Source organism: Arachis hypogaea, chromosome 3 (genome assembly GCF_003086295.3).
Source record: "Arachis hypogaea cultivar Tifrunner chromosome 3, arahy.Tifrunner.gnm2.J5K5, whole genome shotgun sequence".
Lineage (NCBI taxonomy): Eukaryota > Viridiplantae > Streptophyta > Magnoliopsida > Fabales > Fabaceae > Arachis > Arachis hypogaea.
Window position 1 is genome coordinate 11,854,480 of NC_092038.1, and position 72,089 is coordinate 11,926,568.

Sequence of the window (72,089 nt, forward strand, 5' to 3'; positions counted from 1 at the left end):
ACGCGTCAGCCATGCATACACGTGGGCGTGAATTTTATCAAAGTTTTGGTTAAGTCTGAAATCTGCAGATTTGATAATTTAAACACCAAACTTTCGATGCACATAACTTTTTTGTTTTAAATCATTTTTTCTCCGTTCTTCTAACAGTGTAAACTTCACGGACCCAAATTTTATACAAAATAAGTTTGAAATCATTTGGAGGTCCGGAAGCCAAGTTATAGCTTGCCGAAGTTTGGCCAAAAATCAGTTTTTCACCAAACTCTTAAACCTCCATTTTTTTTACAAAAATCAATTCCAATCAACATTTCAAGATTTCCAACCATTCATCAACACATCACATCATTTTCATACTATCTCTACAACTTACTATAATCAATTTTATCCCTCCTTACACAAATCTCAAACATAAACTTCACAATTACAACCACAATTTATCAATAATTCTTCACTTGTACATAATCACCTTTTTCAACATATCAAAATCCATTAATCCATCACAACACCTATTTATCCTCCAACCTTATCAAACATTATCAACATCAACAACAAATTCAAACCCAACCTCATTCATCATATTCCACTAAACCATTTCGCATACATATGCATTCAAATCTTATCCTATGGTCATCTAGCCTAAGTTTTCACAGAACATTATATATTAAATGCAAGAAACCTAAACCATACCTTAGCCACTTTTCATGTATTGATCAATGCAAAACACCAAAGACACACACAGCCCCAATAGTCCAAATTCAACAAAGCCTTAGCACCACTCTTTATCAAGCTTCCAATGATTCCAAGGATTCCTTATCATGCATTTATACCTAACACATATATATACATACATATACCTCACAATTCAATATCCAACATAATCAAAACAAGAAAATAGTTAGGGTTTAGGACTCTCATCGTGCCCACGGACTAAACGAACTAAATCTGTGAAGCTCCACAAGCTAAATTGAACCTAGAGTACCAAATCAAACCAAATTCCAACATGGGTTCCCTTTAATTTCGAAAATTGAGGGATAGAGAGGCTGGAGTGAGATTGAAGCTTACCTGTGAAATTGATTCGATAGAATCGTAGAGCTCGATGCGTTGGACGCGTAGTCGCAAACGGTACGGCGATCGAAGCTCGAATGAAGAAGTTATAGTAAAGGGAGTGTTTGAATGAGGGTTTGGAAGCTTTTGGGTGTTCTTCCTCCTCATTGAATGTTTCCCAGCGTGAATGAGGAAAGGAATGGAAAGAGGAATCTGTGTTCTCACTTAATGCATGGGTTCGATTGGGCCTTGGACCCATTTTGGGTCCGGTTCAACTGGTTTGGCCTGTTCGGCCTAATTCTGGGTCAAATTCTTCAAAATTATTATCAAAATTTTTGTTTTAAAGAGATCTATCCTATTTTAATATTAGATTTATATTTCTAAATTTTCTAATTAAAATTTAATTTATTAACTAATTGTTTACTAATTTTAGCGGGGTTTACAGAATATAAAACAGGAATTGAACATTTATTCATCACTCTATAGACTGTTTTCATTGCACAATGGCTAAGCCATTTGTGCCATAAAATCGTGTTATTATTCTCATTACACTTTGTATTGAAAGCACTAAAAATTGATGAGCTAGTGTCTAAATTGCTAGAAGCAGAATATTGAAAGTTAAAAATGCAGCTTAAGGAAGATTTCAAAAACAGAGACTTAGGAACTTTGAGATTGTCAAAGGAATAAATTTCATTCCTAGCTATGCTTTGTAGGAGATAATCTCTGGTAGCGTGATCATGAATAACACAATAATCAGGCCAAAATTTAAAGAAGACCATATTTTTAGCAGCAAACCTAGATACATTTAGTAAATTTTGTGAAATTTGAGGAACATGTAGCAAATTCTTTAAACAAAATGTGACATGATCATATTTATCATATAGAATAGAAGAACCTAAATTCTTGATTGCTATATATGTACCATTACCTACAAAGACCTGATATAAGTCTGTGTTATTTGCCGAAAAAGAGAGGAGGTTTGTAGGATCTGGTGTTAAGTGATGGCTTGCACCAGAGTCCGCAAGCCATGAAGCTTCACTTAGTGAGGAGGATAGAGCAGTGAGGTATGTCATTGGTTGATGAAAAGTTGCTGGCGGTGGTGGCGGCTGAGGATTAATGTAGGAAATCTGAGGTGTTGCAGAGGTATTTCCAGAATTGGGGTTAAATGAGTGATTAAATCTCTAGTAACAATTCCATACCACATGCCCTAATCGTCCACACAGCTGACACTGTATTCTTGAGTTGTTGTTGTAATTGTTGTTAAAACGACAACTACCACGACTATTCCGTCCTCTATGGCCACGTCTATTAGCATTTCTTCGTGAGTAATCAAAGTTGGATGAAGAAGTTTGAACATAATGAGCTATGGCATGCCAGTTTCTGGTTTCTTGAAATGCTCAAGCATTTCTTCATGGGAGAGAATAAATGCTTCAGTCTCAACTACTCAAAAAGAACCCCTTTTGCCGTGACAGAGGAAATATATACCACATACTCTTCGAAAAAACCATCAATGACGGCTTGTATGTGATCATCTTCTAGTACTTCATAACTCACAGCAAATAAAGAGTCTACAATTTTATGAATCTTGGCAAGAAATTCAGTAGTTGAGCTAGTTTTCTTACAAGATCTGATTTGACTCTTTAGACTTTGAACATGCGCGGAAGCAGCAGCCTGAAAAATATTCATCAATTTTGTTCCAAACTTCATAGAATCTGGATAGGTGAATGACTTTGTTTTTAAAATAATTTGTCATTGAAGCAACCCGCCAAGTTGTGAGGGTTCTATCACGTTGGTGCCAATTCTTGAACTCTTCTGATTCAGTAACAATTTTCTTGGTAGCATTTGATGTGAATTATTCTGGGATCTTTGTTGATCAAGATGATTCTCTAATCCCAGACTTTCAATAGTAAGAACAGCAAGATATCTCCAAGTAGAGTAGTTATCTTCATTAAGTTTCTCAGCAATGGGTGAGAAGGTTCTCTTTATTGAATCTAAAAGTGTGATTTCCATTATGGATCAGAAAAAAAAATTGGTGGCTCTAGATACCATAAAGGATATAAAAGAAAGTTTAGAAAGAAAGCATCACAAACCAAGAAAAAACTGTGATAGCAGAAAAAAGAGAGAACTAGAGAGTATAAAAGTGATTATTAAAATTAGGTAAATTGAATTAGACTACAAGTCTTGTAATTCGTACACAATGAAAAATATATAAACCTTACTTAAGTTATAATACCACAGCAAGTAAATAACCCCAAATTAACAACTTCTAACTAACTTGACAACAAACTAAATTTTGTTAATTCCACACAACTAACTTTGCTCTTTTTCCTTAATAATGACAAGAGTTATAAGCAAGCAAATATATCAAATAAAGTAAATAACAAAACATACCAAGGTCTTAACATGAAAAAATCTTTCAATGTGAGACGTAAAAATCATGAATCATTTATACCAATGAAATAGTTTCACTATAATCAAATGTGAGGTACAAAGAGAATTTTAAATAAAGTCCAAATCAATCATGCATGCAACCAACCAAAACACTAAAACTTACAAATAAGTAGCAAAAAGATAAAAAAAAATGCCTAAAATTAGAGTTACTGTGTGAAGTCAAATTCTTCCATTACGGACATACATTTTTACGTCCAGAATAAAGAATAAGATGAGACGAATCTTCAATTCAAATTTCAAATTGATCCAACAGTAAACGAATAAAATAAAAAATTATTTTTTCACTCTTCTATCTCACTTTATGGTTGCACTCTTTTTCTCTCTCTCAATCTCTCTAAAAATCTGATTGACAAAAGAGTGAAAGAAGACAACTAAAATAATTGAACTTAAATCTTATAGAAAATAAACAACCTCAACAATTTTTTGCTATTATTTATATTCAAATAAGCATTTTAAATTGTGATTTGCATATAGTAAAAGAGAAATTAGATGTAATTAAATTCATTTTAAAGAAAATTGTGTAATTTTTTTATTTACTCAAATAAAAAATCCCTAATAATTAATAAATCAAATAACATGACAAAGAAAAAAAATAATTTAACCAAATAATAAGAAATATATATTTAATTATGTACTATTGGCAAGATAAATTGGATTTATTAATATAATAGGTTTTTTTTTAATTTCAGGTTATATCAATTTTTTTTAACTCTACTAGTTATCTCAATCTCATGAGTAATTAGTATGATATTAAACTAATAAAAAATCATAAGTTAATATGTTATTTTTAACTTTTTATTAATAAAGCTGGGGGAAAAATGAAAATAATGAGTGGAAAAGTGTACTTAAATTACTAAAATTACATAATTACAGTCAAAAGAATATTGTAAAAGCTGAAATGCGCATTAAATGTCATGTTAAAGACCAAAAGGGGTAGACTCAGATAAATCCTATAATAATTAATACAATCTTACAATCTCATCTTATAATGTCTCAACAATACTCTGAATGAATTTGGTAAGTGCTGCTGATCTAAAAATTGACACCCCAAAACAGCAATCTCTATAATCCTTTCGAAGAATAGAAAAACTCCCCAATATTTATTTGATTCCATGCTTCTTAGTCTTCCCCCATATCCAGATCGGTTACCAAGAATTTTTTAATCTTAAACAAACTTTAATTACCAAATTATCCCTAAAGTTTGATGCAAGATCGCAATCGGGATCGGGCACTCGAAGTTAACACTTCAACTTCATTTTGTTGAGCCGCGAGAGAGAGAGAGATAGAGAGAGAGATAGAAGGCATGAGATCTCTGCCATACCCCGTTCTCTTAGCCTTGATCTCTCTGCATCTGCAAATCCTTTCTGGTACGGTTCTTTATTCATGCTAATTTTTAGGGATTAATTACCTGCTAAATAGGGTTTTCATGTAGGTTTTGCCGATTGTACTGATTAGATTGGTCTCAAAATTTTTGTTCACTCTTGTTTTGATTTATATTGTTTTATGCTTAGAATTTAGAAAATTTCATAAACCTTGAAAATTTCACCGTGTTGATGACATGGTAGTAAGCCTAATATTCTGCCTTGAAATAATAGCTTGATAGCTATGGCTTTGGGATTTATTATTCATGCATAAGTACATAACATAACATAATACTACTGGGAATCATAAATTTATTTAATTATCTATATAGTTTCTTATGGTTAATTGGTTATTACTGGCTCATGAAAGTTGGGTGTTGTTGAAGGACTTGTTGAGGCATCTGGTACCAAAAATGAAGATAAAGATGTGAGTCATAAAAGCTCTATGGGGATCAAGATAATTATAGTATGCCTCAGTGTGGTGGCTCTGTTAGCACTATCTGTTTTTCTTTTCAAATTATGGCAAAAGAAGAGGAGAGAAGCGCAGCATGCTCGTCTTTTGAAGCTGTTTGAAGACGATGATGAACTCGAGGTTGAGCTTGGTATGCAGGATTGAACACTATTTCATACATTTTGATTTTTATTGAAGGGTTCCTCTGCTCTATTCTCGATTTGATTCGACTCTAGCTCAGGCGATTTTGAATGTTGAAATCGGCATTGAATTCTTGCTTTGTCCGAAGTTGTTTCCTCTCGCGGTTAAGCAGCGGCTGGCCATGGAGGACTTTAGGATTCAATTTTGTCAGTTGACACAGTAACTCCGAGGTCTCTTAGTTTGTCCTGTACAAATATATTCATAGTTGATTTCCTTTTGTACCATAAAAGTATTAAGGCATTCATACTACTGATCTGCAAGTATTACACTATACAATTTGTTACAATCATATATCTCTTGTTCTTTTTGTTGGATGAATACAGTTCAACATAAGGAGGTTGAGACGTGTATTGTTTTTCTGCACTATTGCAATAAAGTTGTGGAAATTTCGTTAGTCTGTGTATCTTTCAGCTTTGTAAAATTGTATAACTGAATGGTGCTCTGTACCAAGGCCAAGGAGAATAATTTTAACTCCATATTCTTTTTTCATTGATAATTTGATAGTGTTTTTAATAGTTTTGCAGTGTGAACACTAAATTGACTGAGATTTACCAATTGCAATCCAAATTAGCATGTGCTCTTTTCTCTTTTAGTCCTTGATTTAAATGGCTAAGACATGGCCACTGGTTAATACAAAAGAACATTTTCTTTTTTCTTTTGTTTCTCACGATATCTCACTATTTTCCAGTCTGACAAGCTAAAGATTAATTCATCAAAGATCGAACTCTCATTTAAAGGTTTGTAACTGATCAATAAGTTGTTGTATGTACAAAACAAAATTTGAACTTCCATCACTTACTTAAATGGGCTAACGAGATGTTTGTTTCTTTAAATCTAATTTCTGGAACTTTTGTTTGGGCTTTATTTACCCGTGTGAAGCAAAATAAAACAATAGAAAAAAAAAACAATGCAAAGCCGAAAATAGGAAATGTATACTATGTATAAAGTATTCAACACCAAATCACATTAGCCTGAGGTCTAACATTAGGTTGCATGGTGTTGGGAAAATTCCCAAGATGGTTGCTTAGTACATGATGATGGAATCCCAAAATTCAGTATACCCCTTAACCATTTGATCCTATTTACAAGTTCCTCCAAGTCCAAAACTGCTGCTTCTATTGTATTGGAAGACATGCAATTCAAACCAAGGCTATCGCTGCTTCTCATCTTTTTTGAGGGATACTCATGATTATTGGATTCACCATTTGTGGGAATCCTTTCCGTATTTCCAATTGATGCATCCATACTGTGTGAACTTGAAATGCTATCAGAAAAACAAGTTTTTCTGATTTTACTGTCAATTTCATCAATCTCCATACGGTTTCCAGTAGTGTCAAATTGCTTTCTCTTCACTATTGAATTCTGAGAAGAGTGTGAAGAATATGTCCTTACTGCAGGCTGACCAACCTCCACTGCTCCGTCGGAAGCATGGATGTTAATCCCTGCGGTTTGGTTTAGGTGAAACAGAAAATTACAAGTTCTGCTCAAATCTATAGAAAAGAATGTCTCAACAACCAGAACAAAATGCAAAGTCAGTTAATTTATTTCCTCTAACCATTTGATAGTCCCTAAATGTATGTTTTGATGCTGTTTACCTGTACTTGGTGGATTAACTATCTCAGCACAAACACGCCCGTGTCCACCCTCCTGCAACTTTTGCACATTAGGTCGTTAACAAATCTTTGAGAATACAAACTCGGGAGAGTGTAAACGATCTTAACAAAACAATCTTCATGCAAAGCAGAAAACCATATACCATATCAAGACAAATGATTAACGGAAACAAGGATTGTGATACTTTTCACTATTCAAAAAACAATGAGATCAAGTGACCAAAATTACAAAATTTAGATACCCATGTGACGTACCCAGTTGATGAGAAAAGACCGTAGTTGTTTTTGCTTTAGTGTTTTCAAGTTTCCATTGTTTTGATTCTTTTCAAAAAGCATTTTGTGCAAAGCAGAATTCCTCATTTTCTTATCATACACCTATATGCATATAACCTAATTGTCCATATATGCTATTTTAAAACAATTAGGCATGGTTTCCTCCCATTGAGATTTCATTCCCCAAGCCTAATTTGATGAATGACTCTTTGCAAGAGTAGATCAAGGAAAAGAAAGCTTTGGCAAAGATAAGGAAGAAAAAACACTGGAAAGAAGAGAAGAAAAACAAAGAGGCAATAGAAGAGCTAGGGTGACAGAGTTGCAGAGTTGAAAGCCTCTTTCTTAAAAGATGGAAGGTTCCTACTTTTCCAGTAACTGGAAATTTAGAAGTCCAACAAAACACATCTTTGCACATCATTTTCATTGTTAATGAAAATTTATACAGATCTCTCGGGTGAGTTGTTGCAAACAAGAATTAACATGCGTTTTAAACCATAGAGATGCATACAATGATTACAAACGTATCATTGTTGCTTTTCCACAGCAAACAAATGACTATTAAAACTGTGCCACTAGTTTCAAACCCCACATAGTCTCACAGATCCTTGCTTTCTCTTTTTCAGAAACATCATTTTTCCTATGAATAACTGAGCCCACAACTTCTTAACAAAAGGAAATTTATTAGAAAGCAAAAGATGTGTACTGGAGACAGAAAAACAAATCCTCAAAAGCGAAGAACAAAAGAGAGAAACTTAACAAAATAAAGGAAACTACTAAAAGCTAGCTGTATAGTGTATAGCATCTGCAAAATACTTCTGCCTTTAAGAAGACCATGTGCTGAGCACCAAAGAGAAGCCATAGAATAAATTCAACAAAAGAAATTCAGAAGAAAGAAAATGCTCTTAATATAGGCAATCCTCTCCCACCCAATAATAGCACATTGCCACAATATTTTCATTCTAGAAACCAATTATGCAGAAAGCTCATATACTGAACTTAAACAAACCTAAAGGCTCCATTATAAAACAGATAATCCTAAAGAAAATGAAAGTTGGGCAAAGATGAAATAAGTAAGGCACGAACACAGCTCTATATGGGACAAACATGTCTACAACTGAAAACAATACCAATAACATTTCCCTGGTGAAATTTTTTATTCCAAGCACATAATGACATTCAATCAGGTTTACCAAATTTGAGGACCAAATTGAAATTGAAAATAAAAAGTAAATAATATAATCATTTTAACTTTTAATATCATTTAAGTTTAAAATATGGTATAATGTAACATCATTTCAGTTATAAGGAGTAAATATCGTACTATGTATTGAATATTAATTAATAATTACAGATAGAAAGATAAGCCAAATTATGGGATTATAAGTACGTACAGTGGGCATAGGCACTGTCCAACCCTTTTCCGGACACCAATCCAATGAAGGGCGCAGGTCCCTGCTTGAAGCTACATCAGACATCCCCTCGCCAAATGGAACTGGCAGCAGATCAATCTATAAGGAGAATTCAGGCATAAGTTGGATATACTAATTTTGATATTTGCACTACTAAAGTACCTACAATTATATGGATAATTGTTCTTTGAAGAAGAAAAGGATTAGGCAAAGGCTAAAAGTCAGTGTAAAATTCGCTCATTGGATAATACCATTAGAAGATAGACAAAGATCAAATAGAAGGTTCAAAACATGGACTTTCAGTAAATCTGGGAGATGAACTTGGATTTTTTGGAAGGATTAGGACAAAATTCATCATGACCAAAAGTTACAGCAAATAAATTAGAGTTTGACCATCGGAAAAGAAATGAAGTGCAACTTAAGAAACCTTCTAGAAGATTGAAACAAAAAAAATTATAGCTTTTGTTAGACAGGACGAATCCTGGAAAATAACTTTCCTTTCCATGGTTTCTAGAATTTAAAGCTAGTTAAAAAGTATCACCTTAGCCGGATAAACTGCAAGACAAGAAGTATCACCTTAACTTGATCATTTCTCAGTATTTTAGTCACTCTTCCTGACCAATAGCAATCATCTTTCCACCAATCAACCAAATCCCCCACCTTCCATGTGTTATCAACAATAATGATCACTCCTGAGATGGCACTGATATCGGGCTTTTCACTTTCTCGATAGATGGTAGGAAATGAAGGTCGCACCATCAACTCCATATTGGATCTCTTTGATTTGCTAATACTAGCTGGGCCCTTCTGATATAACTTGGTCCAAATAGGCTCTGGAAGCAAGTAGCATAGCAATTATAACTAAAAGGCTTGCAACTATCATGGTATATTATAATTGCCAGGCATTTTAACTTTACCATTTACTAAGGCAAAAGAAGAATGATGGGATTCTATGACAAATATGTCAATAGTTAAAGTATTCATAGTAGGCAATAGCAAATAGCAGCCAACCTAGAAAACACTATATTTTCTTTTTAAGAAGACGCATTAATTTTGAAATGGACCCAAGTATGAGACACTATCCAATATAAAAATAAAAAGAACTTACGCTACACAGCATATGAACGTGCAATAAGTTGAGTTTTAACTCCGAAAAGACATACTTTGGTCAGGATAGTCAATATACTCCAGCAGGTAGGTCACCATATCATTTTTCTGGCGAATTTCTCTGATCTGAAAGAAAAGTGGTAAAAATTAGAAGGTTTTATATATACAAAATGTTATATTCTTAATATAAACTCAATTCTAGAACTTCCTCAAGAAAAATGATGAGCATATTAATGGAGCGCCCTACTGCCAATTGCCATATGTTTTGGGAAAATTTGCATGCATAAGAAAAAAAATGTTTTGGTCCCTTTGTTTAGAATCTTATCTCTGCAAAAAATTAGACCAGAGAAGAGATATACACCTTGCACCGAAACCATGCACCACGATAACCTCGCTGGAAGGACTTTGACTCTAGTGAATCCCCAACTTGAAATTTAAGGTTGTGCAACTTTAATGGAGGCATTTGCACTCTTCTATACTTTTTTCAATAACAAAATCTAAGGGCTGCAAATGTTATTACAACTCAAAGTGTTAAACAGCGTACTCAAATATCTCTATCTGTTTGGCTACTTCAAAAAGCAAAGTCCGAGCCAACTAAGTTCAGTTGGTTTGGAATTTAGGATGGGTTAGTTCAATTTTTGCCTCCCATTAGGCCCGAAGCCCAAGCCCATTTGTAACCAAATGGAGAGAAAGAAAAGTCCAATGCTTCTATTACCCCGGGGAATAAAAATGGGCAGCCGTGGAGTAAAGCATCAAGCGTTTCACAGAATAATCTATAGCCTATGAAACTAAAATACCAAATACTATAAAAATCATGTAAGTTCCAAATACAATTAAAGTCGCCACATTGAAAATCCTTAGCAATCTTAAAATGTTTAAATTCATCAAATCCGATAATCTATCTCAAACACTCATTTGTGTATGTTCGGGGTGAGTACGAGACAGATATGGGGCGGGGCAACCACTACCCATCTCCGCTCTCATATCCAACTAATTATCATCAAGTAATACCTGTACCCACCCCAAAACCCAGTCAACAGTTGAAAAACCCGTCCCATTTGGGGCGGAGTAGGTCAGGTCGGCTCAAGTTGTCATCCCTATTATGCAGGGTCCGGGTAAGGGCCGCACCAAAGGGAAATAGAAGTTACAGCATTGCAATGCCTTGGCCTTAATGATTTTATTCAGACAACAACGAGCATATTCTCAGAACTGAAACCTAATCACAAGGGTTAAAGTAGCATTTGATCAAATGACTTCATCTTATGAATGTCTAGACTCTGGAATGTCACTTATGTCCGATTTCTTCGGAACCGCAGGCATCCAATTGTCATAAATGATAATAGCAACAGTCTTACTCTACTAAGGATAATAATTCTAATACTAATAAGCTTCTCAAGGTCATCCCAAGAAATATGCAAACAAGAAGAAATAAGAAAAATGCACGTCTAAAAATAACTCCTTTTGAGCATGGCAACTAGACTTCCAATGCAATTTTTTTAACAAATAATCCTCAAAATATCTTCAGATAATTACTAGACTATAACATGTTTCATCAGTCATCACAATCCTGCTTTTCAGAAAATACATCAAGAAGTAATTCATAGGCATAGGAAAACCTAGAGAGAAAGGGAGAGAAGGAAAGAGAAAGAAGAGACCAGCGACGATACTGCATTGATCAAACAAAATCTCAAGCTGGATTCTACAAATTACAGATGGAAAAGAAACCTTGTCAACTTTGTTAGAAAGAATTACAGATGGAAAAGAAACCTTGTCCCAAACCGCAGCCGCCGCTGTTGATAACAGGAGAAGAAGGCAGCGAGATTCAATGCGTTACTGACTGCGTCGCGGCCGTTGTTTGGCGGTGGCTGTAGCTGCCGTCGATGGTGGAGGAGTCGTAGCTGGCGAGTGAGGGTTTGGGCTTTGCTTGATCTAACGAAATAGGGCGGGCTGGGCGCATAACGAAATTATGACGATAAATTAATGTTTAACTCTAGTTCAGACTTTCGGTAGTTCCTCGTTTATCATCCTCCTCTTTAATCTAAAAATCTTAACTTTATTTAAGTAGCAATAATAAATAGGGTAAATAAGGGATATTAATTTCAAACCTTTTAGAAAAAAAAAAGTTAAGAAAGCATTTAAATTTAAAATCTATATGATTTAAATAAAAAATATATCAATTTTATCTTTTAAAACGATAAAAAAATATATTACAAATATTCTTTTTTCAGTTATCTAATTTACTTATCTCGTTTATCATGTAAATAATAATACATTCTAAATTAAACTAACATATATATGATTAAAATAGAATTTCACCATAAAAATGATTATAGTGATTATAGATTTTAAAATTGAAATCCTAAACCCTAGAAGACAACGATGAATAAAATGAAAGAAAGAGAATATAAAAAATAATAATTCAAATAATAAACACAAAATTATTCCTATCATCACTGAGATACTAAAAATACAGTTCATACAAATAATTAATAAAAGATCTAAATCTTTACTTTTCACCTTACAAATATCTAAATGCGATGATGTTGACAGAGGTAGAGAGCTTCACTAAACAAACAAGGAGATATTGTGAAAGAGCGTCGGCCATTCACAACGACGGAAAAAATTGCAGAAGAAGACGAAAAGAACGTCTTTGGATTTTTTGTGAGAAAGAAAGAAAAAGGAGGCCATTTGAAAGCTTTTTTATTTAAAGAAGAGAGATTGTAATTTTGAAGCAACGTTATCTTATTGTAATTCGATCCTAAATTCTAAATGATGTCATTTAGCAAAGTGCCAATTTGACACTTAACAACACTCAACATCCATCAGTAATGTTAATACTGATGGTGATTTTTGGAATTTACGTTTCTAAATATAAAAGATTCATTTGATCATTTTAGAAAATAAAAGACTTAATTGATACGAGTTAAAAATTTGAGAAACCATTTCGATATTTTCTCATTTATTTTCTATCTACCATGTTCTTAAGATTGTATATAAAACTACTCTAAAGAATATTTTAGGTCACATTTAATAACGGGGTAAACTAAAATATTTTGGGCCAAAAAAGAAAGACAACAAATTTTAAATGGCCCCTAAAAATAACATCAAAAGATAACGAGGCCTCTAAAAAAAACTTCTTTTCGGTCCCTGTTTTTTAACTCCATCAGACAAGTTATTGTGATTTATGAATACATACAATTATTGTGAATACATTCAATCATGTAAAAATTTTGGAAACATAACCAACTTGGGTTGGTCGAATGGTTAGCTCACTCGTCCGCTTAAGTAAGTGTCGGGGGTTCGAATCTTATCTTGTGCATGTAGCAACCACTGGCCAGCGGCAAACCCTTAAATGGAACTCAGATCCGAGACGGATTAGTCCTTAACCTGTCGAGTTGAAGGATATCGTGGTCATTAAATGGGCCAAAAGCAAAACAAGCTCAATTTGATCATTAAATTAATTAAGCCTTGTGCAAAATTAATAGTGGCTGAACCTGGAAGTAAACGAAAAAAAGCCAAGCCCAAATCACAAGATCAAAAGCCAAGTATGAGGAACCAAAGAAAAAAATCAAATCCAATTAATATAGAACTAAAGTTTCATTCTGACGCCAGAACGTTGCTTGGGCCACCAATCTTGACAAGGTTAATAACCCCACAATGGTGAAAGTAGCCGAGAACTCACCTTGGTTGGCTAAACCAAGAATGCACATCTTACTCTCAAAGAGTCTAGAGAAAGATAAGCACACAGCTTATTTAAATATATAACTCAATCAATTCAACTCATAAACAAAAGAGGTACATACGTATATTTATACTAGTAGGGGAGGGAAAACTTTCATGACTCGAGCAATGTAGGACTAACTCATAACACAATATAATAATATATGCTAAACTAGACTACTTTAATTAACGACACAAACATAAAAATACATACTCCCGCATCACATTCGGTTACTTACCCCTTGGTTAAAGTGACACATTTCCCAAGTTTCAACTCACATTGCAAAGTTTCATTTCTTGGTTACTGGGACTTGGAGTTCAATTGAGTTTAATTTCTCTGATAGCTTCCACTAAAAGTTTTTCTCTCTTCTCTCTCCTCTCTCATGCTTCGGTCAAATTATGAAATTATCCAAGAAGAAGAAAGAAGGAAATAGAAAGATCAGAGGCTAGATTTTGAAGAAAGACAAAAAGGTTTTTGCCAAATTAAAGTGAAGAAAGAAAGACTACAAACTGTAGTTACTCTCTTGGTGAAAATACAACAAAAGTTTATTTCTTCATTTGTGTTTCACCGAGGTTCAACAAGAAAGCTTCAAGCTCTTATGCATGGAAGAGGCAACCATGGAGAACGTGAATACTTCAAGGGTCAGAACCACATCAATGGTCAGAATCAAAATTTGGGGCCAAAGTCAAACTTACAGATGGTGAGATGCAAAAGAAGAAGAAGAGGAAACTTTCAAAGCATAAGGAACTTGAAAGGGCAAAGAAGTTGGAGGAAGAGAAGAATGATCCTGAGGAAGGTGAGGCTGCTGCAAAGAAGCAATTGTGGAAAGCAGCAATGGATAGAGCTTCGGGGATTAAAGTCCATGATGATCCCAAGCTATTAGAGAAAAGCATTCGTAAAGAGAAGAAAAAGCAACAGAAGAATAAAGAGAAATGGAAAGAGAGAATTCAAACACAGGACCAGTTGAAGGCAGAGAAGCAGCAAAAGCGATCAGATAATATTTCTGAGAGGATTCATCATCAGAAGATGCGTAAAATTGCAAAGCGAGAGAAAAAGCTTTTGCGGCCTAGCTTTGAAGGTCGCAAGGAAGGGTTTATCACCGAAGGTTCCAGTTAACTTATTCCAACGTTGATTGGTATCTTTCCTTCATAGAATCATAGTATTTTGAGTGTTAGAATATGACAAATACAACAAACAACAACAACAACAAGAAATCCTTGTCCCACTAGGTTGGGTCAGCTACATGAATCAAACGACGCCATTGAGTTCTGTCATGTATCATGTCTACAAAGAGACCATTTACATGTAGATCTCATTTGACCACCTCATGGATGGTCTTCTTAGGTCTTCCATCTTCCATCTATAAAATGCATCAATTTCTGTCTGGTTTAGTCTGTCTCTTAAAATTGAACAATTTTTTTCGATTATGGGTACTTATATGACATTTTGGCAATTCAGCAATTCATATAATTGGTTATGGAATACATGCATTTTATTGAATTCAACTGTGGCTATTTGATTGAATCTTATCATCATAGACTGATGAGATCCCGTTCTCCTTTTTTCTTCCTATTAGCACTGCTTGCATTTCCTTTATTTACATTGGTTATTGTATTTCTTTCCTGAGTTGCTTTCAAACTTGCCTGCAGTATTGAACTGTTACTTCTTCACCAAATCTTTCGGTATGCTACATTCCATGTTTGAAATCCAAAGTCTTGATATAAGACTAGAAGAATTTCTGCCCGTGTCTAGCATGAATACTACAATTATGCTACTTAGATTCCAATTGTGTTCATTCTTAAATGTAGTAAAGAGTTGATGCTATGCTATATTAGTATATTGCATTTTATTATTATCCCTTTTTAGTGATCATCTACAACATCTCCTGTATTTTATGACATTTAATCTACCTATTTTCTGTCATAATTGGTTTCACAACAATTATATTGGTGGTCTGTAGAGGGTGGACTATTTACAGGCGTGGATATATTTTTGGAGAATGGTATAATTAATTGAATCTGTTTCAAGTGTTTGGAAAGATCAATTTACAGCTTTGTGGCATTTAGCTTAATCTCCCGTCTCGGAATCCTGTTTGCTGCTAATGACTGTCACCAACGAAATGGAAGTCAATGCACTTTGCCTCCGTATATAACCATCATTCTAGCAAACTCCGATATAGGTTGATGCTATAGAATGACAAATTCAGGGAGAAGAAACATCACCAATCAATTTCTATCTCTAGTTTGGTATAATTTTAATAGAATAAGTTCTTTCTTTCTATTGTTAATCATGCGACTTGTCTTGCAAATTCAGCAGTCCGTAAGACCGGTTCTGATTATTACTTGAATATAGACATATATTGAGTCATAATTCATTACTACCACAAGCTGTTTGCTTGATTCATATCATCATAGACTAATGCACTGTTCATTGAATCATTTTTCTTTGTGTAATATGTTGAGAATGCCTATCTTGATGATATTATTTTCTTGGGGCACTTAAACCTGCAATGTTTTATTTTGTATCATCTTTTCATTACTTTATTTATAATGGTTATTGCATTGTTGAACTGTTACCTTGTTGACTAAAATCTTCTGGTATGTTACATGCTGAGTTTATGATCTTGTATTTAGTTATTGAGCTGGGAGTTAGCAAATTAAATGTAGAAATAGATTCTACATGTGCTTTTTGAAGCTCCTGGAGAGGAACTCCAGTGACCATCATTAGAATTCCCCCTTAATCTGAGCGACTAGGGAGCTGCAGTCCAAATTAACAAGTTTCTTGTTCAATCATGTATTCTGGGAAGCAAATTTTTTCGCTGATAATAATTTTAGTGACAATTCAAAAAATTCCACAAATAAATAAAAAAAAGTGTGAATAGACTATGTAAATATAAATATAATTGACATTAGACTAACTTGATCAAATGAAAATATGGAGAATTAATTTAATTAATGAGTGAAATTTAAAGAACCATTTTAGAGTGAACTACCAACTCAGTCCCTATCCATTTCACAGAATGACAATGTGATTCCTCAAGAAAAAAATAATCCACTTTGGTCCCTGTCTCTTACTTCCGTGACATAACGCGGTCTCTGTGGGTGTTTTTCCGTTAACTTCGAGCGAAAAATGTTGATCTGTCACGTTAAGCGTGTGTGCTGGCACTTATTCTTGGTGAAGTGGATCATCGCTGCACATGTGGACACCTCAAAATGGTTAGGGGGTTAATTGTCCCCTTCCACGTCAACAAAAAAGTCGTCATTTTGATGGGAGACTTCTTATACATTGTTGGTGTTTGTCTCCCTCGTTTTGACTAATTTGTGAAGCCCTAAGTCGTCATGAGCAGCATAAGAGAGCTTAGTTCAACGTCCATTCACGAAATTGGAAGAGACGTAGTCAACGATGAAGGTAGGAGTGCAACCACCGGCTTTGTTGGAAGTGTTGGACTGAGAAAGATGAAGAAGAAGAAAAGGTTCAATGCTCCGCAGTGCCATTGTGGAACTAATGCGATTTTGTTCCTATCTTCAACAGAGCTAAACCCTAATAGGCGATTTTATAGTTGTCCAAACTTTAAGGTGATTTGGATTATTGTTAAGTTCGTTTAATGTGACTCCTTCTAGCATGTTCTTACCATTATTTATATACTACAGAGTTCAGGATCACACTGCAAATACTTTGCGTGGCTTGATGATTACGTTACATTGTTTGATGTTGCAGGCACAAAATCCTTTGGTTTTGATAGTGGGAAGCAAAATGAAGATCAGCATGTGGATGCAGCTGAGATGTTTGGTGGAAAAGTGAGGGAGCTAGAGCACATAGTATATGGTTTAGAATTGCAAGTTAAGAGATATACACATATGCATAGTGGTCATAGGTGTTTTAATGTTTTAGCTGTTGTTGCTTTTTTTTGTGGAATTGTAATTGCGAATTTCTTTAGGACTTTAAGTTAGAGGATTATTATATGAATTTATGTTAAGACCGTTATCATGTTATAATATTATGTTTGGAGGCAATGAAGCTAAATTGTCGTTTAATATTATGCTTGTTAGTTTGTACCTATACAAAGTTGACAGTAGGCTTACGAAAAGAAAACACAAATCATATATTATATTAATTTGTTGCAGTAAACAACCTCATGATATTCAAACATAGGGACAACATATAACTCTTTAATAAAGCATGTTCTAAAAATATAGCAACATAAAAAAAGGGCAGCATATAACCCTTTACAAAAGTGAGATCACACATAAACTATTAGTGGTCCATTAGGGACCTAAACTTTCCAACACTAAGAAAAATAAACATTGGTCTTTGTAAAATAAACATTGGTCTTTGTAACCAAAATAACAGACAAAACATAACAAATTAGTATGTTATATCCCTGCATAGATTATTTCTTTCTAGGTGGGTTGAACCCAGGAGTAGGGATAAACTTGAATAGCCTTGAAACAATCCCAAAGCTTGCTGCATTCATTGTCTCAATAGAAATGCCACTTGTTCTTTGTCGTTGTACAACATTGGTGGTTGCATTCTTGGGATGCATATGTTGTGTGGTGGAACACAAGGCTTGATCCCTATTGTTGGTGGAGCATATGTGGGAGGCATTGGAGGTGTGGGAGGCATTGGGGCCTAACAATAATGTGCTTCATCCTTTGTGTCTGGTTTAGTTGTGGTGTAAAGTTGGGCTGTAGTGGTGACTGAGTCAAGTTAATTGCTTTAGGTGCAGCCTGAAACAACAAAGCAAGACAGTTCGATATTTAGATGTTTTGAATTTAAAATGTGCAATAGTAATATCATCATACAACTTTACCTCTTCTTCCTGTGGTAACTCATCTATCTGATCTTGAGCATGTGAAGGATTCTCCTTTCCAACTGTTTTAGGTTGCTTCTTCTTATATTTCTTTGCATTTGCCTAGCACAACTACTTTATAGTTAAACCAAAAATATCAACAACATCATTGTAGGTGAAAGAATATTTACCAAAAGATCCATTTGAGCTACATTAGCATTGGTGCCCTCCTGTGTCTGATGCTAATGATATGAATAACCAAACATAAATTAGACAAATCGAACTTTTACCATTAAATTACAAGACACCTAAGACCCTAACAATGTGTATAATCTGACAAATCGAACCCTAAGATACATGTGCTATGTTCTGACTTGATTCATTAGCAACTACAATCTGCAAGTCTTTTCCCTTAGCAGCCCTTCTCTCCTTCTTAGTCATGGGTGCCCAGTTAGGGTCTTTTGCTTCATTTTTGCATGTCTTGTAGTAATGCTCGATTTTTTTACATTTACAGCATGTGACTTCAAAAGACTTCCTTGTTTTGTTAGTGTGTATTTCTCTCTCAACCGAGTCCACCTTTCTCTTCATTTTTGGCGGTATGCATGCCTTTTTATTGGTGGAGGATCACATGGTGGAGCAGATGTTGGACACCAGTATTCTTTACTGTTGACAGGTTTGATGCAATGTTTGTAAGTTGCCCTTATGGATTCTATGGTCAGCCACTTATGCACAAACTCCTTTAGCCTCAACCCAATATTATACATGGCTGCAATTGTATGCCTACAAGGCATTCCTGAAGGAATGTACAATATTTTAGTTTAGAAATAATAAAGGAAAATAATATGTATCAACATTTACATAGGAGACAAAATTACCAGTGAGTTTCCAAACATTGCAGGTATAGGTCCTTTGTTGTAGATTTACACCAACCTTGTGACTTTCCCTATGCACTTCAAAAAGAGCTCTATCGTTGTCTCCAGTCCAAATTGCTCTCCACTTATTGGCTCTAGGTTTGATAAACTCATCTAACTTCTTCTTTTGTACTGGGGTCAACTGACGATAATAAGCCTCCAATTTTCTCTTGTGTGTGGTCATTTTTCTCATCAGGTAGCACCGTATGTCTTCACATATCGTCAAAATTAGTTTTTTCCATGTATTCGACAATCTTGGCGTTCCATACCTCACACATTGTTCGTGATATTATCGATTTTGGGCCCATGACTGAAGTAGGCATTTGACCACACTGCAGGCTCAAACCTTTGAAGATGCTCCCAAGCTCTCACATTCACTTGCTTCATTTTCATCATTGCACTATTGAATTCTTGAAAATAGTGCATTGTGTACATTTCCACACCATTTATTTAGTTTGTTGATCCTTGAAATGCTTGATAATTTTTTTTCAGATATGAAGCACGCAGTTCCTGTAGTGTGCATTAGACATTATTTCTTTTATGGCCAACTCCAAACCCTTCATGCATCATCCAAACATATCAGTAAATAGCAACCACCAGGAACAGAGTAATAAGGTAGAAACTTTCATGCATATAAGTTAATATCAAGCAACCATTAGGAACAGAATAAGTTAATATCAAGCATCCACTAGCAATCAGAAAATATAAAATAGTTAACATGTTACCTTTTGTTGGTCCAAAATAAAATTTCATCCAAGCTGTGTCACATCTCCCAAATCCTCTTGTAACAGTGTCAAAAACCACTTACATGTGTCTTTGCATTTGTTAGGAACGATTACATAGGCTATGACGAAAAAATGGTTATTGGCATCTTTTCCCACTGCATTCAAAAGCTAGCCACCGTAGTACCATTTCAAGAAACAATCATCTAGTTTGATAAAAGGTCTGCAATCTTCTTTAAAACCCTTCTTACATGCATCCAAACTAATGTACAACCTATCAAATAGTGGAAAAGACTCCGACTGGAGAATTGTCTCCATTAATATTGTTGATCTGGTATTACTCTTATGTAATTCCATCAGATAATCACGCACCTTTTCATATTGTGCCATAACATTACCAACTACAACTTCCTTATAAACTTTAAGTGCCCTTGCAATTATTCTTGGGTTCAGGTGGACATTATACTATTCTATCATATGGTTCATTACATGTCTTGGTTTCATGTTAGGTTGAATGAGTAGCTCTTTAATTAGCTTAGAAGCAACCTAACCCCATTCAGCCATGTTGCTACTATAGTCCCTAGCACAAGTATGCTCATCAAATAAAGTCTTCACTTGAAAACATATACTCGCAGAATTTCAAGAAGTAAATATCAACCAAGGACAAGCCTTAGCTGCACATGTTGCCCTTAATCTATGCTTTTCATTCTTAATGTATAAGACATCATTTTCTTCATTAATAAAATAGTCTTTTAGTGCCTTTTTGAAAAGGTCCATTGTTAAAAATATTGTCTAACCTCGAACTCAATCTCACCATATTCAGTATTCATCAAATGCATCATATGCTGTCTTACTCTCATCCTTTGAAAAAATTAGGCTGTTGAAGGCCTCACTCTCATACTCATATGATTTCTTATAATCACTATCCACCTCCACATTGGTTGGAACTAGACCGAACTCATTAAGCCTTTGACCAACATTACCTTTTTCACCATCCTCTGTCCCTCCTATAAGTCTATGTTTCTGCCCTCTTCGTAGGCCCTCAACATTTGGCCCAGGCACAGAATTTTGACATCCTATGTTCCCATTAGATATCCCATCTCTTAGTATATGTCTTCTTCTAACACCTGAATATTTTCTATAGGTCCCCTTCTTAGTAATTTTTGGTGTCAGGTTAGACCTAGTATCAGATGAAGAAGTTTTATTACCCTCCGCTCTTCTTTTTAGGTGATACTCCTTTTATCCCCTCACTTTCTGTATTCCTAAATTTCTTATCACTGTCCTTGTCATTTATCTCATAACCAGCAGCCTCTTCATTCACTTTCTTCTTACCTGACACTGATTTTTTTTGCCTTTTCTTCTTCTTATTAATTCTTTTTTCTTCATCACTACTACTATCATCTGTCTCATATCCAGGAAGAGGAGACTTGTAGGGCTCATCCTCAGTAGTCTCATATCCATCATCAGAGGAAGACGATGATGAACTCATTATAACAATCTCAAAAACTAAACCTTTATCCATTATTTCAGGTAAATTCACTACGTGATCAAAATAAATATACAATTCATCAGTGTCCCTGTTCATCAGTTTATTTTTCCTCATCTGATTAATCTCTATATCCCCTTTAATGACACGAAGACCATCTTCTATGTTAGGTGCTCTCATATCAAGTCAAAATATCTCTTTATACTCTGTGTAACCTAACTCTTTAAACAATGTCACCAAGTCAAAGAAATTAACACAATCTAGGTCCAGTAAAAAAAATCTCTTTACTTTTTCATGCAAGTAGCAGAGATCTTCTTCAAAATCTCTATGAAATCTCCCCCCATGATAAAACATAGGAATAATTAAATATTCAGACAACTGCGAAAAATATATATGTATTAGAATCTTAGTGGCACATCGAAACAATAAACGGTTAACAAAAATTTCAATTTTTCCTAATTTCATGACCGTCCAAATTATTGGAATCTGTTTCTAGATTTTTTAATGTCCTATAAAATAATATGTTCTCAAACCTGAGTATTTATATTGCATATTACTTTAATTAGAAAAAAAATTATTTAACAAATAATTAATCAGATTTTATATTTTCTTTATCTAGGACCACAAGTGGGTTGCAAGAATCAATGGTGGTATATTAGAGTGAATTAATAGGACTACATAAAACACAAGAGACAAAGAGATATATGAAGAATGAGGCTAACTTCGACTGTGACAAACATCGTCAGTAAACTTCTCCAAGCGCCGTCAGACCTCCGTCAACAATAATAATAATAGTTTTGTCAGCACCCTCGCCAATAACAACGTCAACACGAAACTCCACTCCCCAAGGTCAACAATGGTTATAAAAGTGAATAAGGTTCTCCTCTAGGATTTTTTAGTAATTCTGATAAGTGATTGAAGGGTTTTTATAGAATGCCAGAATGTGAACAAAAGGTGAAACGTCTCCTTCTATCAAAATGACGACATTTTTTGTTGACGTAGATGGGGACAATTAATCTTTTGACCATTTCGAGGTGTGCAGCGATCATTCACCTCAGCAAGGATAGGTGCCAGCAAACACGTTTGTTGGGATAACTCAGTATTTTTCATTCAGAATTAACAAAAAAATATCCACAGAACTGTGTTGTATCATAAAAATAGAAGACGGACCAAAATAAATTATTTAAAAAAAATCGTGTTATTATTCCACAAAATGAACAGAAATTAAATTGGTCACTCAAATATTTACGCTATCCAAATATAAGAAAAAGAAAATATTGAATATAGTAGAACTAGTTGATAAAGAGAAAAAGTATTTTAATTAATTTATGTAATAAAATACTTTAGGTCCCATTTAATAAAATATTTTAGTTTATTTAAGTTTAAAAAAAACTAATGTATTTTTGCCAAAAAAAAAGAAAAAAACTTAAAATAGTCCTTGATAATTACTTCAAAAAATAACGAGATTCTTGACCAAAAAAAATATAAATTCGGTCCCTAATTTATTTTTATGGAATTGATTAGTTCCTGTGCCAAAAAAAATTAATGTTGTTTTTTTTAGTACAGAGACTAATCAGTCTCCAAAAAAAATCTCAAACAAATCTCAAAAACCGAGTTGAGTGTGTTTTTTAATCTCATTGTCCTTTCGAAATAATTGTCGGGGACCGAACGGTTATTCACTCAACAAAAATCAAACAAGTCTTCCTCAGCCTCGCCGCCTTCCTCGCTCTGCATTCTCAGTTTCTCACTCGCACTTCCTCCGTCTCCGCCTTGACTCCGTCGCTTTCCGCGCAGCCGTACGCGAGTCTCGCTGATCCAGTCGCCGAAGCTCGCTGGTGCTCTGGTCGAGGGAGCATCGCTCTCCTCCCCTGCTCTGCTCCGCCGTTACGTCGTTCAGGTAGGCCTTCTCCGTTGTGATTTGTTTCTGTTTCTGTTGTGCTCAACGGCAATTGAGATCATATATATAATAATTAATCTTAATAAGAAAATCAAGCTGGTATCATATTAAAAGCTTTGATCTTGTACTTGGACCCTAAGCCCTTTCTATTAAAAGGATCGGTTTACACGAGAAGGTGTGTACAGATCTAATGGTTGCTCAATCATTAAGTTAACATACTGGATTAAATATAAAAATGAAATAATAGAAAACATTACAAATTGAAAGCCTATAGGTTTAGCCCTGCTGGCATGTGCAAAAGTGATATGAGAGTTCTGTTAATTGTAGCCTTGTAGTTATCTTACATCAGTTATACATTAGTGTAAGTTTTGGCCATTCAATTTTTGAAAATATAAAGTAAACTATTTCCTTTGTTAAGTTTATGCTTATGGATAGCATCTGTTGCTATCTATTTTACGAAAGCATAGACCATGTCTGATTGCTAGTGCACGAAATTGCAATTTGAATAATATTGAATTTTCTCTTTATAATAGAAAAGGGATTACTTACATGTCTTGTTATATTCTCATGCAGAAATGATTGTGTTATCATTATCAGCTATGTTGATAATAGTTCAAACATTATTATCAACTCAACCCATTTCTTTCACATTTAGTGATTTGAGTCTTCCAACTTCTCCTCTACAACAATGAAAGTCCAATTTTTCGCATCACCCCTTAAATATAATTTTCAGCTATACCTAGGTTTCAAAGTTCCCATCTTTTAGATATATATGCATGTTGGATTTCATTATGATCTATTCCATATTTCCATCTTTGTTGGTTCGTTATATTCTAATCTTTGGTAGTTATAAATTTCGAAGTTCTATTCTTTTCCGATTGGTTTCCATTGGGTTGTTCCAATTTTCCAATTATAGTACTCATTCACGAATGAATATAACAGTGGGGTGTTCGTGTTGCAGGGTAGGTTGGCGCTACTGGTTCATTTGTTTGAGAGCATGCATCCTCCTTTAACGTTACACAAGCACCCGATGTGTGCTGAAGTGAGTTTATTTTGTTAATCAGTTGTTGCTTTTTGTTTGTTAGATATAGTATTGAATGTATTACTAGTGTGGTTGTTTTGATTTGTTTTGTGTTAATTCCTATGACATAGAATAATCGTAGTTAGTTGTAGGACTTTTGTTCCCAAACACAAGACTCTTGTTGCTTAATATATTGTGTAAGTAAATTCTTAACTGCTAGGAGAGGAAGAGAAAAATTGTGTTTCCTGCCATATTCTGAGTTATTACTATGGCTAACTTTCAATGCATCTTTTCTATGCAATAGCTGATGTAGTAATCTATGAATGAAACAAAGCATGACCTTTTTCTTATATGTAACAACCTATAATTTATGGAAGATTAGAATGTGCTAAAGCTGGAAAGATTTTTTCCAAGGATGATGCTGCCTTAGTTGTCATTCTTCATCGAACTTTCCCTTCCTCCTTGCCACTTTTCCTTGCCGTGTGAGTCTACATTTTGACTTCGGAAGAGAAGGCAAAATCGTCATAAATTTGGAAATCTCTTTTTAATCTCTATTCTTTTCCACTGGTGTTAAAGGAAAATTATTTTATTGGTCCTGCAAATATGATGACAAGTAACTGTTGCTAGAAATCTTATTTTAGACAGTGTTGTGACTTGTGAGCCAGTATTTGTGCAGATTATTGAGCAGTTCCAAAAGTGTCATGTGGAGCACCCTGTTGGAAAATTCTTTGGTGAATGTACAGATTTGAAAATAAAGCTGGATCGCTGTTTTAGACAAGAAGTGAGCATTTCATTCATTTTTTCTCCGAAAAAAAAGAGAGAAAAACTGCCCCATTTGTTTTATCTTGTTTTCCCATTGTTTCTGATAATTGTGGATGTGTTTTAACAGAAAGCTTTGAAGCGAAAGGCCAACTTTGAAGAGAGCAAGAAGTTTAAAGAACAACTCCGAGCTTTTAGGAAAGAAAATGCTGCAAGTGGCAGTCAATAGAACAAATAACTTCGTACCAGCTTGATATAATATACATTTTGCCGCCTTCAAAAGAATATATGGTGTATCAAATATTTGTTTACTTGCTGTTTTTGATGAATCAATATGTGTATGTAGCTCAATTATTTTAACTTTGAACATGAGCAAAACATCCTGTTTAGATTCTACCTAAGAGTTCAAAGTTCTATTAGGATAATGAATTGAGAAGTTATAGTGCCTATTCTTGGCATGTTATATGTTGCTTATGACAATTGATTTTGACTTCTTAGTTGCCTTAAGAGAATATATAATAATAAATTATAAAAGAGACATTCATCAGTTTTGAAATCTTGATGTGTAGTTATGTTCTTTTTTATTTTGTATGCATTTTTATCTAAGGGAAGACTTTTTGGCATCCAACACTATGACATAATCAGGCATAGGATTTGTATGAATTTCTTAATGATTTATAGTTTGAGACGCTTCACTAGGGTTTGACGATCAAACTTGAACTTCAATTACTTCCCCCATTTGTGTTTATGATGCATAATTACACAGCTGGTTTCTTAAGACTAGTATTTTAAAGCCAAAAAGGATGAGGCCTTTAAAGAACCATGAAGAAACCAAATTTGACATTTTTTCATCCGACATATTTCTCCAGATAGTTCCCACCCTCATCTGTCAATCTGTCGCTACTCCCCCTCCTCCTCCCCGGACCCAACCAAAAAAAAAAAAAAAAAAAAAACACCAAAACACAAGCACTTTGAAAACTCAAAATGTAACTATATATTAACAATGGTGATGCAAAAAACCTAAGGAATTTAGCTTAGATGGTGGGGAAATGTCTGCGAAGAGCATCGGTGAGAAATATTGCCTCTTCTTCACTCTGACCTGCCTTCCAGACCTTAAATTGTCCCACAGTGCAAGAGGGCATTTCGCTCCAACGTTTGAGTATAGACATTGAATAGGGGCCTGCTCCTACTCTTTCACCCTTAGGGGTCAGGCAATGCCAAACGGGAATCTCAGGATTCTCCACCACCTGTCTTCTTGCCGTAATATCAGTAATATTTGCATCTTCTTCGTCATCATCACTCAACACAATAACATGTGGAATGGAATTTTGAACTTTGTGTTTTGCGGTCGGCGTACTTGTATCCTGTTTGCCCTTCATACCTGCCTCAACAGAGTTAGCAACTGAAACGCTTTGCTTTTCCTTCATTGTCTGTGTAGCACTCAAAGTTACATTCAGCATTCTGCCATCTATCATAATGAAGAATACAAAAGTCACTTTTACATGAGGAAAAAACGTGTATATAGATCTAAAGGTTGCTCAATCTAAGTAGTTAACATAGTGGATTAAATATAAGAATGAAATAGCAGAAAACATTTCAAAGACACATGTAATTCTAATTAATCACGGTGACCAAATTAAAATGTGTATCAGATTCTTGAAAACATGGAGTAGAAATCGGCTCAAATTTGTACAGTTTAGAACGAACAAAATAAATAAGTTATTTCAGAGGACTCAATAAGCATACAAAGTAAGGAGGGAGTACAAAGGAAAACCTGGTAAACCTGTAATATCTGTTCTACCATTCAAGTGTGAAGCAAAACCATTGTGTTTGGAATCGAGTCCAATAGAATTATGAGTCTCTCCTACAGCGAACTCCAACAAGTCATTTTGCTCAATGTCATCTTTCCTTGGGGAACCTTCCCGTGACGATCTATTCAAGTGAGAAGCAAAACCATTGTGGTTGGAATCGAGTCCAATAGAATTATGAGTCTCTCCTATGGCGAACTCCAACAAGTCATTTTGCTCAATGCCATCTTTTCTTGGGGAAGCTTCCGGTGACGATTTAACATCAACTGTTTCAGGTATTACTTTTGGAATATCACTTAATAAGCGTGATTGTTCTGATGGAGTCTCAAGCTTTGTTTTTCGGTCCATGTACTCAAAAAGTGTACAGGAATATGGTTAAGGGCCACAATGTCTAATCAAACCTATAATATTAGATAATAGAAAACAATGAATTCAAATCAAAACAACAGTAATAGATTTCCAGCTTACATTTTATCTTGGGAGGAGAAGAGGAATTGTTTTTTACAATGCTCGTTTGGACATTACCAAGAGCACTGGATATACTTGATCCAGCTTTAAACTGGGTAACAATGCATATATATATTTGGCCTTTAATTGCTATTCTAAGGTAACAATCCAATATTATCATGAAAGGATATTCTTTCCTCCATCCCTTTTCATTGGCCAGAGCAATGCGATTTTGTAACAAATTTATCTCCCTTGGGATCCACTGTCACATATAGCAGAATAGAAAGACAAATAACATCACATGCTATTAGAAAAAAGAAGATTAAGCACAAAAGTTAAAATGATAATTTAAAGGGAAAATTACAAAATTGCCAGCCTAATAGGTTTAGCACTCGCTGGAATGTGCAAAAGTGAGATGGGACTTCCATTAATTGTAGCCTTGTAGTATTCTTGATTCAGTTATGCACTAGCATAAGTTTTGACCATACAACTTCTGAAAATATAAACTAAACTATTTCCTTTGTTAAATTTATGCTCATGCATAGCATCTGTTGCAATCTATTTTACGAAAGCATAGACCCTTTCTAATTGCTAGGCTACACAAAATTCCAATTTGAAAAATATTGAATTTTATCTTTACAATAGAAAAGGGATAGAGAAAACCCGTAAAGTCGATATGATACATACATGTCTTATTATATCCTCATGCAGACTCCTGGCTTTCTGATCCAGCTCCAGCTGTGAAACATAATGAGGCGGTTATTATCCCTCTACATTACTCTATTAATCTGATCAATTACATGATTTTTCAAGTCAAACTCTTATTCACCAGAACCCTACTGCTCAAACCACAAGTGATGAAACAGCTAAAAATATGGGTTCGAAGAGACCAACCATAACTAGAAATTATGAAATAGACAAATGGCCCTAAATGTAGAAAAGCATCTATTTTCCAGAAGCTACGGGTATGAATGCCTCTTCCAGCTTCCCTATGATTTACATCAGTGATACACAGGAAACTTACTACAGTAGGCTGTTTGAGCAAGCCATTTCTCATTCTCTCGCACAGATCTTTACATTCTTCCTGCAAATAATGCTGTATGTCAATAATTATGAACATACAAACTAGGATCATTGCTGACTATGTAGCTTAAACCTGAAAACTAGGCACAATTTCTTGTAAGAGTTGCAAACAAAACTAACTAATCCACCTTGTTACAATCAACTAACTATTCTAAATAACTAGGTGTCCAAGAAAATATGAAAAAACTGATTTCATTAAGAAATTGTTACTTATTTTGCTCCAATATATCCAAAGTTGGGGGGAATATCAGCAGGAAGTCCTGATAGAACTTAGAACAGTATTAATACCTCTGTAAAGTCATCATCTGAAACTTTCAAAATAGGTACATCATTTAGCTCATTTGAAAGTGTAAGCAGAATCTCTCTGTTGATTTCATCATTCTTTGGTCTGTTTATTCCTGTGGTTGATGCAGACACAGAAAGTCAACATATGCATATTGTAATATCTGCTAGCCAGTAAAAGGAATCAACATTCTGCAGCAATGTGCTATGCTATTAGGGAACAAATATTGTGATCAAAGATTTAGATGTTATACCTCATTTTATATTTCATTTCCCAATAGTTCTTGTTCTTTAAATTATTAGTTATCTTTTTCTTGCATATTTTACCATAAGCAATCTTCTGCAGGTCTTCACTATAGAACATACCTTCAATGCATTTATATGAGAGCACTCTAGAAATAAGATAATCAAACAATGACCTTAGGTAGAGTACTAACGTTTTACATGCAGTAAATTAACTAGTAACCACTATGATTGCATTAAAAATAAATAAATCAGAAGGCTGTCCCTCTGTGACCAGTAACTTCTGGCCATCCCAAAAACAATTACCTAGTACTTGCTCAAGCTTATGTGGGTTTTTCTGAAATATTTCATATGGATTAGTTCTGACTCTTACAAAACTTCCAATCACTTTGCAATCAAATTTTTCTGGTTGCTTCAAAAGTTCTTCGACTAAACTTCTCTTCAGATACACAAGCTTGAGGTTTGCACTGACAATGGCTGCAAAACAGCTTTTCTGCTCTTCTAAATCTACATTCTTATGAGACTGTGTACTCGAAATCAATTTTCTCTTCCTTGAAAGATTCAATCGTTCATTGGTATCCCTATCTTCTGAAGTAATACTGGTATCAACCTCCATGTCCTCAGAGTTATCAGAAAAATGCTTTGCGAGAAGCTTATATATACTGTTCCTATTCACTGATTTCCTCCCAAGTAAAGACCTTAATTGTACATCACAAAGCACCTTTCTCTTCTTCTCGGGGTCGAAAAGCTTGTTCTCTTTGCAGTAGTCCATGATGATAGAAGCAACCTCTTGTTCAGAAAATTCCCTGCTCGTGTCTTTACCAACACTCTGAAGAAAATCCATGAGAATTCTTGAACACCATCCAATAAACTCCATTTGCTTATCTTTCAGCTTTCCATTTATTGATTTTTTCTTTTTGACGCACCTCTTCTTTTTCTTCGCGTGTTTAACTCCAGCAGTGTTATACAGATCATCGTCAGAAACTATAAAGTCACTCCCATCAGATTCTCCAATATCATCTTCCCCTTCACCAATTTCATCTAGACCAACAACGGACTTCAAGTTTCTACCACTCTTCAGGACCTTATGTGCTTTAGAAACGTGCTGTGACTTCAGCCCTTCCTTTCGTTTTATATTTTCATAATATTCTGAAAATAAGCATTCATATGTACTGGGATCTTTGAAGTCCACCTTTCCCTGTTATTAGGGGGAAAAAACACAAAAAAATATATGTGACAAGAAAACCATACAAGAATAAGAGATAAAATTGATCGGAAATCATACCAGATGAGAATGTGCGAGAGAGGAGGAAAAGAAAAAGGAAAGGGGGGGGGGGGGGGATCAAATAGCACACTTTTTTATGATCAATGAGAAAAATATTAAACTTGTTGCATTACAAAGTAAATTCCACAAGAGTTGCATCAGAATTTTATTCAGCCGCATGAAACTTTTTGTTCATGTCAGAGTTCAATCCAAGATTCAATACAATAATTCCCTACTTAAAGTTTAATATAAAACTGAGACTTTTGTAATTTCTACAAAATGTAAGATTTTGGATACTAAATCTCCTTTCATGTAAGCCATATGAATATAAATATATAGTATCGAGTTAGTTCCTGTTTCACATTAAGGGTGAGTTTGTTTCAGCCCTTTTTCTTTTACTGAAAAAATCAGTTTCACATACTTCTATAGCTTTTGATTAAAATTAATTTTCAGCTTTTTTCAACTATATAAAAAAATTGAGTTGTAAAATCACTTTGAAAAATAAAAAATCAGAAACAACCGCACCCTAAAACAATAAGCCAATAATGCATCCCTTTTAAAGGCTGCATTATTATTGTCTCAGCATAAAAATCCTGCATAATTAGTATAAACACATTCTAAAATGTAAAAAACTAAACACACAAAAAGAAACAAATGGACCTTTTGTTAACTTTGTTTTCAAACTTTTTAAGATTTCTTCCTTTCTTAAGTATCAAAAAATTTTAGGATTCTAAATACTAGTTAGGACCTTGGGGCTATATCTTACTCCATCAGAATCAATGTCAACATTTTCTTCAATTAGTATTGCAAGTTTTATGCAGTGATGACAGAGTCCTTTGGTTCCATTGATAACTACAAACTCAGCATCACATAGGCAACGCCCACAAACAGCATTTGGGCAGCAAAAGCATCTAAACTTGGAGGTTTTCTGGCAAAGTGAGCAGATATGTGAATCTGCAAAAAGAATTTGTCTGGAAGTCATTTAATGCCGAATGGACTAACATACATTTTAGCTTACCATCTCAAATGAATTGCCAAGCATACAAGAAAGCACATTTCTCATGACAATAAAGACATGTTCTTCAATAACACAAAGCTCTGCCAGACTACCACCTCGTTAAGAAAATAAAATACATAACATATGCCATCTATGAAGGTTTAAGACGTATCGAATACCAAATGTTTTAAAGGACGTCTGGGATATTCAAGATACGCAAGTTCGATGGTAAAGATTGAGTTAGACATAAGCATCTGCAGATTAAAATATTATGGTAGGAAATGACATCTTCATGTTGGAATCCATTGCAAGAATATGTACCATTTGAAAAAAAATGAATAACTAAAGAAAGAAAGAAATGTGTTCGAATACCTTATATAGACCATAGAGATAAAGTGAAGCAGCTTACCACAAGTAAAATTTGTGTCAGCCTCCAAAAAGGAATCATCTTCCTTCACACAAGAAGGATGATAAGATTTAAGGCAATCCCTACAAGAAACATGGATTAACCATCAAAATGAAAGTTACTCACAGAACAAAGTGTACCTTTATAAAATGTTCCTAATCCAGCTTCATCATCATTAACAAGCATACTAGTGACAGTGATGTGCTTGGTTACACTATATCAGATATTTCCAAGTATACTACAATATCAAAGTTTACTACTTATTATTTACTATTAAGACAAACTAGGAAATTCTAATTTTCTCCTATGCTTAATGACTACCAAGAAAGATGAAACTCGGTGTATTTAAAAAGAAAAGAAAGGAAAAAACCCTAAATCATCAAAGCAATTATTTTAGCACGGAAATAACCACTGATAACCCTGGATCATCAAAGTAATGGAAAAACTTTGTGCATGCTAAAAAATGAGCAAAATCATGGATTCTCATTTAACCAAAACAAAAATGAAACAGCATCTAAATAATTTATGTTGCTGAACTTACCCATAATCGCACACCCTCATCAACCCACCATCCTTGCACACAAAACACCAATCTTCAGCAACTTCCTCCTTTTTAATTTTGGATTTTTTCCCCATCTTATTTCAGGTATCAACTCAGTTCATCAGCAGTGCTCTACAAGACACAGTTGGAGAAACCAGAAATGAAGAGACCAGGATGCATCATGCATTGCACTTAAAAGCAAGCCCCCAAAAAAAAAACTTTTTTCTTTTTGGAGAAAGTATGAACCTTTGAGAAACATGCATATGTGAGTGATGACATTCACCAAATTGGAAAAGGCAAGAGAAATTCAAATTAAGAAAATAAACATGCGAGGGTTTGTTCAAAAAAAAGGGGGGAAAAAATCACGGTTGCCAGCTGAGCAAAGCTTACTTACATTAAGAGGTATAAGAGAGTTTGCGTGTTGAAGCTGAAGTGATGGTGTGGCGCAGAGTGTGATCTTCCTCCTCTTCTTCTTATTCTTCTTCGAAAATCGAAACAGTGATGGTGAGTGAGTGAATGTTGTGTCAATACCTGACACCCCCGAAAAAGAAGAAAAGAAGTGTACGGATGGTAGTTTGTTGGGAGCACCAAAAAACAGAATGAAGAGAGAGGACTCCCTCACACTGGTGGGTAGTGAAGTGCATGCTGCCTGATGCGCATTAACAATCAACTACATTTAAACCCGAGCATATTTTTGTAGAAAGATTACATAAATTATTAGAATTTATTGTTTTTTATTATTAATATTTAAAAGTATGAGAAAAAATAAATCTTTAAATTATTAAACTAAAAAAATTAAGTTGATAGTTAAATAATAAAAAAAGTATTAAGAACCAATATTAATTGAGTATAATATGTACAATAAATTGAAAAAAAGTAAAATTAAAATAAAAAATTAAATTATTAATTAATTATTTAATTTTAAATTTTAAAATTTGAAAATTAAGATTAGTATTTAAATTCATTCACACTATGTACGGTTATTTCTAATCTTACAGTAACTTCTAATACACGTCTAAAACTCACCGTCATCTTCTCCGATTCTCACCTCGCGTTACTGAATTTCTCGTCGGCCATACCAAGGCCGCCGCATCCTCCCACCGACACCGTCCTCGCCTTCGCTAGTCAGTCCGATGCGCCTCTCCCTTTGACGCTCAGCTTAACGTTGCTGCCGCTATTTTTGTGCCTCTCTTCCGAACCGGCTTCGATTTTTCCCAATCCTTTAAACCTCTTCTCACCAATTATACCACTATGCTTTTCTTCTTTTTCGGATCCAAACATGGTTAGCTTTTTTCATGATTTGAGCCCTATGATTCATAACAGTGCCGCTTTTGTTATAACTAATCTTTTAAAATTATGTTTCACCACAATAATAGTTTCTTCTATTTATTCATCTTCTTCTATTTTAATGGTCAATTTAGGATGGTCATTTTAGTAGATATACAGATGGTTATTTTATTTTTATGTAGATGATTATTTTGATTAGATTGAGTTTAGTTATATATAATTAAAATATGTTAGATGTTCAATTCATTAAGTATGCGGATGATTATTTTTATCCTTAAGTGAATGGTTATTTTTATTAAGGGTGAGTGGCATGTGGCAAGCCAAGTAGCGATGGTGAAATGGGATGATTATTAATGAAGGTAGGGTGGCCGCCGGTTGAAAAAGAAGAGAGTATTAGAGGATTTCAGATGATTATTTTTCTGAAATAACTAACTAGATTTTTTAAAAATTTGAAATTTAAAATTTGATGTGAAATAACTAAATAAGAGTTTTTAAATTTATTATTTCGTGGGTAATTTTCATTTTTAACTCATTAAGGCAAATAAACAGCTGATTACACATTGTACAAATATTCCATTGACTCCCCAATGAGACTTTAAATAATAATCGATAACTCAATAACTTTTTTCTTTTTCTAATAAAATAATTTAAAATAGCAAGTTTCAAACTAACAAAAAATAATGTCGTGGTCTTAGACACACATTAATAATCATTTATTAAGACTTAAGAATTAAGATCAACTCAGTCTATTAATAAAAAAATTAAGAATAAAAAACGAAAAATAAAATTTTGATAAAAATACTCTTCATTAACACTTATTTCTTATTACAAATAATTCTCACATTCATAATTCAACTTTTACCTTTATTTAAGAATCGAGCTATCATGAAAGAAAAAACTCATGAACATTTTTTCGAGGGCTTCTACTTAAGTGATTAACTAAATGCAATGAAGTACGAAAATAGTCAAAACAAGAGATAAAGTTGATTTGAAGAAATCGGTTGAATGCATGAAGATCCAAGTTGAAGAGAATATTGACAAGAATGTTGTGTCTAAGATTTCTTATAAGAAATCACCGTTGACCATGCCAGGAACATGGAAGGAGATTCCTACTAACCCTTGTGAGAGTGTTGCAGAGGACGATTCTGATCCTGAGAATCGATGATACAAAGAGGATGATGATCTCTCCAAAGAGAACAAACTTTTTGACCCGTGCCCAACTATACCGATCAGAAAAGATGAGTTCAAGGAATGGCGTAAACCATAGCATGTCGTGCTCATAGTCAAAGTCTTAGGAAAGAGAGTGGATTTGGGCTACATGGAACAACGATTGAATAGAAACTAGGTTAAGAAAGGTAAGATAAATGTGATCGATATGTATTGTGATTTTTTTTGGTTCACTTTTAAAATAAAGAAGATTATTCTAATGCTCTTCTTGGAGGACCATGGATGATGGCAAGACATTATCTGATTGTGCAACGATGGAGACCTTTCTTTTTCTTGTCTGAGAATGAAGTTAAAAAGATTGCTGCTTGGATCTGTATTCCTAACTTGCCGATTGGATTGTATAATCATCGCTTCTTATGTAAAGTTGGGTCTACTATTGGTATTGTGTTAAAAGTTGATCGGACTACCTCCATTCATTTTCGGGGGCGTTTTGCTAAGATTTGTGTTAAGTTAGACTTGTCAAAGAAGCTGGTGCCTCGTATTTCAGTTATGAGAAACGTCCTTAACACGAAGTATGAAGGGTTGCATCTTGTTTGTTTTTCTTGTGGCAAATATGGTCACCGATCCGATCTATGTATGGAGGCATCAGAAAAAAGTGGAGGTCAAGTGGAACTAATTGCTACCGACTGTGGTGAAGTAGAAATGACAGAGACTATCGTTGGCAATCAAGCCAATAACGCTAATTAAGGAATTTTCGTATCAAGCAAGAATAACCAAGATCCTCCTGATTTTGGACTTTGGATGATGGTTAGGAGACAAATCAGGAAGAGGTACACACCGGAAAAAAGGAAACAAATCATGGGAATATATCCAACGCAAATTTGGAAGAAAATAATATTAATGAGACTGTGACGAGGTTTAAAGTGTTTAAATGAGGAAGAAAATATTTTGTACCAAGACAATAATGTGCATGAAGAGCCAATATGGAACCGTGCATGATGGGTCGATTTCCCCTATTAGTGTGGAAGCCCAAAATAAAAAAAGAAGTTATAAATCAAATTGTCAAAGATGTCTTAAAACCTGGGGCTGGAAAAAATATCCAAAGTTTTAAAAAGAATGGCATCAATTCCAAGCTTGGGCTTAATAGTCAAGCAAGACTAAATAAGTATAAAGGTAAGAATTCCATCACTTTTTCACCATTTACTGGAGCTCCTATGGACCCGAATCATAAACAACAATCACCAAAGAAAGACTCAGTAAACGCTTTTTCGTAGAATTTGGAGAGGAACAAAATAAAGCATGAGATTATGGAAAGAATGAGGATAATGCAACGCGAACAATAGGAGGCTTTTGAAGTAGAGAAATCCATGAAAGAGGTGCCAAGGACTCAAATGGTTAGCAATAATCCCCTGTATCGAAAGCAAAATCCCTCTTCCGAATCTGTTTTGATGGAAGTCGATGAAATGGGTTGAGAAGGTGGAATCCAGCACCACCGTCCGCCTGATGAAGTTATGATAGACCCAGGAATGTCTAGCAGTGGGGATCATAGTGTCATGAAGGTTAAACTCAATTTGGGTGCTAAGGATGTTGCCAAAATTTAAGGTTGGTTTTTGGTGACCGTTTTACTTTTGTTTCATTTTTTTAATGAATTTCATAGTTTGGAATTGCCGTGGTGTGGTGGGGGAGGATAAGTACTTTTCCTTCTCTGATTAAAGATTTGTGTAGAGAATATGATGCTAATTTCATTATTCTTCTTGAAATCCATATTAGTAGGGATCGGGGGAGTAAAATCAGAGATAAATTGTATTTTGATGGCTGTTTTGTTGAGAAAGCCAGAGGTCATTCAGGAGGCATTTGGTGTATCTGAAAATCAAATTATTAGGGATTTGATGTTTTTGACAATCACCCCCAATTTTTTAATTTGAGAGCGACGGGAAGAAATTCTTAGCCTTAGATTTTTACTTCCATCTATGGTAGTCCCCAGAAAATTGCTAAAAGAGAACTTTGGAATAATCTCAGGTCCATTAGTACAAATATGGATCTCCCTTAGTGCTTGATTGGGATTTTAATGCCTTATTGCATAATTTTGAAAGGAAGGGTGGCTCGAGTCTCAGTAGTTAAGGTGTTTATTCTGATTTTCAATCTTACGTGTCTGATTGTAGCTTAACCAATTTGGGTTATATTAGTTGGCCGTTTACTTGGCGAAGAGAAAATTTGGTGGAAATGCTTGATAGGGATCTAAGTAATATTGATTGGCAGATAAGGTTTCTGAAGTCAAGATTAAACACTTACCTATGTTAAAGTCTGATCACTCTCCCCCTTTATCTTTAGCTTTTCAACATGCCTCCATCCAATAGAGGGAGAAGGCGCTCCACTTTTTCACTTCATGGCTTACTCATATTGATTTTGGGAATTTGGTGAACAAGATTTTGGAAATTTAGTAAACAACAATTGGAATATATCTAGCTCATGGTCTCAATGCATGGTTAAGTTGTCCTGGAATGCTACCGTGTTTGGTAATATTTTTAGGAGAAAGAGTAAAATCTTGAGAAGACTTATGGCATATCTAAATGTCTGAGCATGAATAATAATTCCTTCTTGGAAAAAATTCAAAACAATTTATGGAAAGAATATGAAGAACTGTTGTCCCAGGAAGAGATGTTGTGGCTTTAAAAATTTAGATGCAATTAGATATAATATGGTGATAGGAACACTAAGTACTTTCATGGCACCAACATAGTTAGAAAAAGAAGAAATAAAGTGGTCTTCTTATAGAATGAAGAGGGTAATTCGATCTCAAATGGTGCTATGCTGGAAGCCATGACAACTGAGTTTTATACCAAGTTGTATCATGATGATCTTCCTAATGAGCAATTTGTCCTTAAAGGGGTCTTTCCTATGTTAAGTGCTTCAGATTTGAGTCTTATTTAAGAAGGCATTTCTTGGCAAGAGGTCAAAGATTCTTTATTCAGTATGAGCAGCCTCAAGGCACCGAAAAAAATAGTATTCAAGCTGTCTTCTACCAGAATAAATAGGACGTGGTTGGGGTTGATTTGTGCAGATTGGTGGAGAATATTTTTGTGAGTCCCACAATATCGAAGAGATCAATGAAACCCTTTATTACTCTGATTCTCAAAGTGGAGCCTAACTAACTTAAAGTAGATGAGGCCGATCAGCTTATACAATATGTCTTATAAAGTGGTTAACAAAATTCTTGCCATACGCTTAAGAAGAGTAATGGAAAAATTGATTAAACCTACGCAGTGCTACTTTGTGCCAGGGCATCATAGCTTTGATAATATTATCATCGCCCAAGAAGTGGTACACTCAATGAGAAACAAAAAAAGGTTAGACAGCGATTAAAATTAATTTAGAAAAAGTATATGACAAATTGAAATGGAGTTTTATTAAAGACACCTTGAGGGATATTGGCCTACCTTCCCACTTTATTCATCTTGTTAGTAGCTGTATATCCACTGCTAAAATGAGGGTTTTGTGGAATAGAAAAGCTTTGTTACAATTCACTCCATCTCGTGGTATCCGGCAAGGAGACCCTGTCTCTCCGTATATCTTTGTTCTCTATATTGAAAGGTTGTCCCAACTTATAAGTGCCACAGTTGATCATGGATTCTGGAAGCCAATTTGGCTCATGAAGGATGCTCTTGAACTTTCTCATCTTTGCTTTGTTGATGACCTCATTCTCTTTGTAGAGGCTAGTACGGATCAAGCTGATGTTATCAACTGGATTCTTGATACTTTTTGTAAGAGCTCTGGTTAGAAAGTCAACATTGAGAAGACCTGCATTTTCTTTTCTAAGAATGTGGGGTATCATGTGAGAAGTGAAATTAGCAACTTTTTGCTCTTTACCAGAACTGATAATCTTAGGAAGTACCTTGGAATCCCTCTCTACCATTCTAAAGTGTCTAGTGATACTTGCAGCAGCATCATCAACAAGATGAACTTCAGACTTAACAATTGGAAAGCCTCTTCGCTATCCCTTGCTGGTAGAACTACCCTGGTAAAATCTGTTCAATCATCTAATTTCTAGTTATACTATGCAAACTGCTTTGTTACCTACTTCTACTAGTAATATGATTGATCGCAAATGCAGAAATTTTCTTTTTAGAGGGTCTAAACAATCCAAGAAGATTCATCTCTTGAATTGGAGAGAAGTTAGCAAGCCAAAGTAAAATGGTGGCCTAGGAATAAGACATGCTAAAGATGTTAACCCCACCTTCATGATGAAAATAGGATGGGGACTTATTGAGAAAAAGGATTTCTTTTGGGCCAGAGTTCTCCGCACTAAGTATAATTGCGAAAATGATATCTTGCCAAAGGTTGTTAGGAGAGGCAGCAACTATAATCTTTAGAGAGAAATATACTCTACGTGGAATAATGTGGAAAAAAATATTATTTGGCGCATTGGTGATGGTCATCAAATTAATTTTTGGGATCACAATTGAGTGTCAAATCTTAGAAAACTTCTGATCATGCGACATAGGTATTGTCATATTCTTATTTATATTCAAACCTTACGGATTTTCTTAATATTTCAAGTGAGTGGGATGAGGAAAAACTTAAACAGATTCTTTCGGAAGCTACTACCAGGAGAATTATAGCTATGTCGCCTCCATCACTTTGGAAAGGGCCTGACCAAGTGGCCTGGAGCCGAATGCAAAATGGTACTTTTTGCCTTAAAACAGTCTACCAATCCTTGTTTGGTGATTATGAACCTCTTGACCAAGTCTTTAAACTTGCGTGGAAGTGAAAAGTCCCGAAAAGAATCAAAGCTTTCATTTGGCTTGTTGCGCATGAAGTTATTCTTACAGATGTTGATAGAAGAAAACATATATCAAATTCTGCTACTTGCCAAAGATGCACTGAACATAATAAAACTACTCGTCATGTCATTCGTGATTGTTCTTTTGCAAAACATGTTTGGCAATTCACGAGGCTCCATGAAGCAATTCGCGACTTCTTTAGTTTAGACCTAAGAGATTGGTTGATAAATAATTTATCTAGTAATCATGATTGGACCAATTCTTTCTGACGTAACAATCTCTTTTCTTTGGTACCACAGAAACTGCTTTATTTTTTAAGGAAAAAATATTCTCCCAGTTATAGTCTCTAAGTTCGCTAAAGCTCGCAGTATTGAAATTCTGAATGTTATAAGAAGTAATATTCTTCCCAACAGATTCTTGGGAGAGGAAGCTCGGTTGATTCGATGGATTTTTCCTGCGGAGGATATTACCAAGTTGAATGTTGATGGTTCCCCTTTTATCCCATTCTAATAGTGCTGCTTGTGGTAGAATTTTTCGAAATCATCTTGGGAGATATATGACTGAATTCTCTTGTAATTTGGGAAGTTGTTCAATCTTACATGTAAAACTTTGGGGTATTGTAAAAGGCCTTCAAGTGGCATGTGCACACAACTTTCAACACCTTGTGATGAAGTCAGATTCTTGGTTGGCCATCCATCTTATTAGAGAGAATGTCCTGTAATTTATCCATGCAAATCTCTTCTAATTGACATTGAAAATCTAGTGAATAGGCTGATGATTGTCGACTGACACCATGTCTTGCGTGAAACAAATGCCTTGTGTGAAGCAAATAGTGTTGTTGATCTTCTTGCTAAAAAGGGACAACACCTCCTAACTAGTCTTCATTTGTTCGACCGTCCCCCTCTAGACATTATGCAAGTTTTGAGTTAAAATCATTATGTCACTTTTAGATTGAGAAAAGACTAATTTTTGTTTGTTGTTTTTTCTTTTTCTTGTTTTTGGGTCCTTAACCCCCTTCATTAAAAAAAAAAAAACTTTTACCGTTATTTATAATCTTTCACTTTTTAAACGAACGGTTGGAATTTAATTTAATCAATGATTTAGGTTGAGCATCCAGTACTTTCACTAAAACTATATAATAAATCACATATCTCAAAATCCAAAAGGTCGGAATAAGCAAAAAAAAAAAAATGGATTCTTGCTACAACCTATTTACGAAAATCATCATAGATTATTAAAGCGTGTATTTCATTATTGCGGAAATATTCTCTCATGGCACACCCAAAATATGGGCCAAAAATTGCAAAGGTGCCAGATTTTAAGCGGTGGCGGCTACAAGAATAGAATATTTTGCACCATCCTTTATACTTCTATCTATATATATCTATAGTATAGGGAGTAAAAAGTGGTCAAAAGACCATATTAAAATAATTTTATTAGTAATTGATCTACTATAAATAGATATAGTAAGAATGTAATTGTAATGAATGATTTTTAATGATTGATTTTCTTCCTCTTTGGCCCTAATTGAGATTCTCTCTATTCTTTATTGGCCCTTCATTGGAAAATTTATTATTCTATCTATATTTCTTAAATCTTTCTTCTTATAATGATATTTTCATTGGCCGCCATTTTTTATTTTCATGGTAGTTTATCGGACTTAATTAGAAATCAATCTGATACTATTAATAAATATTATGAGAAATTTTTAACTTATGCTAATAGTGATAATTTTTTAATTGGGTTATTAGGCCCATTTTTACTTATTACATATACTCTTCTAAATATTTTATGACATTTCAGAATCTTTTAAAATATTTTAGGATCTTTCAAAACTTTTCAGGACATTTTAGAACCTTTTAGAATTATTCAAAATATTTTAAAAAGTTATTATCACTCTTCTTTTAAAATAAATATTTTTGTAACTAAAAAATTAAATACAAAATAATTTTTTGTAATTACTTTTAATATAAATTCTTAAATTCTTTTTTCAAAAAATTTTAAGTTGCCTATTCAAACTTACTCTTAGTATTTAAATTTTTTAAATTATTATAATTATTAGTAGATCTTTAGTTGTAATTTTATTATTCAGTGAGATGTTAGTAATATAGTGGATTGTTTAAAGAGTTTTTTGTCAAATGATACACAAACTAACGGTTATTGCATAAACAAATAATAATTCAAATGATACATAAAAACTCAAATTCAATACAAAATACTTAATAATATAGTCTCTCAAAAAACTTAAAACTCATTCAATAATATAATCATTTTATATTTGTGCAGCTATAGAGTCTTTTAAAATTTCTCCTATTCGTCCATCTTCACCTCTAATAATTTTAATATTTTTAGAATTTCGTTCAAGTATATTATTATTGAGATCCCTTTTAATTTGTGTAATAAGTTTTTCATCCAGATCAAAATTCATTAAGAAATTATTCAGAATGCAACAAGTTATAACAATTTCGCTCACAGGATCTATATCATATCATCTAGCCATTTTTGATATGATAAAAAATTTATTTTTCACAATCCCAAAAGCTTTTTCAATTACATTGCGTAGTAACGATCAATGTCTTAAATTGAATAACTTTTTTTATTTTTAGGAGGATGTCGTGAATATTCTTTTAAATGGTATCAAGTACTTCAATACGAAGTGATGAAGTCAAACCTCAGCATATATCCAGTATTTACTAAGTAGAATTTACCTAAAAGTAGAAATTAAACTATTTACTTAACTAATACTAGAAGAATATTTATTAAAAATAAAAAATTAATAGAAAATTAATACCTTGAAGAGCAATTAGATTATCTTTCCTATTTAGTGCATTATCAAAAGAGTTATTCAATTTAAGACATTTATCATTCCGCAATTTAATTGAAAGAGCTTTTGGGATTGTGAAGAATAGATTTCCTATTATAGTAGAGATGACTAGATACGATGTAGACACTCTGAGTGAAATTGTTATAACTTGTTGTATTCTGCATAACTTTTTAATGAATTTTGATCCAGCTGAAAAACTTATTATACAAGTTGAAACGGATCTTAATAATAGTGTGTCTGAACGAAATTTTTTAGATGTCCAGAAAAATTGTGTTTAGGATGGTTGTGTAATAAATTAGATCGGTTTCATGCCTAATTGTTTCACAAAGTTAATGTGATTTTTAAAGTAGACTTTGAGTGATATTTTGTGTTTTTTATTTTGACAAACAAATACTGATGTTGCATGAATTTATTTTTGTTAAATTTTGAATAAAAATATTTGTGAGTTGTTAGTAGATAACTTAGTTTAGTTTTGTGTTGATAACTTTACTAATTATAGACTCTGATTTTGGCCTTCTACATACTTTATACGGATGAAAAATGATATTTTTATTTTTCAAAAGAGATAAACAAATTTTAATTGAAGAAAATTTAATTAAAAATAATTTTTTAATTATTTTATATAATTTAATGAATAAATATATTTTTATTTAAATATAATATTATATTAATAAAAGATAAAGGTGTCCACTATGAAATTTAATTCATTTGATAAATATTTTAAATACTAGAATTCAATTTAATTTTTGTAATTTTATTAATTCATTTTAAATGTTGGAATTCAATTCAATTTTATATTATTAAAAATTTTTAAACAAATTATAATAGAATAAAATTTCAAATCAGACCCAATTAAATAAGAATTGATTTTGAGAAAAAATAGTAAAATTAAATTAAATTCTATTTAAACTATTTTTTTATTTCAAACGCTGAAATTCAATTCAGCTCTTGTAAAAACTGAATTTTAGGAAATTTTTAAATACCTTGTAAATAATTTTTAATATTTAGTGGTTGTTTTTAATGCAGTAAAATAATATATGTTTAATAAATTATTTAATAAACTTGGTCATCTACACAGAAATGTATTTATAAGATTTTGAAATTATGAAATATAACGTGTTTTCTCTAAAAAAAAGTTAAAGGTCTTTTAATTATTGTCAATCATTCACTTAATTTTGCAACCACTTTACTCATATTACAATATGTTAGATCAGGAATGATAATTTGAAAATTTTAAACAATTTAGATAATTTTATCAATTAAAATTTGTCTTTTATAGATATTACATTAATTTATTTTTTTAAAATAAATTTATTAATGGTATAAACATTGTGAATAAAAATAGTAGTTTATTCTGTAATTTTTTTTATTTGACATATGTATTATTTTGTTCAAATTTCTGGGCTTTTCTTTGGGCTTCTTTTAATTGGTGTTAGGTTCGTACTTTTAAATTGAACTGACACTGGTAAGAAAAAATTGAACTGACCCGAAGCAAAATAATGACTCACAATTATTTTTTATAATAAAAGAATGTATCAAAATCCAAGTGGCCTAAGTAATAAAGGCCTACTGGGGGTAGTACCCTAAAATATTAAAATATTTTTTATTGTCTTAAAATATTTATTTTTGAATTGACAAGTCATAAATTGTGACCTGCAACAAAGAAGGAAAAATCAAAAGAAAAATCAGCCGTGCCCTTTATTGGGAGGACTTAGGTGATAGAAATACTATCTATAGTGACGATGGACCCAAAAAATAATACATATTAATATAATAAATAGGTTAGTTTAAAATAATAAAAAATTAATATCCGTTAGTTATTAAAACACAAAAAATTAAATTAGTTGTTACTTATTAGTTCTCTTTTGGTATTTACATTTTGAAAATACTTATTTTTTAATATTTTAAAAAGATCATAATTCTCTTTATTATTAACATAATTAAATGTTATTTTATATATATGCAATCAAACAATTATTTAGCCATTCATTTTTCATCCAATTACAAAATTAGCTCTTTATGATATTCACAATAAAAAAGTATGGCAAATAAAAAATTAGTTTTAATACAATAAACACCAATAAATAAGGTTTGATTTAGTAAAATTATTTGGAGAAATAGTTATAATTTTCACTTTGACGGTTAAATATAAAAAATGTGTTTTTGCTTTTATCTTTAAAAAGATAGGGGTAAAGTTGCCGTAAAGATATTTTGATTTTGATTTTGATTTATTACTATAATTTTTGAAAAGTTATATCTTTGAAAACCTAGCATTTATAAAAGTTATTTTTGAAAATGTTAAAACTTAACCAAATTGTGCTTAAACATTATTCTGTTTTTGTTCCAACTAACTTTTAACATAATCCATTAATCAAACTTATGTTTGAGAATTAATTATAAAGGCACATATGTGATATAAAATGATCAAATTAACTATTGAATACAAAAAAGTTAACCACACCAACAAACTCCAAACCACCAAAAAGTTGAATACAAGAAAATTCAAGTTGATAAAATTCAGCTTAACAGATGAAGTAGTTCTCTTTGTTGAAGAAATAGTCTTTAGATTACAGTGATTCCGGCCGATGCAATCCTACTTGTTGCTATAGATACAAGTGTGTATTCACTCCATCTCATATACCTCATCTTTTGAGTGCTGTTTGAAAATTGTTATTCTGCCTCTCAATTATCTAAATAATATATATAATGGAGTTAGGAAACATAGTGCAGTTGCTTGAAGATAAGACCATCTTAGTCACTGGTGCTACTGGCTTTCTTGCAAAGAGCATATAGTTTCTTGTTCATAAATAATAATAATAATAATAATAATAATAATAATAATAATAATAATAATAATACAAGCCCATTTTTTTATATTCACAGCCTATTTCTCTTACTTTTATTGATAAAATTATCCTTCTCATTTTTATATTTCTCCCAACAATTTTTAAAAATTCAAATTTTTTATGAAATATTATTATAACAATAACAGAAAAAGATAATAAAAAAATTTAAGAGATAAATAATACTTACAGAAATGGGTTTGTATTATTATTTGTTGGAGTGAACACCCAACCCGGTTCCTGTCCTTTTTTTTTATGGACATCACGGCCCTTGTACAAAAAGAAGGGACATATCGGTCCCTATCCCATACTTTTGTGAGACTTTCCGGTCCTTCTGTCACATCCCCTGACCAAAACAGACGGAACCTGCCTACGTGTCAATTAACGTTGCTGAGTTGGAGGTTAATAGTCTGTTAAGTTCCACGTGGCCATTAAAAAATGGACAGGGGTCGATTTGTCCCCCTTTGGTGACCTAAAACAACGTCGTTTTAGTGGTTTGAGACCACGTGCTATTAGGGAATGGTAAGGGGTCGTTCTGTCCCGCTCTAGAAACAAAAAATGACCTCGTTTTTAGTCTTCACTGAAACACAATGGTTTGAAAGTGATTCGATGCTGCTAATCTCTCACTCTTCTCCCAACCCAAATACAAACCCTAGGAGACCATGATTGGTAATGGAGAGAATTGTTCATCATCAAACCCACGAAGCAGAGACGATTCAGACTGGGGCCTAAATTCTGGTGGGAGTGTTGGAGCTCCGAAGAAGAAGAATGGGTTGCCCCAATTTGTTATTGTGGTTCTCATGCAATATTGTTCATGTCAGAGACGGTGAAGAATCCAGACAGATTATTCTTTCGCTGCCCAAAATTTAAGGTAGTTTTTAAGGGTTTAGCTAATTTTTTGTTTTCAATTTATATTCCACAGATGATAACAAATGTTAAACATTTTTGTAGACTGGAAAATGGCATTGCAACTTCTTTGCATGGCTAGATGATTATGTATCTTCATGTGGTGAGGATGCTAACAAGGCTGTCTCATTTGGGGCATCAAAGCAGAAGCAGAATCGATTGGAAGGCCATGGTTATGTGGTGGATAACAAAGTTAATGAGTTGGAGGAAAGATTAATTGGTTTGGAGGATCAGTTAGATTACTGCAGACTGAAAATGGGTGAAAGTAGATGTATTAGGTATGGGTTTAATTTATTAGCATTTTTGGGTGGGATTGTAATTGCAAGCTTGTTTAGAGCAAGTGTGTAGGAATTTGATAGCTGAATTTTGTTATTTCACTGAGTTGAGTTGTGAACAACACTTTTGATGATGAATGAAGCAGGAATTATTGTGTTGAATTTGTAAAATTTGAACCATGGCCTGTGATGAATATGTTAAATCTCATCCTTATATTGATAGATAATGACATATATCTCTCAATATAAATTTAACAAATATGCATGCTAGCTAAGTAGCACTAAGTATCTATAGTCAAAGAAAGATCCATGTTAATATATTGATAATTAAGGAACAGTACAGTTGTTGAAACAACTTAACACATAATATGCCATTCAAAATATGGGTAGCAACATGGCCCTGCATCAAATAACAAAAATATAGGGATCTCAACCAAAAGCCTTATGCCTAAAATCAGTAGTAGTAAGTAGCATAATATATAAGTATTTTTGAAGCAAAACATGTGTCCTAAAGGCTTGTAGCCAAGATACAAAACATCAACGAAAGGTACTCCAAGTTCACATCTTCTTAGGTGGCCTAAGTCCTGGACGCTTGAGTCCGGGAGTGGGCACAAATTTGAAAATTCTTGAAGTAGTTCCGAAGCTTGCAGCAGCCATTGTTTCTGCTAATATTGCACCACCTCCACTAGTTGGATTTGTCGGAGGAGCTATTGGGCCATGAGTAGGATTTGCCGAAGCATGGGATGTAAGTACTGGACCTTGTGGTAGTTGAGATTTGAACCAGAGTGTAGGCCTTGGGGCTAGTGGGAGTGTGGGCATGAAACTTGATATGTTGGGTGTTGGTGGAGGTGGGGACCTGATAACAGGGTTCTTTAACCTTAGGGCTGGATTGAATTGAGTTGTAAAGGCTACATCAGATGGCCCTTGTTGAATGTTGTTTGGATTTGTAGCATGCTGGATCTACAAAGAATTTTTGTTATAGTCCCAAATAATTTATGAAAGCTAAGGTAATTAGCTTTAAAGTATTAATAAGGTAACTTCACCTCCTCTGATTGTGGTGTATTTTGCGACAAAAGAATCTCTTGTGGTGTACCTTCTGGAGCTACAACAGTTATTTTTTCTCTCCTCTTGGTAGTTTTTTCTTATCTTTCTTAGCTTTTTCCTAACAATGATAACAACAGCACCAACAAGAGTTAAATACAGCTAACAAAGGCTATTCAGCTAAGACAAAACTAACAAAACAACCTTGTGGCTCACACCAACTCCAGCCACATTAGTGGCTTTATTGCAGTTTTCATGTCCTCCTTCTTGCTATCATATACAACACATGAACATTACCATACTTTTTTTTAGCCAACTAAACCCCCGACCAAAATAAATTGAGACATTTAAACCCCTAACCACTTAACTTTAAAGACAAATCGATCCCTACTTAGTTCCATACCTGCAGATTGGGTGTGTTCTTAGAGACATCAACTCCAATTGATGAAGTACACAATTCCTATGATGCGTGTTAGGCATGACCTCTTTCATTGCCAACTCCAGCCCTTGTTGTGACACAGTCCAATCCAATTCATATTAAAAAACTGGAAGTTCTAACAACGAATCTAAGTCAATAGAAGTACATATAAATAAAAATTAAGTCAACAAATATTATGTTTTGTTGATATGAGATAAAGTTCCACCTATATTGTTTAACAGCTCCCAAGTCTTCAGCCAATAGAGTTAGGAACCACTTCCAAGTGTCCTTGCACTCATTCGGTACCACTGCAAAAGCCACCACATAAAAGTAGTTGTTGGCATCTTGACCCACTGCACTTAATAGTTGTCCACCATAATACCCTTTTAAAAAGCATCCGTCTAATCCAATTAAAGGTCTGCACCCCTCTTTGAACCCCTTCTTACAGGCTTCCATGCATATGTACAACCGATCAAACAGAGGGAGAGATTCAGGCTGAGGAATAACCTCCATCAGTGCTGTTGAACCAAGGTTACTTCTATGTAACTCCATCAGGTAATCCCGAATTTTTTCATACTGAGCTCTCTCATTGCCTAATACAACCTCCTGTGCAGCTTTCAATGCCCTGCTAATAATCTTTGTACTGACATGGATATTGTATTCCTCAACCATGTGTTCCATAGCCTGTTTCGGCTTCATATCAAACTGTGTTAGAAGTCTCTTCACCAATTTGGATGTAACCCATGCCCTATCAGCTAAGTTGCTTCCAAAGTCCCTTCCACAGTTATGCTCATTAAATAGAGTTTTCACTTGATAGCACCTATTGGCACTATTCCAAGAAGTCAATATCAACCACGGACAAGATTCTTTAGCACATGCAACCCTTACTCTTTGCTTCTCATTCTTAATGTATATAACATCCTTACCTTCACAAACAAAATAGTCTTTCAGAGCTTGTTTGAATACATCCATTGTAGGAAACATCTATCTAACCTTAAACTCCACTTCACCATATTCAGTGTCTTCATTATATGAGTCAAATGCTGTCCTCCCCTCATCATCACTGGAAATTGGACTGTTGAAGGCTTCACTTTCGTATTCATAAGGCTTTTCATAGTCACTATCATTTTCTAAATTATTTGGGTTAATGTTGGATCCATAATGTATCCCACCATCTACAGGGTCACTACTTTGATCCTTACTTGGGCTTGCATCAGCTGCATGAGGCCCACTTTTATCCTTGCTCCCACCCTTAGACTTTCCATCCTTCAAGATATGCTTCCTCCTCACACCAGAATACTTCCTTGAGGCCACCCTCTTAGCACTACTAGGGGATATATCCTTGTCATTACCTTTCTTCTTGTTTTGTATTACAACTTTTTTTTTTGGAGTAGACTTCTTATCTGTCTTCTTCTTAAGCACTCTCTCATCAGAACTAGTGTCAGAGTCCTCCTCATAACTAGCTGGAGGTGGTTTCCATGCCTCATCCTCGGCACTCTCATATCTGTCATCAGAACTTGATGAACAATCACGCAAAATAATATTTTCACCTGCCAAGCCATCACCTACCACCTCTGACATATCTACAGGATAGTCAAAATAAATGTAAAACTCCTCACTGTCCCTGTTCTTGAGTTTGTTCTCCCTCATCTCATTAATCTCATGATCACCCTGGTGCACGAAATTGCAATCACACTTTTGCAATCCCGCACAACTAACCAGCAAGTGTACTGGGTCGTCCAAGTAATACCTTGCGTGAGCAAGGGTCGATCCCACAGAGATTGTCGGCTTGAAGCAAGCTATGGTTATCTTGTAAATCTTAGTCAGGATATCAGAAATTATCAGGATTGATTGTGAAAAGCAAAAGAACATGAAATGATTACTTGTTTTGCAGTAATGGAGAATAGGTTGAGGTTTGGAGATGCTCCATCTTCTGAATCTCTGCTTTCCTACTGTCTTCTTCTTCAGTCACGCAAGTCTCCTTCCATGGCAAGCTGTATGTAGGGTTTCACCGTCGTCAATGGCTACCTCCCATCCTCTCATTGGAACGATTCCTAATGCCCTGTCACGGCACGGCATTCCATCTGTCGGTTCTCAATCAGGCCGGAATAGAATCCAGTGATTCTTTTGCGTCTGTCACTAACGCCCCGCCTTCAGGAGATTGAAGCACGTCACAGTCATTCAGTCATTGAATCCTACTCAGAATACCACAGACAAGGTTTAGACCTTCCGGATTCTCTTGAATGCCGCCATCAGTCTAGCTTATACCACGAAGATTCCGGTTAAAGAATCCAAGAGATAACTACTTAATCTAAGGTAGAACGGAGGTGGTTGTCAGTCACACGTTCATGATTGAGAATGATGATGATTGTCACGGATCATCACATTCATCCGGATTAAGAACAAGTATTATCTTAGAATGGAAGCAAGCATGATTGAATGAGAAACAGTAGTAATTGCATTAATCCATCAAGACACAGCAGAGCTCCTCACCCCCAACCATGGGGTTTAGAGACTCATGCTGTGGAAGAAAACGTGTAAAAATGTCATAAGGTCATCAAAAGTTGCATAAGGTCCTGATACAATGTCAAAAGATCCTATAAATAGTAAACTACTGTCCTAAGGTTTACAGAAATGAGTAAATGACAGAAAAATCCACTTCCGGGCCCACTTGGTGTGTGCTTGGGCTGAGCAATGAAGGAATTTCGTGTAGAGACCTTTTCTGGAGTTAAACGCCAGTTCTCATGCCAGTTTGGGCGTTTAACTCCAAATTTTATGCCAGTTCCGGCGTTTAACGCTGGAATTTCTGTAGGTGACTTTGAGCGCCGGTTTGGGCCATCAAATCTTGGGCAAAGTATGGACTATTATATATTGCTGGAAAGCCCAGGATGTCTACTTTCCAACGCCGTTGAGAGCGCGCCAATTGGGCTTCTGTAGCTCCAGAAAATCCGCTTCGAGTTCAGGGAGGTCAGAATCCAACAGCATCTGCAGTCCTTTTTGGTCTCGGAATCAGATTTTTGCTCAGGACCCTCAATTTCAGCCAGAAAATACCTGAAATCACAGAAAAACACACAAACTCATAGTAAAGTCCAGAAAAGTGAATTTTAGCTAAAAACTAATAAAAATATACTAAAAACTAACTAGATTATGCTAAAAACATACTAAAAACAATGCCAAAAAGCATACAAATTATCCGCTCATCACAACACCAAACTTAAATTGTTGCTTGTCCCCAAGCAACTGAAAATAAAAATAGGATAAAAAGAAGAGAATATACTATAGACTCCAAAATATCAATGAAACATAGCTCCAACTAGATGAGCGGGACTAGTAGCTTTTTGCCTCCGAACAGTTTTGGCATCTCACTCTATCCCTTGAAGTTCAGAATGATTGGCATCTATAAGAACTCAGAACTCAGATAGTGTTATTGATTCTCTTAGTTAAGCATAATGATTCTTGAACATAGCTAGTGTATGAGTCTTGGCTGTGGCCCAAAGCACTCTGTCTTCCAGTATTACCACCGGATACATTCATGCCACAGACACATAATTGGGTGAACCTTTTCAGATTGTGACTCAGCTTTGCTAAAGTCCCCAATTAGAGGTGTCCAGGGTTCTTAAGCACACTCTTGTTGCCTTGGATCACAACTCTTTATTCTTTTATTTTTCTTTTTCTTTTCTTTTTCTTTTTTTTTCGAAATTTTTTTTTCTGCTTTTTCTTGCTTCAAGAATCAATCTAATGATTTTTAGATCCTCAATAACAGTTCTCTTTCTCCTCATTCTTTCAAGAGCCAACACTTTTTAACATTCTCAAAACAACAAATTCAAGAGACATATGCACTGTTCAAGCATTCATTCAGAAAGCAAAAAGTATTGTCACCACATCAAACTAATTCAACTAGTTTCAATGATAAATTTTAAAATCCTTTACTTCTTGTTCTTTTGTGATTAAAGCATTTTTCATTTAAGAGAGGTGATGGATTCATAGGACATTCATATCTTTAAGGCATAAAATTTCAATCTTATTAATTATGAATTAAAATAAGACTCAAAAATAGATATAAAATGAAACTTTAAAACGAAAAATAAAAACAAAACAAAGGAAAAAAAACGCAAACATAGGCTCCTAATGATAGAGGTTTTCACAGAGTTAGAACTCAACAACCTTGATTTTGAGAAGTAGATGCTCCCTCAGCTTGAGAGGAGAACTTTTGGCGTTTCAATTCTTGGATTTCACGCCCCTGCTTCTCTTGCTCCTTCAGCAATTTGCAGAGCATGCAGTTCTGATTCTGCTGTTCTTCCTTCAGTTGCTCCATAGTCTCTTGCAGCTTGTTAATAGATGCTTCTAGGCTGGACCAGTAGTCAATTCTTGGGAATTCAGGGAGGAATTCCTGCGCCCTCCTCTTGATGGAGTTGTCTTGCACTTGTCCTTCCATTGACTTCTTGGTGATTGGGTGTTCAATGGGTATGAACTCATCTACTCCCATCTTCACCCCAGCCTCTTTACAGAGCAAGGAAATCAAGCTTGGGTAGGCCAATTTGGCTTCAGTGGAATTCTTATTTGCAATTGTGTAAATCTCACAAGCAATCACATGATGAACCTCCACTTCTTTTCCAAGCATAATGCAATGAATCATCACTGCTCTCTTGATGGTGACCTCAGAACGGTTGCTAGTGGGCAATATGGAGCGCCCAATAAAGTCTAGCCAACCTCTTGTAATTGGCTTGAGGTCTCCTCTCTTGAGTTGGTTTGGGACACCCTTTGAATTGGTTATCCACTTAGTCCCAGGGAGGCAAATGTCCTCTAGAACTTGATCCAACCCTTTATCTACTCTCACCATCCTCCTATTGAAGGAGTCAGGATCATCTTGTAGTTGAGGTAGTTTGAAGATTTCTCTTATTTTGTCCAGATGAAAGTACATAACTTTCCCTCTGACCATGGTTCTGTAGGTATGGTAAGCAGTTCCAGTCATTCTCTGCTTATCTGTCAACCACAGATTAGAGTAGAATTCCTGAACCATGTTCCTTCCAACCTTTATTTCAGGATTGGTCAGAACTTCCCATCCTCTGTTTCGAATTTGCTCTTGGATCTCCGGATATTCATCTTCTTTCAGATCAAATTTAACTTCCGGGATCACTGACCTCAGACCCATTATTTTGTGATAATGGTCTTCATGTTCTTTGGTTAAGAACTTCTCTTGATTCCAAAGGTTCTTTGGATTAGTCTCTTTCTTTCCTCTTGAGTTGGTTTGTTTTCCCTTGGGAGCCATGATCTTGATGAATCTTGGCTTAGTGATCACGGCAAAGCACACCAAACTTAGAGGTTTTGCTTGTCCTCAAGCAAAAAGAAAAGAAAGAAGAGAAGAGAGAGAGAGAGAGGAAGAGGAAATTCGAATGGTGTGAGGAAGGAGGGGTGAGGAACGTTCATTTATAGAGTGGGGGGAGGAGAATTTCGAAAACAAAAGAGAGATTTGAAAAAAAAAATTTGAAAAGATATGGAAAGAAATTGAGAAAAGGGTGAGTTTGTGAAGAAGATTTGGGATTATTTTGAAATAGATTTGAAGAATGGTTTTGATTTGTGAAGATTTGAAAGTGAATGATGAAAGGTTGAAGTGCATTTATGTAGAAGAGTATGGGTAAAAAGAGGAAAGTTTGAAAAAAATTTGAGTTTAAAACAAAAATGTGGTCCCCCCACCTTTCTGGCGTTAAACGCCCAGAATGGCACCCATTCTGGCGTTTAACGCCCACTTGGCACCCCTTTTGGGCGTTTAACGTCCAGCCAGGTGCCCTGGCTGGCGTTAAACGCCAGAAAACCCTCCTCACTGGGCGTTTTTCTGAACGCCTAGTGATGCTGCACACCTGGCGTTAAACGCCCAGAATGGTGCCCATTATGGCGTTTAACGCCCAAAATGGCACCATTCCTGGCGTTAAACGCCCAGAATGGTACCCATTCTGGCGTTTAACGCCCAAAATGCCCCTTACTGGCGTTTTTTTGCTAGTAAGCTCATTTTCTCTGCTTTTTGAGCTGAATCCTTCTGTAACTCTGTGAATTCCTTCATTTTTGATGTTTGCCTCTGTAGGAACTAATCATATAACCTCCTAATGACTGGGTTGCCTCCCAGCAAGCGCTTCTTTACTGTCTTTAGCTGGACTTTCACTGAGAATCACTCAAGTCTCAGTTTTGAGCATTCCTGCTCAAAATTTCCTTCAAGATAGTGCTTGATTCTCTGTCCATTAAGAATGAACTTCTTGTCAGAATCAATATCCTGAAGCTCAACATATCCATATGGTGACACTCCTGTAATCACATACGGACCCCTCCAACGGGATTTGAGTTTTCCTGGAAACAGTCTGAGCCTAGAGTTGAAGAGCAGAACTTTTTGTCCTGGCTCAAAGACTCTAGTTGACAACTTCTTGTCATGCCATTTCTTTGCCTTTTCCTTATAAATTTTTGCATTTTCAAAGGCATTGAGTCTGAACTCCTCTAGCTCATTTAGCTGGAGCAGTCTTTTTTCACCAGCTAACTGTGCGTCCATGTTTAGGAATCTGGTTGCCCAGTAGGCTTTATGTTCCAGTTCCACAGGCAAATGACAGGCCTTCCCATATACCAGTTGGTATGGGGAGGTTCCTATAGGAGTCTTGAATGCTGTTCTGTATGCCCACAGAGCATCATCCAAGCTCTTTGCCCAATCCTTTCTTCGGGCCATCACAGTCCGTTCCAGAATTCTCTTTAGCTCTCTGTTAGAGACCTCAGCTTGTCCATTTGTCTGTGGATGATACGGAGTTGCCACTTTGTGGCTAATTCCATATCTAACCATAGCAAGGTGCAGCTGTTTATTGCAGAAATGAGTGCCCCCATCACTGATTAGCACTCTGGGGACGCCAAATCTGCTGAAAATGTTTTTCTGGAGGAATTTCAGTACGGTCTTAGTATCATTAGTGGGTGTAGCAATCGCTTCTACCCACTTAGATACATAGTCCACTACCACCAGAATGTAAGTGTTTGAGTATGATGGTGGGAACGGCCCCATGAAGTCAATTCCCCATACATCAAACAGTTCTATCTCTAATATCCCTTGTTGAGGCATGGCATATCCATGAGGCAGGTTACCCGCTCTTTGGCAACTGTCACAGTTACGCACAAACTCTCGGGAATCTTTATAGAGAGTAGGCCAGTAGAAGCCACATTGGAGGACTTTAGTGGCTGTTCGCTCACTTCCAAAATGTCCTCCATACTGTGATCCATGGCAGTGCCATAGGATCCTTTGTGCTTCTTCTCTGGGTACACACCTGCGGATCACTCCGTCAGCACATCTCTTAAAGAGATATGGTTCATCCCAGAGGTAGTACTTGGCATCTGAAATTAATTTCTTTCTCTGCATGTAACTGTACTCTTTGGGTATGAACCTCACAGCTTTAAAATTTGCAATATCTGCAAACCATGGAGCTTCCTGAATGGCAAAGAGTTGCTCATCTGGGAAAGTCTCAGAGATCTCAGTAGGAGGGAGGGACACCCCAGCTACTGGTTCTATTCGGGACAGATGATCAGCTACTTGGTTCTCTGTCCCTTTTCTGTCTCTTATTTCTATATCAAACTCTTGCAGAAGCAACACCCATCTGATGAGCCTGGGTTTTGAATCCTGCTTTGTGAGTAGATATTTAAGAGCAGCATGGTCAGTGTACACAACCACTTTGGATCCCACTAGATAGGATCTAAACTTGTCAATGGCATAGACCACTGCAAGTAACTCTTTTTCTGTTGTTGTGTAGTTCTTCTGTGCGTCATTTAGAACACGGCTGGCATAGTAAATGACGTGCAGAAGCTTGTTATGCCTCTGTCCCAACACTGCACCAATGGCATGGTCACTGGCATCACACATTAGTTCAAATGGCAATGTCCAATCTGGTGCAGAGATAACTGGTGCTGTGACCAACTTAGCTTTTAGGGTCTCAAATGCCTGCAGACACTGTGTGTCAAACACAAATGGTGTGTCAGCAGCTAGCAGGTTACTCAGAGGTTTTACAATTTTCGAAAAATCCTTTATAAACCTTCTGTAGAATCCTGCATGCCCAAGAAAGCTTCTGATTGCCTTAACATTGGCAGGTGGTGGTAATTTTTCAATTACCTCCACCTTTGCCTTATCCACCTCTATTCCCTTGCTTGAAATTTTGTGCCCAAGGACAATTCCTTCAGTCACCATAAAGTGACATTTCTCCCAGTTTAAAACCAGGTTAGTCTCTTGGCACCTTTTCAAGACAAGTGCTAGGTGATTAAGACAGGAGCTAAATGAGTCTCCATATACTGAAAAGTCATCCATGAAGACTTCCAGAAATTTCTCTACCATATCTGAGAAGATAGAGAGCATGCACCTCTGAAAGGTTGCAGGTGCATTGCACAGACCAAAAGGCATTCTCCTATAGGCAAACACGCCTGAAGGGCAGGTGAATGCTGTTTTCTCTTGGTCCTGGGGGTCTACTGCAATTTGGTTGTAGCCTGAATAGCCATCCAAAAAGCAGTAATAATCATGGCCAGCTAGTCTTTCTAGCATTTGGTCTATGAATGGTAAAGGAAAATGATCCTTTCTGGTGGCTGTATTGAGCCTTCTGTAGTCAATACACATGCGCCACCCTGTGACTGTCCTTGTAGGAACCAGTTCATTTTTTTCATTATGAACCACTGTCATGCCTCCCTTTTTGGGAACAACCTGGACAGGGCTCACCCAGGGGCTATCAGAAATAGGATAAATAATCCCAGCCTCTAGTAATTTAGTGACCTCTTTCTGCACCACCTCCTTCATGGCAGGATTTAGCCTCCTTTGTGGTTGAACCACTGGTTTGGCATTATCCTCCAATAGGATCTTGTGCATGCATCTAGCTGGGCTAATACCCTTAAGATCACTTATGGACCACCCAAGAGCTGTCTTGTATGTCCTTAGCACTTGAATCAGTGCTTCCTCTTCCTGTGGATTTAAAGCAGAGCTTATGATTACTGGAAAAGTATCACCCTCTCCCAGAAATGCATATTTCAGGGATGGTGGTAGTGGTTTGAGTTCAGGCTTGGGAGGCTTATCCTCCTCTTGAGGAATTTTCAAAAGTTCCCTTGCCTCCTCTAGTTCTTCTTGGTCAGGTTGAGCATCTTTAAAGATGTCCTCAAGCTCTGATTCTAGGCTTTCAGCCATATTGATCTCTTCTACTAGAGAGTCAATAATGTCTGCGCCCATGCAGTCATTTGGTGTGTCTGGATGCTGCATGGCTTTTACAGCATTCAACTTGAACTCATCCTCATTGACTCTCAGGGTTACTTCCCCTTTTTGTACATCAATGAGAGTTCGTCCAGTTGCTAGGAAAGGTCTTCCTAGAATGAGAGTTGCACTCTTGTGCTCCTCCATTTCCAGCACCACAAAGTCAGTTGGAAAGGCAAATGGCCCAACCTTGACAATCATGTCCTCAATTATGCCTGATGGGTATTTAATAGAGCCATCAGCAAGTTGGAGGCATATCCGGGTTGGTTTGACTTCTCCAGTCAACCCAAGCTTTCTGATAGTGGATGCAGGTATTAGATTGATGCTTGCTCCAAGATCACATAGGGCTGTCTTAGTGCAAGCACCTTCTAATGTGCATGGTATCATAAAGCTTCCTGGATCTTGAAGCTTTTCTGGTAAGCTCTTTAATATGACTGCACTGCATTCTTCAGTGAGAAACACTTTTTCAGTTTCTCTCCAATCCTTCTTATGACTTAAGATCTCTTTCATGAACTTAGCATAAGAAGGTATTTGCTCAAGTGCCTCTGCAAACGGAATCTTTATTTCAAGAGTCCTTAGATAGACTGCAAAGCGGGCAAATTGCTTATCCTGCTCCGCTTGGCGGAGTTTTTGAGGATAAGGCATCTTGGCTTTATATTCTTCAACCTTAGATGCTGCAGGTTTATTCCTTACAGAAGTGGTTGAAGAAGCTTTGTTAGAGGGATTACTGTCAGCACTCTCAGGTGTCTGATCTTCCCTTGGCGTTTGAACGCCAGGAATGGGTGAAGTTTGGGTGTTAAACGCCAACTTCTCTCCCTTTTCTGGCGTTTGAACGCCAGAACTGGGCAAGGAATGGGCGTTTAACGCCAGCTTTCCTTCCCTTTCTGGCGTTTGAACGCCAATAGCATTCCTCTCTGGGCTCTTACTGTCCTCAGAGGGATTTTGAACAGTGGTTTGGTTGTCCTCTGTCAATTGTTCCCTATTTGGCTTTTTACTCTTTTGAGCAGTGTTATTCAGGGTCTTCCCACTCCTCAATTGAACTGCTTGACATTCCTCTGTTATCTGTTTAGATAGTTGCTATTTTGCTTGATTTAACTGCAGTTCTATGCTCTTGTTAGCAACTTTAGTTTCATAGAGCATCTCTTTAAAGTCTGCTAACTGTTCTGTCATCAGGAGCAATTGTTGATTAAGCTCATTTATCTGTTCTTGAGGACTAGGGTCAGTGACTACTGCCATGACTTCCTCTTTTGGAGAGAACTCATTGCTAGAGTACAAATATTGGTTTCTAGCAACAGTGTCTATAAGCTCTTGAGCTTCTTCAATTGTCTTCCTCATGTGTATAGATCCACCAGCTGAGTGGTCCAAAGACATTTGAGCTTTTTCTGTAAGCCCATAGTAGAAAATGTCTAACTGTACCCACTCTGAAAACATTTCAGAGGGACATTTCCTTAGCATACCTCTATACCTCTCCCAGGCATTATAAAGGGATTCATTATCCTCTTGTTTAAAGCCTTGGATGTCCAGCCTTAGCTGTGTCATCCTCTTTGGAGGGTAAAAATGATTCAGGAATTTGTCTGACAACTGTTTCCATGTCTTTATGCTTGCTGTAGGTTGGTTGTTCAACCACCTTTTAGCTTGATCTTTTACAGCAAATGGAAACAGTAATAGTCTGTAGACATCCTGATCAACCTCTTTATCATGTACTGTGTCAGTAATTTGTAAAAACTGTGCCAGAAACTCAGTAGGTTCTTCCTGTGGAAGACCGGAATACTGGCAATTTTGCTGCACTATGATAATGAGCTGAGGATTTAGTTCAAAGCTGCTTGCTTTGATGGGAGGTGTACAGATGCTACTCCCATATGCAGCTGTAATGGGGTTAACATATGACCCCAGAGTCCTTTTGGACTGATTAATCCCACTTAAGTCCATAATGGACAAGAGGGAAATGATAATGATTGTAAAGAGATAAATTTTGTTTTTTTTTTTTTTTGAATTAACGAAAAAAATAAAATAAAACAAAATAAAATTAAAATAAAAATTCGAAAATAAAAAAGAAAATAAAATCAAAGCAAATTGAAAACTGAATCAATTAGTTAATTAAAAAGATTTTAAAAACAGCAATTAGAAAGATATGATTGAAAAATTTTTATGAAAAAGATTTGATTTTTAAAAAGAGGAAAGAGAAAAACACAAAAAGACAACAAACTTAAAATTTTAGAAAATCAAACACAAAATTTTCGAAAATTTTTAAGGGAAAAACACAAAGAGGACACCAAACTTAGAATTTTTATGACTCAAAAAGGGACTAAGAACATGCAAAATCGAAAATTAAAAGAAAAACAAAAGCATGCAATTGACACCAAACTTAGAATATGAAACTAGACTCAACTAAAAGACTCTAAACCAACAAAAATAAAAAAAAATCCTAATCTAAGCAACAAGATAAGCCGTCAGTTGTCCAAACTCAACAATCCCCGGCAACAGCGCCAAAAACTTGGTGCACGAAATTGCAATCACACTTTTGCAATCCCGCACAACTAACCAGCAAGTGTACTGGGTCGTCCAAGTAATACCTTGCGTGAGCAAGGGTCGATCCCACAGAGATTGTCGGCTTGAAGCAAGCTATGGTTATCTTGTAAATCTTAGTCAGGATATCAGAAATTATCAGGATTGATTGTGAAAAGCAAAAGAACATGAAATGATTACTTGTTTTGCAGTAATGGAGAATAGGTTGAGGTTTGGAGATGCTCCATCTTCTGAATCTCTGCTTTCCTACTGTCTTCTTCTTCAGTCACGCAAGTCTCCTTCCATGGCAAGCTGTATGTAGGGTTTCACCGTCGTCAATGGCTACCTCCTATCCTCTCATTGGAACGATTCCTAATGCCCTGTCACGGCACGGCATTCCATCTGTCGGTTCTCAATCAGGCCGGAATAGAATCCAGTGATTCTTTTGCGTCTGTCACTAACGCCCCGCCTTCAGGAGATTAAAGCACGTCACAGTCATTCAGTCATTGAATCCTACTCAGAATACCACAGACAAGGTTTAGACCTTCCGGATTCTCTTGAATGCCGCCATCAGTCTAGCTTATACCACGAAGATTCCGGTTAAAGAATCCAAGAGATAACTACTTAATCTAAGGTAGAACGGAGGTGGTTGTCAGTCACACGTTCATGATTGAGAATGATGATGATTGTCACGGATCATCACATTCATCCGGATTAAGAACAAGTATTATCTTAGAATGGAAGCAAGCATGATTGAATGAGAAACAGTAGTAATTGCATTAATCCATCAAGACACAGCAGAGCTCCTCACCCCCAACCATGGGGTTTAGAGACTCATGCTGTGGAAGAAAACGTGTAAAAATGTCATAAGGTCATCAAAAGTTGCATAAGGTCCTGATACAATGTCAAAAGATCCTATAAATAGTAAACTACTGTCCTAAGGTTTACAGAAATGAGTAAATGACAGAAAAATCCACTTCCGGGCCCACTTGGTGTGTGCCTGGGCTGAGCAATGAAGGAATTTCGTGTAGAGACCTTTTCTGGAGTTAAACGCCAGTTCTCATTCCAGTTTGGGCGTTTAACTCCAAATTTTATGCCAGTTCCGGCGTTTAACGCTGGAATTTCTGTAGGTGACTTTGAGCGCCGGTTTGGGCCATCAAATCTTGGGCAAAGTATGGACTATTATATATTGCTGGAAAGCCCAGGATGTCTACTTTCCAAAACCGTTGAGAGCGCGCCAATTGGGCTTCTGTAGCTCCAGAAAATCCGCTTCGAGTGCAGGGAGGTCAGAATCCAACAGCATATGCAGTCCTTTTTGGTCTCGGAATCAGATTTTTGCTCAGGACCCTCAATTTCAGCCAGAAAATACCTGAAATCACAGAAAAACACACAAACTCATAGTAAAGTCCAGAAAAGTGAATTTTAGCTAAAAACTAATAAAAATATACTAAAAACTAACTAGATTATGCTAAAAACATACTAAAAACAATGCCAAAAAGCATACAAATTATCCGCTCATCACACCCTTAATGGGATGAAGCCCAGACTCCATGTCAGAGGCCAATATGTCATACCAATACATCTCCTTATACTCAACATAACCCAACTCTTTAAATAAAACAACCAAATCGAAAAAATTCACATAATCCAAATCCAATGGTGGGAACCTCTTCACTTTACCATCCACATAACTCATATATCCCCACTGTCTCTCACAAACTTTCTCCCGTGATGGAACACAGAAACAACAAAATATTCAGACATCTATAGTATATTATGATACATACATTAGAGCAGAAAGTACCATACAAATTAAATTTGACTCCATTTCAATTTCACTTTTAAATTAGAAACCCTAATTCATTTTCTAACTCCACTGACATTGTTTACTATTTCTATTCTTCTTGGACCACACAAACAATGTACATGCCAAAATATGTCAGACTTATTGAAAATGACAACACACATTTGAAAAGGCAATGGAAGGACCACACTAACCTGGCACGTCGCAAACGCCATGCAATCTCCGTCCAAGCTTCAACCAAGCACCATCAACACCAATATGTGGAGGTCAGTCAGCAACTTTGTCAGCAACACCGTCAGCACGTCACTCCAACATCAAGAGGTCAACGATCACTACAAGGGGACGACTCTTGCTCTACTAGGGTTTTCTGGTAATTATCAGAGCAACACAGTGGGCTTATATGGAAACCCCAACATCACGTTCCCTTATTCAATCAAAACGCAGCGTCTCAGACCACTAAAATGACGTTTTTTTAGGTCACCAAAGGGGGACAAATCGACCCCTGTCCATTTTCTAATGGCCACGTGAAACTTAACAGACTATTAACCTCCAACTCAGCAACGTTAACTGACACGTAGGCAGGTTCCGTCTGTTTTGGTTAGAGGATGTGACGAAAGGACCGGGAAGTCTCACAAAAATATGGGACAGGGACCAATATGTCCCTTTTTTTGGATAAGGGCCGTGATGTCCATCGAGAAAAAGGACAGGGACCGGGTTGGGTATTCACTCTTATTTGTTGTATAGATGATACAATTTTAGAGATGATTACAAATATTTTAGAAAATTTTTTAAATAAGAATGTATGAGATGAGAGAGAGGTTTTGAGCTTTAAAGTTTTTGATGCTTTGAAATGGATGAGACCTTCAGTATTTATAGTATTTATAGGCCTCAAATGATTACTATTTTACTAACTTTTTACTATTTGCCGATAGTACTATTTGCTTTTACTGTTGTGCCGACTTTTACTGTTTGTTGATAGTACTATTTTTTTATAGGAATCATTTTCTTTGTGATTGGACCTTTTACATTGATTTCATATACGGTTTTTATTGCTATTCTATTACATTTCAAAAGAGTCCTGAAAGTAATGAGCCAGAATGGATTAGACTTCTTCGTCTTTTCCAAGAGATACGGCCTGGATTGCTTGTAATGAGTTCTGGATATCTTCTTTTGATGTTGTTGCTGCTAGGACTGCCATAATTTGTCACTTCTGAGCTAAAAATTGGGTCTTTTTTTTATATGATATTTGTTCACTAGTAGTGCTTGAGGCTGTTATTGTTGGACGCTTTTGTGATGCCATCAACCATTGATGAATAACTGTTTTTCTTAGCAAATTTAGATCATATTTATTCCACCATTTTATTTTTATTACTCTTACTAAGTATTGTATACTTGGACATTCTTCATAAGCTACTGAATCATATTCCCAGGTTATAATCCAACTTATTCCCATAGCTGCTATAAACAAAATGAATTTATATTCTTGCAAAAATGATGACTTATTTTTAAAATATTCATAGACTAAGTTGGCTTCTTTTGGAAAGAAGGCTTCTAATGATCCAAAGGTTTAGAACCATGATTAAAACCATTTAGGGAATTGTAATGATATTCTTTTTTTGAACCAAATGAACCAGAAATGAAAACTTAGTGATAGAAATAATATATGATTCCATGCTTCTTGGTAATCATAATAAGTTTAATTCTGAGGTTCAAATTTTAATAAGAAGTTCTTAGACTCTCACTCTTGTAAAGATAGTATTTTGAGGATTTTTATTTTTGAATAAACAGGTTGTTTAGTATTAGGATCTCTATAATGGGTTAGTTCAATAGATCCTGTATCTACTAATATGAATTCCTAAAATTTCTGAGTTTTTTGTAGGTTCATAGGAATGTAATAAAAAGTGTTTGAAAAAATGGTTTTATACAATATTTTTCTATCTTTTTTGAACCATTCTTTTTTATGGCTAATATTTTGGTGGGATTCGATTTTTCATAATATGAAAATTGTTCTTTTAGGGGTTGAGTACTACAAAGGTCTGATGATTGTAGTAATGTAAATTTATTGTTGATAGTAATTAAAGAGCTCTTAGAAGGTAATGATGATGATGATGTCGTTTTTACAACCTGTGAGTAGTCAAAGGTCTTAATGACAATGTTTTTATTGGTACAGGAGTAATTGGTAAATTTTTTTCTTTTATTTGGTTAAAAGATTAACCATAATCTTTATTGGAGGCTGTTTTTTGATCCATTCTTTTTCTACAAAAATTCTCTAGTAAGAAAGTTTGGAAATGAATTTAATTTACCTTTTATGTGTTCAATGATAAAATCAAAACATGATAGAATAACTTGTTATCTTGCAAATATTTGTTTTGAAACCAGATTTTTAACATAATTTTTTAAAATGATAGGGGCTGTTTTACAATCAGTTCTTATTGTAAATGTCTTATTGAATAAATCTTCTTGAAATTTTGTGACACATAATACTATGGTTAGTATTTTTTTTTACTGTTGCATAATTCTTTTGGGTCTGGTTCCATATTCCTGAATAGTATTTTACTATTTGTTCTTTTCAGCTATTAGGAGGTATTTGTTTAAGAATTTTCTCGTATCCTAATTCTGATGCATTTGTTTTTACGATTAATTTAGCCAATGAATCTAATATACTTATACAAGGTATTTCTTTTACCACATTTTTTTTATTATTGTGGAAGTCATTTCATCTGTCCATGGAAGTGGATTTTTTCTTAATCTCTTATAAAGAGGTTCACAGGTGACTCTTATTCTTGGTAAGAATTCTACTACATAATTTAGACATCCTAAAAATCTTTATAATTATTTTTTGTCAACTATTTCATTCAGAAATTTGTCCGCAAATTTAATGGCTCTTTTAATAGGTACTGTAGTCCCTGATAGATTTTATATCCCAAAAATCTTACTTTAATTATAATTTTTTTTAAAAAACTAATCCTTGTTCTTTTATGATATTCATAAATTTTTCTAGATAATATATATGCTGATTTATTCTCTTTGAATATACTAATACATCGTTAAGATATACTATAGTAAATTATATATGAGGATAAAATATATTATTTTTTATTTTTTAGAACTCACTCGAAGCATTTTTTAATTTCTGAAGCATTACGTTCCATTTGTAATGGCCAAAAGGTACTATAAAAGCTATTTTATATTTATCTTTTTCTGTTACTGCGATTTGATAATATCTTGATTTTAGATCAAATTTTAAAAAGATATTTGCTTTATTAAATCTCTTAATTAAATCACTTTTATTTGGTAAAGGATACCTAATCCATTTCAGTACCTTATTAAGAGATTTATAGTTGATAACTAATCTTGGAACACCTCTTTCTATTTCAGATGCTTTCATCACATAGAAACCTGTACAACTCTATGGTGACTTTAAAGGCCTTATTAACCCTTTATCCAGATATCTTTGTATTTTTTTTTACAATATTCTAAATATTATTTGTTCATATGTATGGATTTTGCTTTTATTGGTATATCTTTTTCATTGAATTCATCTTCATATGGTAAAGATATTTCATATAATTTTCTATGATGAAAAGCTTTTGGATTTAGACTACATAATTCCTTTTCAATTTTTTCTTCAACTTTTTTTATTTTATTTTTGTATTCTAGAAATCTGTAATTATTCTTCTATTCTTTTATATATAACTTCTTAGTTTAAATAGTTAATTTATTTTTTTTCTTTCTATAATATTAACTTGGGTAGATAGATGTTGTAAAATATTGAGTTCATTTTGTTTTTGCTTAGTGATAAATTCAAAATGAATAGAATGGTTTAAAATGGGTAAGCAAGTTATTCCATCAATCAATATCGACATTAAAGGGATATAATAGTAATGTAAATGAATTTTTTAATATGACTTGATGAGATATGTTCTTTACTAAAAAGAATATAGTGTAAAAACATACTCGATTTTTGTAAATTTTTGCTTTGGATAATTTATAATTTATAATTTATAGTCATTCTGTCATTTTCGCTTTTATAAATTTTTTCTATAGTCTTTTCATAATATTTTTTAGGTATTAACCCTTCTTGTATACAACTAACATCAACACCTGAGTCTACATAGCTATGAAATGATATTTTTTTTCTCTTATCAATTATCATTATGGTTACCGTAGTGAACTATTTCTGATTTACTAATAGAGTTAATACATTTATATAATTTCCTAGACTGATATTAACATAATTTTTTGGAATTAATATATTATTAGTTTATCCTAGTTTACTAGTACTTTTTTGTGAAGTTTTTTTTATAATTTTTATTATATTTTCTCCTTCTATTTTTAGCAATCTATAATCTGTATTGATATTTTGCTGTTTTAATTTTAAAATTTCTCTTTTTAAAATTTTTATTTCTTCTCGAAGAGAATTAAAGAGAGATTTCTTTTTGTGGTTTTTTGAAACAATTATAATTTTTTTTATTTCTATTGGTCTTATTTTCTGCTTATTTTCTTTTTTTTTTTAACTAATTCTACTAGTTGATTTATGAATTCATCTCTTAGTAGTGTATCTTCTAATTTGTCAATTATTTTTATTAGAGGTTTATTCTTTAGTTAAAACATTTACAGTTTTTTCACAATTTTTACAATTACATAATCTTATTTCTAAACAATTATTCTGCTAATCTTTTTTGATGTTTTCTTCTTAAGTTTCTTCTTCTGACATAAGGTCTAATTGCTGTATAAAGTAATCTTCAGTTCTAAAAGAGTCCTCATAAGTTGATTCTTCTTCTGATTCTGAATTGATTAATATGGATGTTAAACCTTGTTTAATTTTTTTATTTTTTATTTTATTTATCTTTTGTTCTGTTGTACACTTATTAGCACAATGACTTTATTTTTTTACATTTTCAACATGTTACTTATTTTTTTTTATTAAAGGATTTGGATATTTTTAGGATTTTCATAGGATTTTTTATAATGTTTCTTTTCATAATAAGGAGTTTTTCTTATATTATATCTATTTTGTCTTTTATAATTTTTTTTAATTTTGTTTTGGCCACTGGTGCCTTTTCCGGAGTTATTCCATATTAATAACAAAATATTTTTAGTTTTTTTCTTTTTTCGTAATAGTTTTTTGTTTTATTTTTTGTTGTATCTTAGTATCTATGCATACTTCTATATATGTTTGTACTATTATGTTATGTAGTTGTCCAAAAATTAATAAATTATAAGAAATTTGGGTTCCAAACTGTGTTTGTAATTTTTGTAAAACTTTTTCAGAAAATAATTTTAGTAAAGCTGCCACGAATCTTTCTTTCTAGAAAGGTTTATATGCATAATCTCTTATCATAACTTTTGACATAAAAATATCTTTATATCATCTATAATTAGACATGGTTGGATATCTTAAATTCATTAATTGGGTTCCTATCCTATCTTTAAAAGTACTTGGATCTCTTACAAAAATTTTAATAATGATATAAATTAATGTGGATATAGCATCTTGTGACTGATCTTCTTGTTTAATGTTATTTATAATTAATTCTTTTTCTTGAATACTGAGAAAGTTATCCCACTATCATTTTAATTATTCTGTAAACCCAATCATTTTAATTATTATGTAAACCCTTGAGTTAACATAATTATTGCCTCTTTATCAGAAGCTTTTCTCATCTTATAAGCAATTGCGATCACAATCATATTACACATCTGATCTAAGATGATTTGTTCACTTAATCCATCTATGTTCCATTCTGCTAAATCTAATCCAGAAAAATTATTTTGTACTAATTATGTTCTTTCTTTTAAGTCTACATATGCTCGTAATGGTCTGGAATAATAATTTCTAGTTTTAGGATAATTTATTTTATGGGTCATTTTATTTATTTCTAATTCTTATTCCATTTTTAATGTATTAATTGTTATTTTTTTTAGACTAATACTCTTAAATTTTTCTTTTAATTCATCAACTTTTGCTTCTACTTTAGATTTTAGACTAATATTATCTAAACTTTATAATTTATATATAAATTTTTCTATTTTAATTGATTTTTCATATTTTTTATTATTCCTAATTGATTTTTCATTATATCTAACATGGTATTAGTAAAGTTTAACTGTTGATGTAATTTTTTAATATCTCATTTTTCTATATTTCTTTCTGTGTTGTTATCTTTATAAGGTATTGTTTCAACTTCTAAATTTTTTTCAACGTGTATTTTAATAGTTTTTTAAAGAGAGTATTCAAATTCTACTATTGATCTCGAACTAATTTTTTATATAACAGTCATCTTTGTTAATGGACATAATTTCTTATTATTTTTAGAATAATAATTAATGTACCAATCGAAAAAATATAGATTAATTCTATTTTCTTTCATATAATCATAAAATAATTCTCTAAGCCTAATAACCTCATTTTCAGAATAATTGATAAAATATCAATCTTTTAATGGTTTATTATAATCAACATCAAAATTCTGCCTTATCCATTCTTCATCAATTTCAAATGGTTCTTCCTTAATAATTATTTCTAATACTTGTGATTTAGTTGGATCATAATCTGAATCTGTTTCATATACAGGAATGACTATATGAGGCCTTATATTATTAATTCCTATAATATTATCCATATTTTCTATTGACGAATTATCTATAGAATTTCTATGACTAATAGTGTTGGAGATGATATTAAGCTGGTATCTAATAGCTCACAAAAGCAAACTGTAACTGATTATGATTGAATAATTTGTTCATAAACATGGATTTTTACCTCATCTACAAAGGTAGAAATGGCCATGAGAGACTAGCAATGGAGTTATGGTTAATCATATTGCTGCTGGAATTGAAGAGAGCATCACCCACAATGTCAAGCAGAACAAAGAAGCTGATGGTCAATCCCAATTCAATCAGAGTTTGAGAGATGCACTGCTTACCTTTCTTCGGCAAGGGTGTGCACAGTTTTTTCAAGGAGCAAATATGAGAAATGTCAGTCAATCAAATGCAGGAAGTGTAGATATACCTTTAGAGACTTATAAACTTTGCATGAGCTCTCATATTGCGCAATTTTTGTTAGTAAAAAGTTTTTTCTCAAATTCTTGGATGCTTGATACAGGAACTATTGATCATGTATCACACTCATTGCATTTTTTTTATAAATTTTAGACATATTAGACCAATTCTAGTAAAATTGTCAGATGGAACACACACAACTGCAACTATAAGTAAAACTGTGGTATTTTCAGCTACATTCTATCTCACAGATGTGCTGTATATAGCAAGTTTTAACTTCAATCTTTTATCTATTTCCAAACTTACAAAAGGCCTACATTGTAAATGTATTTTTACTGACAAACTTTGTGAGATACAAAATCGAACCTCTTTGAAGATGATTGGTACATCTAGAGCAAAACATGGATTATACATGCTAGATTTTTCTGCTTTAGAGTTAGCACATAATGACAACATGAAAAATACAACATATAATAGGAGTACTAGGATTCTAGACATGCTAAGTCATAGTGACAAGATTTTACTTTCTTCTAATCTTAGCATAGCAAATTTGGTTACACAAATTTCAAATTTTTCTATTAAGAATTTATGGCATTTTAGATTGGGTCATGTACTCCAAAGCAAATTTGATATTATCAAATAAATATATCCTTGTGTGCAGTTTCCTATATCTACTTGCTCTAAATCATGTGATTTTTGCCATTATGCCAAGCAAAAATGGTTACCATATACCCTTAGTAAAACAACAAGTTTAAATAGTTTTGATTTAATACATATCGTCATATCGATATCTGGAGGCCAATGTCACTTATTTCTCTACAAGGTTATAAATATTTTTTAACTGTAGTAGATGATAAAACCAGATTTGTATGGATTTATTTCATGAAATTAAAGTCATAAGCCAGCAGTTTGGTCCAGAACTTTGTTGCCTATGTGAAAACACAATTTAGTTTTCAAGTAAAGATTATTCGAACTGACAATGGTCCTGAATTTAAACTTGACGTTTTCTATAATTCACAGGGTATAGTGCATCAAACATCATGTGCTGAGACACCTCAAGAAAATGGTATTGTTGAGCGCAAACACCAACATATTCTTAACATTGCAAGAGCATTAATGTTTCAATCGTCCTTGCCAAAAACTTTTTGGAATTTTGTTATTGGTTTAGCTGTTCATTTAATTAATAGACTTCCAACTCCAGTTTTTTAAAATAAAACCCCTTATGCTACCTTATTTGGTAAAGATGCGGACATTAGTCACCTTAAAGTGTTTGGATGCTTGGCTTTTGCTTCAACATTAACTCATGGAAGAAAAAAATTTGATAAACGAGGAAGAAATAGTATTTTTATTGGATACCCAGCTGGCACAAAAGGATATATTCTATTTGATATTCACACTAGAGAATTATTTTTGTCTCGAAATATGGATTTTTATGAACATTATTTTTCTTATAAATCTTTTCATGATGACATGCTCACAAAATCCATAAATGCCTCTTCTCTACCTATTGCTGATTCTAATTTTAATGGATTTGATTTTTTTATTTATGATTCCTTGAATGCATTTCATCCATCTCATGCAACTATTGATTTTTTTCATGAGCCTAGTGATCATACATCACTCACTGATTCACATGTAGCTTCTACTAGTCTACCAAATAGTGCATCATCTAATTCTCATTCAAATGATAATATGCATAATCAGGATCTTCAACGATCAACTCGTACACATAAACTACTTCTTATCTTCAAGATTATCATTGCATGTTACTTAGAACAGGAAGCTCTAGTAACCAATCATGTTCTAAGCGGTACGGTCTATTTCATATGGTGAATTATGGGAAGCTGTCCCCTGTTCATAGAGCCTTTTTTCCTAGCAATAACCACAACAGTTGAGCCAAAGACTTATGAACAAGCTGTGCAGCATGAATGCTGGAGAAATGCAATTAATGCAGAATTGCTCGCTCTTGAGAAGAATAAGACTTGGTCTATTACTTCTTTGCCTATTGGAAAGCGCATCATTGGATGCAAATGGGTTTTTAAAGTGAAGTTTAATCCAGATGGTATTGTTGAACGCCACAAAGCACGTCTGGTGGCTCAAGGTTTTCATCAACAAGTTGGCTATGATTATTTTGATACATTCAGTCCAGTTGTAAAAATCACCACTTTACGATTGATTCTTACTCTTGTTGCTGTCTATGGCTGGAAACTTCACCAATTAGACGTTAATACAGCATTCTTGCATGATGAGTTGCAAGAAGAAGTTTATATGAAACCTCCCTAAGATCTCGATGTTCCAAATGGTGCTGTTTGTAAGTTGAATCGTTCTTTATTTGGTTTGAAACAGGCAAGCCGTCAATAGAATTTAAGATTAAGTGATTTTTTTCAACAACATGGTTTTATCAAATCTCCTCATGACCATTCTCTGTTCATCAAGCACACTAGGCTTGGTTTGGCTATTATTATTATTGTTTATGTTGATATTCTTGTTTTATCTGGAGATAATCTATTTGAAATTGAAACTATTAAGAGGGCTCTTGATGCTGAATTTAGTATTAAGGACTTAGGCCGGTTGAAATACTTTCTTGGAATAGAAGTTGCTCGTAGTTCCAAAGGAATTGCTTTGTATCAACGTAAGTACACTCTTGATTTGCTTGAGGAATATGGTATGTTGGAAGCTAAACCTGTTTCAGTTCCTATGCTGTACAATGGAAAACTTTCTAAGGAGAGTGGCATAAGATTACCAGATCCCTTACAATATAGAAGACTACTCAGACGACTTCTATATCTCACCAATACTCGTCCGAACATTGCTTTTGCAGTTGGAAAGCTCAGCCAATTTTTGGATTGTGCAACTGATGACCATTACAAGGCAGCACTACATGTTCTTCGATACATCAAGAAATCTCCTTCTAAGGGTCTTTTCTTCTCTTCAAATAATGATCTCAAATTGACTGGTTATATTGATTCGAATTAGGCAACTTGTTTCGATACTCGTCGATCAATAATTGGGTATTGTTTTTTCTAAGTTCTTCATTAGTGTCTTGGAAGAGTAAGAAGCAAACAATTGTAGCATGTTCTTCCTCAGAAGCTTCGTGCCATGGCACAAGCAACATGGGAAGGTCAATGGCTTCTTTATCTTCTTAATGACTGCCATGTGTCTCATCCTCAGCCAATCAATCTCTATTGTGACAATCAATCTGCGCTGTATATTGCAGCTAATCTGGTCTTTCACAAAAGAACCAAACACATTGAAGTAGATTGTCACATTGTTCATGAAAAGTCTCAAATAAGAGTGCTGAAATTGCTACCTATTAAATAAGCTCATCAAAAAGCTGATTTACTTACTAAAGCGTTATCACCGGGTGTCTTTAAACCTTTGCTTTTCAAGTTGGGCATGCTTGACTTACACGCTCCACTTGAGGGAGGATATTCTGTACATGATAAGAGGTTAAAGATTTCAACAAGTCTTAATTCAAAGGAGGATGATAATAATGTTGCTGAACTTACAACTAATTCAATCAGTTTCAAGTTGAAGGAGGATGTTGGAGATGATATTAAGCTGGTATCTAATGGCTCACAAAAGCTGATTATGGTTGAATAATTTGTTGATAATATTTATTTTTGTAACTTTAGTTTGAATGATAGAAAAGTTTGTTTTGGTTAGAGGTTAAAGCTAACAATAGTAATTACCTCATAACCATAGTTA

At 34.4% G+C, this 72,089-nt stretch overlaps 4 protein-coding genes and 1 long non-coding RNA gene across 19 annotated transcripts; 2 read left to right on the plus strand and 3 right to left on the minus strand.

Moving 5' to 3' along the window:
* Window positions 1-4,427: 4,427 nt before the first annotated feature.
* LOC112789517 (uncharacterized) lies at window positions 4,428-6,020 on the plus strand. The gene is made up of 2 exons (XR_003196277.3): window positions 4,428-4,859; window positions 5,240-6,020. It is a non-coding gene; the product is annotated as an uncharacterized lncRNA (long non-coding RNA).
* Window positions 6,021-6,417: 397 nt separating this feature from the next.
* Window positions 6,418-12,684, minus strand: LOC112789515 (uncharacterized). Of its 11 annotated transcripts, none has more exons than XM_072232372.1 (7): window positions 12,425-12,684; window positions 10,269-10,411; window positions 9,964-10,033; window positions 9,377-9,633; window positions 8,783-8,899; window positions 7,101-7,158; window positions 6,418-6,947 (listed from the first exon to the last, which is right to left on the minus strand). In XM_072232372.1, exons 2-7 carry the CDS (start codon window positions 10,368-10,370, stop codon window positions 6,490-6,492), a joined length of 1,062 nt encoding a protein of 353 aa, XP_072088473.1. In that variant the 5' UTR covers window positions 10,371-10,411; window positions 12,425-12,684; the 3' UTR covers window positions 6,418-6,489. The 11 variants fall into 11 exon arrangements, with proteins under 11 accessions (XP_072088473.1, XP_072088477.1, XP_072088474.1 ...); XM_072232376.1 differs by having other exon boundaries at window positions 7,101-7,152; window positions 12,430-12,660; XM_072232373.1 differs by having other exon boundaries at window positions 12,430-12,660.
* A 6,317-nt stretch (window positions 12,685-19,001) lies between these two features.
* On the minus strand, window positions 19,002-19,512 carry LOC112772987 (uncharacterized). The gene is made up of 2 exons (XM_025818020.1): window positions 19,293-19,512; window positions 19,002-19,210 (listed from the first exon to the last, which is right to left on the minus strand). The coding sequence occupies exons 1-2, from the start codon at window positions 19,510-19,512 to the stop codon at window positions 19,002-19,004; spliced, it is 429 nt and encodes a 142-aa protein (XP_025673805.1).
* A 3,654-nt stretch (window positions 19,513-23,166) lies between these two features.
* Window positions 23,167-25,769, plus strand: LOC112789519 (uncharacterized). Its single transcript, XM_025831452.2, has 4 exons — window positions 23,167-23,433; window positions 24,395-24,475; window positions 25,131-25,235; window positions 25,344-25,769. The coding sequence occupies exons 2-4, from the start codon at window positions 24,431-24,433 to the stop codon at window positions 25,440-25,442; spliced, it is 249 nt and encodes an 82-aa protein (XP_025687237.1). The 5' UTR covers window positions 23,167-23,433; window positions 24,395-24,430; the 3' UTR covers window positions 25,443-25,769.
* A 145-nt stretch (window positions 25,770-25,914) lies between these two features.
* On the minus strand, window positions 25,915-32,952 carry LOC112789518 (uncharacterized protein At5g08430). 5 transcript variants are annotated; one of them, XM_072232382.1, is made up of 11 exons: window positions 32,679-32,952; window positions 32,285-32,416; window positions 31,747-31,826; window positions 31,107-31,294; window positions 29,383-30,274; window positions 28,840-28,949; window positions 28,493-28,552; window positions 28,156-28,206; window positions 27,660-27,730; window positions 26,997-27,382; window positions 25,915-26,681 (listed from the first exon to the last, which is right to left on the minus strand). In XM_072232382.1, the coding sequence occupies exons 2-11, from the start codon at window positions 32,377-32,379 to the stop codon at window positions 26,248-26,250; spliced, it is 2,367 nt and encodes a 788-aa protein (XP_072088483.1). In that variant the 5' UTR covers window positions 32,380-32,416; window positions 32,679-32,952; the 3' UTR covers window positions 25,915-26,247. The 5 variants fall into 5 exon arrangements, with proteins under 5 accessions (XP_072088483.1, XP_072088482.1, XP_072088481.1 ...); XM_072232381.1 differs by having other exon boundaries at window positions 26,988-27,381; window positions 27,659-27,730; XM_072232380.1 differs by having other exon boundaries at window positions 26,997-27,381; window positions 27,659-27,730; window positions 31,089-31,294.
* Window positions 32,953-72,089: the final 39,137 nt, after the last annotated feature.

Excerpts from the sequence above, each read along its gene's own strand:
- LOC112789515 (XM_072232372.1), bottom strand. The coding sequence starts at position 10,370 with ATGCCTCCATTAAAGTTGCACAACCTTAAATTTCAAGTTGGGGATTCA. Across the intron at positions 7,159-8,782 it reads GGACAGTGCCTATGCCCACT|TTGCAGGAGGGTGGACACGG; the intron begins GTACGTACTTAT and ends AATGTGCAAAAG. Across the intron at positions 6,948-7,100 it reads AGTTAATCCACCAAGTACAG|GGATTAACATCCATGCTTCC; the intron begins GTAAACAGCATC and ends ACCAAACCGCAG.
- LOC112772987 (XM_025818020.1), bottom strand. The coding sequence starts at position 19,512 with ATGACCACACACAAGAGAAAATTGGAGGCTTATTATCGTCAGTTGACC. Across the intron at positions 19,211-19,292 it reads CAATGTTTGGAAACTCACTG|GAATGCCTTGTAGGCATACA; the intron begins GTAATTTTGTCT and ends ACATTCCTTCAG.
- LOC112789519 (XM_025831452.2), top strand. The coding sequence starts at position 24,431 with ATGCATCCTCCTTTAACGTTACACAAGCACCCGATGTGTGCTGAA. Across the intron at positions 24,476-25,130 it reads AGCACCCGATGTGTGCTGAA|ATTATTGAGCAGTTCCAAAA; the intron begins GTGAGTTTATTT and ends GTATTTGTGCAG. Across the intron at positions 25,236-25,343 it reads ATCGCTGTTTTAGACAAGAA|AAAGCTTTGAAGCGAAAGGC; the intron begins GTGAGCATTTCA and ends GTGTTTTAACAG.
- LOC112789518 (XM_072232379.1), bottom strand. The coding sequence starts at position 32,379 with ATGGGGAAAAAATCCAAAATTAAAAAGGAGGAAGTTGCTGAAGATTGG. Across the intron at positions 28,207-28,492 it reads TGCTCAAACAGCCTACTGTA|CTGGAGCTGGATCAGAAAGC; the intron begins GTAAGTTTCCTG and ends TATGTTTCACAG. Across the intron at positions 27,731-28,155 it reads ATGAGGATATAATAAGACAT|TGGATCCCAAGGGAGATAAA; the intron begins GTATGTATCATA and ends TATATGTGACAG.